This window comes from Adiantum capillus-veneris, chromosome 25 (assembly GCF_014529385.1).
Source record: "Adiantum capillus-veneris isolate H3 chromosome 25, ASM1452938v2, whole genome shotgun sequence".
NCBI lineage: Eukaryota > Viridiplantae > Streptophyta > Polypodiopsida > Polypodiales > Pteridaceae > Adiantum > Adiantum capillus-veneris.
In genome coordinates this window covers 17,523,603-17,595,691 of record NC_140955.1, presented here as the reverse complement: position 1 = coordinate 17,595,691, position 72,089 = coordinate 17,523,603, and the positions used below count along the sequence as shown (strand labels likewise).

The 72,089-nt window shown below is 44.1% G+C and overlaps 2 protein-coding genes and 1 pseudogene across 7 annotated transcripts; 2 read left to right on the top strand and 1 right to left on the bottom strand.

The window, feature by feature from the left end:
* Positions 1-41,656: 41,656 nt before the first annotated feature.
* On the top strand, positions 41,657-71,714 carry LOC147424498 (uncharacterized). Of its 6 annotated transcripts, XM_086500787.1 has the most exons (4): positions 41,657-41,892; positions 43,707-43,863; positions 69,583-69,741; positions 69,846-71,714. In XM_086500787.1, the coding sequence occupies exons 1-4, from the start codon at positions 41,884-41,886 to the stop codon at positions 71,408-71,410; spliced, it is 1,890 nt and encodes a 629-aa protein (XP_086356913.1). In that variant the 5' UTR covers positions 41,657-41,883; the 3' UTR covers positions 71,411-71,714. The 6 variants fall into 6 exon arrangements, with proteins under 6 accessions (XP_086356913.1, XP_086356911.1, XP_086356908.1 ...); XM_086500785.1 differs by lacking the exon at positions 41,657-41,892 and adding an exon at positions 64,807-67,013 and having other exon boundaries at positions 43,846-43,863; positions 69,583-71,714; XM_086500782.1 differs by lacking the exons at positions 41,657-41,892; positions 43,707-43,863 and adding an exon at positions 46,691-46,845 and having other exon boundaries at positions 69,583-71,714.
* LOC147424500 (aspartyl protease family protein 2 pseudogene) lies at positions 41,913-43,666 on the top strand (annotated as a pseudogene).
* LOC147424499 (uncharacterized) lies at positions 63,514-64,783 on the bottom strand. The gene has a single exon (XM_086500788.1). The coding sequence runs from the start codon at positions 64,377-64,379 to the stop codon at positions 63,522-63,524; it is 858 nt and encodes a 285-aa protein (XP_086356914.1). The 5' UTR covers positions 64,380-64,783; the 3' UTR covers positions 63,514-63,521.
* Positions 71,715-72,089: the final 375 nt, after the last annotated feature.

Below are 72,089 nucleotides of genomic sequence, written 5' to 3'. Positions count from 1 at the left end.
TTGTTCACTTTGGACAAATGAACCAAGTCAAAGTAGTCATCCATGCACTCAATCCAATGTCCAAGAACTTTGCCTACATCTTTGCCTTCCTGCTAAAATTCCCAGTTGAGACTTGCGAAGCATAGCATCGATGTATCTATCGATGATGGCGTGTTGAGGAACAATAGGTGCATTTGCGTTAGCAGCAGTCGCATTTTCTATAGGAGGCATGGTAACTTACTGCACCATATCAACCAAGGTCACACTTAACAAAATATACTATTCCACTCGAAGTCCTTAAATCAAATAGAATAGACGTTTAAAGATAAGATGAGAAGAAAATAGGAGAAAGAATAATGAATTTCTATATCACAAAACTTTGGGTTTTTGAAAGTCTACAAGGTGTCTCAGAAGTTTCTAGTGGCTCTAACGTAATGCACTCGGTAATATCCATTGTGACATCCTTCCACCAATGGAGCATAGTTGTTTCATTCCTTGAGTATGTCTGATGGTTGACTCCAATAATCCTTTACGATCTTTGATTGGGACATTTCTTCATTATCGTGAGTCATACCATTCTTGAGTAAGAGATTTTTTTGTTACAGGTACCCCCATTTCAGTGTGGATAATCACCTTATTGTACCCAAAGTAGTCTTTGAAGAAAGCAGATTCCTTTGGAAACACATCCGGTGTGTCCCATCTAGCTGAGTTGTGAATATTTGCACAATCTGCAAGGCACTGAGGTCTGTTGTAGGCATTGTATAAAATTTTTACATTACGAGGGTTGTAGATTGGTGACTTCCCAAATAAGTCAAAGAATATCTCCTAAGATACTGGACTATAGGAATGTCAGTCATTGTTTTCGCACTGTCGTCCCCATAGATTAAACATAACAATGCCAAAGCATCTCGTAGCCATTACTAAAGGAAGTATGTTTTTGGCCATTCATGTTTCTTTTGTTGGTCTTAGGGTAAGTTCATAGGGGCATTTATGTACAATATTTGATTAGTAACAACAATCTCCGTTCCCAACTTAGATTGTATCCACTCGATACTCCCAATAGGCGAGGGTTTATGCTGAGGTGGTCTAAACTTGGGGTTCCTTGCAACATAATGATACCAAGATTTGAAGGTATTTGGTACAATGAAATCCGTAGACATCAACCTTTTCTTCTCTTCCCCGTTATGCGTGGTAGTGACAAGTCTTTGTACTTCCACTCCAGTTTGGAAATGCTCTTCCATCATAAGGCGAGAGAGTATATCCGTGCATATCCTCGAGGTAAGATGTCAATCATCTACACACACACCCCATCACTCATGTTAGTTAGAATGATGAAACCAAGATTCAAAATCAAGTATTATAAATATTCTTTATACTCTCATAACAGGGTATTCTCTCGGACCTCCCACGCGACAACATGGTCTGTAGTTATCCTCTAACTTTTCTTTTCCTAAGATAGCTGCAAGAGCTTCAAACTTCTTGGCAACTTCAAAAATCCTTAATATTTGGGAACGCATCTCCAAGTAGTAGAACATGTCTTCTAGGACTAGCCATATTTTGAGTTGAAGTAGTCTAAGATTGGCAAAACAATCTCTTGAATTGTCGTCAATGTAGATGAAGAATTGACGAAAAGGTTCCTAGTGACGGGTAAGGTAACTACATTCAACACTCTTCCAACAAGTTGTGCTTCCTAGTATGCCAAAGACTTTGGTCCCAATTTCGAAGTAAAAGAGTTCCCGTTCATCCCTGGACAATTGTGTCGCCATATTGTTGAACACTATGGGACCAAAACCTCATTCCCCTGGCTAAAGCATTCAGACGTCACTCTGTGGATCACTGCTTACTACAAAACAAACATTCAAATAAAACTACATCACCGTTTTTGAACACTTCAATCACTTTATCATAACTCAAACATCATAACTCAAACCAAACACTTCCACTCAAGAAGACAAGTCAAACAAGTACGATCAACCAATGTCACTTATAGATGCATCATAAATACAATATCCTTTCTCAAACAGCATGCATGAATGCGTGCATGATGCATAACTAACCCGACTAGTATCAGGCTTCAGGCCATCCCCATAACCTTAAGCATTGGATCTAATACTAGGTGAGACATACCCCTCTCCAGGGGTCTATGCACAAAAATATACAATTTACACCTTTGTACAATTTTCAATATACATCAGAGTTGCAATAGAATTTGCATAGGGGAGGAGTTCTCAGCACTTGACCAAGCATGGAGTTTAGGCCATGAGCCGGACTGCATCAAGAGGTACCTAGCGACTAGTGCTACCCCTGAATGGGTGTTATGAATAAAAGCGTACTCAAGAAACATATAACATTGTGGAGGGTGAACATATGTGTACGCCATGTTGCGGGAGGGAGAGAGAGAGAGAGAGAGAGAGAGAGAGAGAGAGAGAGAGAGAGAGAGAGAGAGAGAGAGAGAGAGAGAGAGAGAGAGAGAGAGAATATAGTGGAGGGTGAAATAGAGTGCACAGAGACATGAGAAGATGACAACAGAGAATCTTTAGATGACCAACTAAATGGAACATGCAACCATGTATTAATGCAATGACAAAATCTGGGTATACCATAACATCAAAAAGTTTATGACAAAACAACTAGCAGAGCACTTGACCCTGTGTAGGGATCGACCAGTCCACCCATCCACTTTTGCTCTACTACAGACAGAGAGAATTTCACTTCGTCGATATCGAGCAAAAAAACCTCTAACCTACGTGAGCCAGACATAGGCTGAGGCCGCTTCGCCTCCCTCCATGAACCCAAGCTCTGAAAGGATCCCAAATACCAGCAGGTGGTAGGGTATCAGTACCAACCATACCAGTTTAGGCGCCACGACTCTTCGATGCCCACCAGTGGGTGTTTAGGCAAAGCCAAGGCAAAATCCTCAACGCATTAGCCATCTAGGTCATTCAACCCCCGATGCACTAACCGTGTAGATGGGCCTAACAAAAAAGAAAAATACTTAGACAACACCTCCGATCCAGCAAAGCCATAGGTCAGCGATTCTTTAGTCTAAGGCTAAGCGATGTAGGTGATCCTAGTTTTGTAGCGACTCTGCCATGAGAAACATAATACATGAGTCCAATCACAATAGCACTTCCCAGATGCACAAACAATCCTTTTCCAAACAGTTAGATTGTACAGGGTCTCTACCCTTACACGTCTACCATAAACCATGTTGATCACTTCATGATCCAATCCAAAAAAACCATAAACCATAATCCAATCACATCACACGGGTGAGTGCTCCACCCTACTTGGGTGAGGCACGACCAATCCTGCATAACCACTTTAGAACATAACAGGGCTGCACAAATTTCGACAGCATAACCAAATCCAGAAAAAAAAGACCATAAGCCACATCGGCTTCCACCATAAAATTTTAACCATAATCCATGATGGAATATGAGCCCTTAACCATAAATCATAATCACACTGAAACAACTCCCACACTTGGAGTTTGATACATTCCCTACAATCAATCGGGTTCTACACACATGTGACCCTTCAGAAGTGATTCTTTCATGCATAAAAAGAGTCCAACAAGCAACTAATTGTGATATAAAAATCAAATTTTGACAACATCCAACCATGCAAAGTTGATGCATCACATTTGTACCTCACCTCTCTAGCACATAGAGCTAGTTTTGACCTAGAAAGGTGGAAAGCAGTCATAACCATGCATATGAGGCATCCGCATCAATCCATGAGTTCCCATACATTATATGATAACATTCCAACACCATAAACATGATTCAAAACAACTCAGACCTTTAGATCAACCATAAACCATAACTTCACACATATGCAAAAAAACAATTTTTTTGACATTTTCGAGAGCATGCAAAACATGCAAATGAAAGTATTTTACCTCAAACCAATTATTAAGTTCATATCCATCATATATACTATCACTCCATCACATCACTTTGACTATCTGGTACTCACACAACAAACAATAACCCCAAAAGAAATCCACTTTATTCATATCTGCCTATGCGGTTCGGGATGTTTAACAATATACTCCCATATAAGTTTATGGCTACCTAATAATTGAAATCAACTCACCAAAAAAAACCATAAAACATATCAAAACGGCTCAATTAACTCAAGACGTCATATGGTATCCCCCTTGATAGCACTCCTACGCGTGTAGGTAAAAACCGGTTATAGAGTGATTAATAACTCGCATTACCAAAGTGATAACGAAGACCTAAATTCATTTAACATCAAGTTTCATCAAGATTTTCAATTGGTTAAGTAGGTTTGCCCATCCGGTGAATCTATATAGTGGTTCTCCAAGGAGCCTGGAGTCCAATATTTGGTTGTGTAGTGGGCAGCAAACTGTTTTTTGACCATATCTCTTAGCTCGTGCGTGTTTTTCACATGATACCAAAGAGAGAAAATGTTGTAAATGATGTGTTTTATCTCTGGTGAAAAGGGTTCGGGCTGATTCATAACGGTTTGTCATTTATGACCAAAACAGTGTTCCTATCGTCTCTATGATGTGAAACAAAAAGCGCTTTTTATGCACGCACGTGATCTTAAACGTATCATGTGCATAAATCAGCATATTAAACATGATAAAATAATCATGAGGCAACTTCGTATGCACTTGGTTAATCCATACATGTACTCGTATGCAAAAAAAACATTCACCGAGAGGGTGACTACGCAGAAAAATGACATAGAGAGAGATGATGACTATGGAGTTTTGGGTTTCTCACCGTGCTTTAGAATCGATTAGGGCTATCGAAAGGCTTCGTGCTTTTCCACAAGAGAGCGGTGATGAGAGCTACGTAGAGGTATCCACCACAACAGCTTCCGGAGAGCGCGTACACCGTGAAACGAGAGAGAAGATAATAAGCAAGTAGAGAGAGAGTATCCTTCTTCTTCTTCTTCTTGAGAGAGAAGAGCTTATGGAGATGGTGATGAAGAGATTGCACCACTCCGTATAATAGATATGCATAGTCTTGCGATAGTAGATGCAACAGACGGTAGCTGAGAGATGGCTTGAAGGTGAGAGCTTGAAACGATACCTCCGACGTCAAGGCAAGAGAGCTTCCGTGTCCGAAAGTGTGTTCTTTCAAGTGAAGGGAGAGGGGTCTTTATATAGGCTCTCAAGGCCAAAATCACAAGCTAAGAATAGACTGAAGCAAAGAGAGATAAGTTCGCGCACGTTCACAACTGTTTTTTTTCCTTTTCTTGCGGACACGGATCTCGATGCACGATTTCGAGTCTCTAAGAAGAAGCTTGGCTTCCAAGAAAAGAGCTCTAAACTAAATTCCTCCTCTCTCTTTTCTAAAAAGACTCTTTCTTTCCTAAAAACAAGGCTTTGCTTTCTGGTGGTCAACTCTCCCACTTACCATTCAATTTTTACAGCAAATTGACCATCCGAGCAGTATCTAGCCAACTAATGGAAATCGTAGCTAGACTATGCCACATCGTAATATCCTGACATAATTATGACTTTCCCGTACTGCCCCGGTATATTTACGGACCTCTTTTTATAAAACATTTTTCGTAAAAAATCCCATTTGGTCCCGTTTTTGCTCCAGGTGATCATTTTTAAATCCGACGGAGACTAAAATTAATATTTTTATATTTAGGTCATCATAAAAAGCACATTGCTTTTCAAAAATGTCAAAAAGCATGAAAAGCTAAAAACAACGGATTTTTTCAAAACTGAACCAAACGTCTGTCTAACCTACTGGAATATGGAAACAACCTTGCTTTTCACTTTAGAACCTTCTAATACTGTCAATCAAGCATCTTAAGTCAAAATTTGACGAAATAGATATTGAAAGTTATTTTTTTTTCTTATTTTTAGAAGAGACCCAAAAATTGGGGATCTTACACAAAAGGGTGATCTTGTATTGTTGTGAACAAGTTTGTCAATGGGACATATTAGTTGGCAAATTTGGGTGGTGAACAACATAAATACCGTGTTAGTGGTTACAAATTGAAGAAATATTTGGCACGGTTGATGACAATTGTAACAGATGAGATGCTATCAATGGAGGAAGAAAATGTGAAGATATCTGAAAATGTGAATGAGGTGGAAATTTTCTGTGGGGGAGGGAGGATTTGGAGAAGTGCAAGAGGAGGATGCCATGTGGCACTGGGATTATCCCACATGGGAAGGGGGACGGAGGAAATGAGAGGTATAACGGGAGGACGAGGTGCCCATTAGGGGTGTATCAAAGGAGAGAGGAGATACGTCATTATGTCCTTGGTTTATTCTAATTCCAAGTGTGCTTCATGCTAGAAGGCTTCTTTATAAATATTTACAGGTGTTTATCATAGGTGGTTTCGATGGTGTAATAGTTCTTCCTTTTGATGGTGTAACTCGTGCAAGGCTATAGAGGCACTCATTTTCCTTGTTGTTTGCACGCTAACACCGTCAATTTTGACTAGCTCCATGCATCATTACTTACCTTTTAGAACCTTGTCGAGGCCCAAAAAATGCTAGATGGCACCTTCCCCAATGCGGTCAACCCACCCTATAACTTGCCCCCTGGAGCTCCAATTCGCATATCGAAAAGATGTGCATACTCCATCATTCAAGCACTACGTGTCTATTGGCTGACATACGCTCTGGCCACCTGTCCCCAATTGCCCTATTTGTCTCAGATGTGCTAGAACTTCTAAATTTAAACTTGAGTATCTCACATATAGAGGCTATGTTTGACTAGCTATCTGGACCGGCTTCTAGAGCACATCTAGCACTACATTCTAGGACACTGATAGAATATTTTGGATACTTTGACTTGTCATACCAACTGGCCCAGTTTGGGGCCTCCTTGGCCTAAAAAGTTGTATCAAGCATACATTTCCTTTACCTTTTGGCTGTCCAAGACCTTGATACCGATTTAAACCCCTTGCCATGCATTTGTGCACACCTCTGGCACTGCTTAGCACTACTTTTGGCCTTGACCAAATTTGTTTGTACCAACGTGCATTACTAGTGCAAAACCTGCCACGATTGTTAGACTATAGGTGAAAGGCAATTGGTAATGGAGTCACAGGGAGACATCATTGCACAAAGTGCTTTTGAGAAGTGGAGTTTGGATGCTATAAGTCCACTCCCAAAATCTACAAGTGGTAAAAAGTATGTTGTGGTAGCCATTGACTACCTTACAAGGTGAGTTGAGCCAAGGTTGTGAAGGGAATGCTAATGTGGTAGCTCAGCTTGTGTTCGATAACATTGGTTGCCATTTTGGAGTATCATGGGTGCTAGTTTTTGATAGGGTTCAAGGGTTTAGAAGAAAACTAATGCGTACATTAGTGGAGAAGTTAAAGATTCAACATTGATTTTCCTCACCCTATCATCCTCAATGCAATGGTCTAGTTCAAAGTGATAATGGGCAAATTGTCAAAATGCTGACAAAGTATGTGTATAAGAGGGAGACTGAGTGGGAAAAAACCTAGAGAAGTGTCTGTGGGTGTATAGAACATCCTACAAGGTGGCTAGAAATTTCACTTCATTAGAGCTAGTCTACGGTAAGGAGGCTATATTGCCGGTACATGTAGAGTTAGGTGCTTTGAAAGGTATGTGGAATGCCAATGCCACTCAACAGGTGATTTTAGAGGATCAGATAGCCATCTTGGAGGCTTTGCAAATGGATAGGGAGGCAGCATCAAACTACTATGTGATGTAGAGAGAGAAGCGGAGTGCCAAGTTCAATCAAAACTTGCAAGACAAGAAGATAGAGGAGGGAGACTAGGTGATGAAGTATGAGAGTTACCTGGACTTCACGTTCCAGAAGAAGTGGACGGGTCCGTACAAACTGCAAAAGGTCTTTCCAAATGGGACCTATGAGCTGATAAGAGAAAATGGTAAGCTTCTTAGGCACAGGGTGAACGGTGTGCGGCTCAAATTGTATTTTGAAAGAAGTCTAGTGCATGAGGTGCATCACATTGTCTCCAAGGGAGGTGGGAAACCCACCTAAAGTATGGAGTATGCAAGAAGAGATGAAACTTTTGTACATAGCCTGTACATAGAGTTGTGGTTTTGCAAGTGCTTTGGGTTGTCAGTTTGGTGTGCCAATTTTTGAGTTCTGTAAATATGCTTTTAGTTGAACATAAATGTTCAACGAGGGGGCTGGGCAATGATGGTACATACAAATTTGGTTGAGGTTAGAAGTGATGCTAAGTAGTGCTAGAGGTGTACATAGGTGCAGGGCAAAGGTTTCAAGCATGTATCAAGGTTTTAGGAAACCAAAAGGTAGGAGAAATGTATGCTTAATGCAGTTTTTTAGTCCAAGGAGGCCCCAAAATGATCTAGTTGGGATGTCAGGTTCAAGTTTCCAAAGTGCTCTATCAGTGTCCTGGAATGTAGTTCTTGTTGTGTTCTAGAAGCAGGTCCACATGACTTGTCAAATGGAGCCCTGATGTGAAAGAAATTCAAGTTTGAAGTTAGAAGGTCTAGCAGATCCGAGACAAATAGGGCAGCTGGGGACAAATTGTTGGAGCAAGTTTGGAGTGATAGATACACAATGCTCAAATTATGGACCACTTCGATGTTTTTGGATCACAAATCAGAGCTCTACAAAGAAAGATATGGTCAATTGAAGATTTGCCAGGGGTCAGGTTTGTGCCTACCTGAGTGCATTGGGAGAGGTGCCATATGGCATCTTTTGACATCCATGGGGTGGTATGAATCAAGTGAAGTCAATAAGGATTGAGAGCACCTCAATTGGAGCTTGGAGCAGTGAGACATTAAAGTTTGAAGTCAGGAAGCAAGTGCGAGAAAGCAAATGCATATAATTTTTTACCAAATTTGGGACCCTCGGTTTGAGGTCATGGCAAAGCCAAAATGCAGCAAGGATTGGCGGGTTTGGAGAAGGAAATGAGGACTTTTAGCCGGTCCCCAAAGTATAGTCACCAGGTCAGTAAACATCAAACTGCAGGGGGGAATGGATGGGGGGAAAATGGTGTTCATAAGGGGTTTTGGGAGAATTTTTTAAGCGCCATAAGGGGCTAGCCATGAAGGGTTGCCATGTGGCGGCTGCATCGCCCCACATACAAAGACTAGAGATAGCCAAGCGGCCCTATAAAGGCTATGGAGTGGCCCATTGGAAGCGTGTACAAAGGAGAAGGAGCTCCCCATCTCATGGCTATGTCATCTGTAGGGGTGGCCATACAGGCGTTGAGCGAGCTTTGCTCTAGACGCACGTCGTTGGTTTTCGCTAGCCAGGGCAGCATAGCATTGGGCCGATGGCAGCACTTTTCTCGCGCGCCGAGATGATGACGTGGCATCCAATATGGGCAAGCTTAGGTGCCCGAGAGGCTCAAACGTTTTGAAGGCATAGGAGAGGGGAGCACTAGCTACCTCGCTAGTGCCCCCGGGTACATATGAGAGAGGGTATAGGTATGTAGGAGAGAAGACAAGGGGAGGGGGCATATGAGAGAGAGAGAGAGAGAGAGAGAGAGAGAGAGAGAGAGAGAGAGAGAGAGAGAGAGAGAGAGAGAGAGAGAGAATGGGGTGGCCAAAATGGCCGGACAAAGTGGTCAAGGAGCCCGTCAAATAGATGTCGGACGGAGAAGGGAGAGTTAAAGGGCAGTGCACAGAGCCGGTCAAAGTAGGTCAAGGGCCCATCAGAGGGGGCTTCTAAGGATTAAAGGAGCAGTCAAAAGAAAATCCGACCAAGGAGATCCTCAACCTTCCAAAGGTAGGGAGAAAGAGGTAAAAACAAAGGGGTATTTTAAAAAAATAATGCCAAGGGGCACTAGCGACACCCCCTTCAAGACAGCAAAGAGAGATCAAATCAAACAAGACAACTCCCCCCTTCCAATGATGCAAAATTGAGATGCCCGATGGGCCAATTAAAATGCAATCTCCAAAGTTGAAGGTCCCCTACTATAAATGCCATCTTTTAAATCAAGTTAAGGGCTTGTTTTGGGCGTTTGGAGCATGCAAAGTGGAGTTTTTTTACAAAGGAGTGTGCCTGTCAAGCTCATTTGTACTTTTTCATAAAAATGGCCATTTTGATGGAGTGCATGCTTTGTATGTGCATTTCCAAGTATAATCAAGCCACTATTGTACAATCTTGATGTTGTTTCCCTTTCCCCCCTTCTCTTTCTCCTGCTCTTGTGTTTCCCCGTGGTGCCAATAGTGTGGATGCGTGTGCCCCCTCAAATTGGTGGTGCTTTGTGTGAGAGAGTGAGATTGAGAGGCTGTGTGTGTGTGTGCAAGGGTGAAGACGAACTGTGGCAATAGGTGTGCATTGTGTGGTGGTCTTGTGGAGTGTGTAAGCATTGGGAAGTGAGTAAGCGGTGGTCTGCTAGTGTAAAGTGTGTTTTTTGAAGGTGTTTCTGAGAGGGTAGGGGTGTTGTAGATACCCTGAGCTATAGAGAGGCCTTTGTTTGTGTGCCAAGTGTGTTCCCCCATTCCCCCTCTCCAACGGTGGTCAATGAGCTCATTGTGACCTACAAACGTTTCAACTCCTAATGGGGCAATGGAAAGTACAAATCAGAAGGCTCATGAAGATCATGAACCAACTTCTTTAGCTAACGGTCAAAGCCTCCAAAATACTAGGAAAAGAATTAGCTAATAAGGCAAGCTCTAAACCCAATTCATAGAAATGGATGAAATCATGTTTGAAGCCCACATCAAGTGTAATCATCCATTTCCATAAGTCTGGATACATACTACACTATTTTTCCATAAGTGGGCCAGAGCCAGCAGGCTGACGAGGGGAAAATACACCCTATACAACCCTGATACCAAGACATGGAATCCACTGACTCCCTATGAAGTGGAAATGAAGACAGCTCGAAAAGAGCACATGGAGCAAGAGGCCCTGTTCAGGTTGGTTCTGAAGGACAACGTGGCTCCAAGTGCTATTGAACCCTTCAAAGTGCTTCATAGACCTAAACAGAAGGCACCTAACAAGAAGAAAGTCGAATGGAGAAATATTGGGTAAAACCAAAGGGGCTACTGAAAGTTTTGGTATCTATATCAAAATTAAAGGGGAGGAGAAATGTCGAAGGTGGGAACAACCCTTAGCAGACGGTGACAGGTGACTACCAAAAAGATGGTCTAAAAACTACAAAAGGAAATCTCTCATAGAGTATGATCCTATGGGGAATGTGCAGTAGAGATGGATGCATGTGTACATGTTGACAAAAACTTGAGTGGAAAAGTTATTTGCTACATGCGGCAATGAAATATTCATCTTAGCAAACATATAGCTTTCCAATTCAAACCGCAATGTCTTGAGTTTTACAAAACACCAAAACGTTATATAGAGCAAAGAGAAAGCTGGGTAAATTCTAGTAGGTTGGCACACACGTCTCATTAAGAAGTATCTTACAAGATACCATGAAAGACTAAAGACTTTTACTTTAAGACAAGGAAAGAAAAGCCAAATGTTTTAAGTTGTCGCTTCTTTGAGTGTTTTGAGGAGTGGAGATAACACGTTGAGGAGAGAGAGGGAAGGAGAGAGAGAAAGATATATCCCTTTAATTTGTCAAAATGCCCAAAATACCTTGTATCTATTCAAGATTTTCTAATCTTTATTCCTTTTTTGACAATTGAGGTCTGTTTTTGAGTGCCTAGCATGTAATTTGTCACAAATTACCTTGCAAAAAAAAAGGCAATTATGTCTAAAATTAATGAAGCAATTCATCTCCAAAGCCTACATAACCAACTCAAATTCTAGTTTTATCATCTTGTTGTATTGATAGACAATCAGTCTTCTTGTGAAAAACTACACACCAGGGATATTTAAGGTGATTTATGACAAATTACCTTATGTCTAAAAATCATGAATCAATTCATTTTCAAAGCCTACACTCAAATTCTAGTTTTAGCATCTTGTATTGATAGACAATCAATCTTCTTATGGAAAGCTATAATTTTTTTTATCTTCGGAGATATTTAATCTCGCAACCAGGGGTATTCCTAGAATTTGGACAATTTTGAAGGGCATTTTGGGAATTTATGATGAAATATTAGGGGTAGTTGAATGGGGTGCATCTTTGAGAGGTGGCACAACAAAATCTGTGCCTCAAGACACGTCACACATGTTGCAGAGAAACGTATACGGAGAGAGAGAGAGAGAGAGAGAGAGAGAGAGAGAGAGAGAGAGAGAGAGAGAGAGTGCCGTATGTTACAATAGGAAGGCGGTTGGTGATCTAGGGCATGGGATCAGTAGCACAGCTGCTAAGACAGTCTTGCAGTTGACTAAAGAGGATTAAGCCCCAGCAGAGGGAGAAAGGAGTGCTGAATGAATACGTCAGTGAGGCATTCTGTGTGTGTGTGTGTGTGTGTGTGTGTATGCTCCAAGCCCGGAGTCTCTCTCTTCCTTTGGTTTGTCTGCAAGCGACGGCGAAGACCTGCAGACCCAGAGTCTCTCTCTCTCTCTCTCTCTCTCTCTCTCTCTCTCTCTCTCTCTCTCTCTCTCTCTCTCTCTCTCTCTCTCTCTCTCTCTCTCTCTCTCTCTCTGCTCGAGGCCAGAAGTCTCTCTCTTTATTTGGTTTTCCTACAAGCGATGACGTAGTTGCAGACTCTCGCTCTCTCTCTCTCTCTCTCTCTCTCTCTCTCTCTCTCTCTCTCTCTCTCTCTCTCTCTCTCTCTCTCTCTCTCTCTCTCTCTCTCTTCTTTTGAGGGTAGAACATCCTAATGAGGGCCGTTCGTTAGTGTGTTGCAAGCAGCAGGAGCGAGGTGGATGATGCAAGGGTAGGGCAAATATAGTAGGGTGGAGGTCAGTAGAGCAAGGCAAGGTGTTGATCGAGTATTGCATTTGAGGTCAGAAGGAGTCCAATTTGAAACAACATCTTCACAGATTCCATGTATTAGAAAGTGACCGAGTAGTAGAGCTACTTAGTTCTGACAACCAAAAAGATGTGTGTAAAAACTACAAAAGGAAATCTCTCAAAATATTGTAACAACGCCCTTATTGTCTTGAATAGTAGCTTGATAAGTAAGAAAAAATCAAGTACTTTTGTATAGAGACACAAGCTCACACGACCCATCTCTGGCGGGTCTTGTTCTCTCTTACCAACAAGCCAATCCTATACAATTCCTCAAACTCACTCATGTGAGTATGTGTGTACGTAGTTACGTGCCTATATATATATATAGAGGTGTGTGTTTGTGTGTCACCTAGCTGATGCTTGCTGGTTTATTGTAGATGGATTTATCATGATGGTGCATGTATGTCATCATGGTGGTGTGTATATCGATATTGAAGAGAGAGAGAGAGAGAGAGAGAGACGAGGTCTGAGAGAGAGAGAGCAACAAATCAAAAGACGTGAAATAGGGTTCATGTTTGCTCTAGGTTGACGCAGACAAGAAAGGCCATGTTAGCACATGTATGGCAAAGGTGTGCCACATCATCAGACAATAAAGGCCATGTTAGCACATGTATGGCAGAAGTGATGCCACAGTGAGTTGGAGATAGGTGTGTCAGCGTGACAGGGGGTGGATTATGTGGCAAGTATTGTGGCGTTGGGATGGAAAACTAAGTGTCTTCTATCTCGTCATGCCGTATTTATACATGATCAGTACTTGTGTAAGGGTTCAAAAATACATTTTTAATGGTGGATCAAAGTCCGTTGCTGCTCAGATACCAACAATCCTCCACGTATTACACTTCTTAATTATTGTTTTACATTAGGAAAAATATGAACCCCAAAAGGGCCTTGTAAGGATCCCTAATTTTAAGAAATTAAGACTGAAAATGTGTGCGATTTAGGAGACAAGGCCATTGAATGAGGGTATTCTCATAGGCTTTTTTTAAGGTTGTCATAGGCTTTTTGTAGGTTAGAATAGAGACTAGTGAGGGAGGATAGGTACATTCTCTCTCTACCCAAAAGAGTGGTGGTCCTTATGAAAATAACTACCCTCCCTCCCTTTCTTTTTCCACATCATCAAGGGCGTCCATAGCATCATCCCAAAAAAGCACTTTTTTCAAAAAAAATAAAAAAGACCGCACTTTTACTCAAAACTTCTCCCCAACCTATATGTATACCCAAAAATCAAATTTCTCTCTCAAAATCTCACTGCTAGACTTGCAAACTATCAAACTTTCCACCTTTTTTTATTTCCCTTCAAAATCACTCCCCTCTCTCTCACTCTTCTGTCTCTCTTCTCTCTTCTACTTTTTAGCACACACTCTTCCTCCTTCCCTCTCTCACTCCTCTCCCTCTCTCTTCTCTCTCCTACTTTTCAGCACACGCTCTTCCTCCTTCCCTCTCCTTGTTTGCAGGTCCACTCCATACCTTTGCTACAACTCTCCCTATCATAGCTCTCCACTCCATAGCCCTCCTCTCCACTCCGTATGTCTCCTGCAGCTTTCCACTCAATAGCTCTCCTCTCCACTCCATAACTCTCCTGAAGCTCTCCATCCCATAGCTCTTCAATCCATAGTTCACCTCTCCACTCCATGGCTCTGCTAAAGCTTGAGGCCAACTTTATTCTCCTTGCCATGGAGCTAGGTGACATTACAAACCTCCCATCCACAACAAGATCATCAAGTTTGGAAACGATTTCTCTACATGTTCGGTTGCCAAAGGACTTTGCACCCTCAAAGCATCATTACTTGCAAACTCCACAACAATGCCGTGGGGCAGGTCACACCAATGTGGACCTTTGGGTGCATGGTTGCGTCTACCCTAATGATCCAACCATCAATGTGTATCCAACATTCAATAGCCTTGCTTCATTCTTACAATATGTAGGTAGAGAGGAGAAATGTCTTCTTGGATACTGCAAGAAATTGTTGACCATTGGAGCGGATAACGCACAATGGTATTTGCATCAGTGTCAACTTCTTTCCCATACCACTAGCAGATTGCATGAAAGGATTGTTCATGCAGAGGAGGAAGCGCAAACTCTTAAGCTACAGGTGGAAGAGAAGGATGCTAAGATTGTGAAGCTTGAAGATAAGATCCCGCATCTTAAAAAGATGCCCTTAGGTGCAAGGCAACCTAAGAGGAGCTTCAATTCCATAGAGACTTTAGCCCCCGAAGGTGGTGCTAAAAAAAGAAGGGTTACAACTACAAGGTACATTTTGCTATGCTCCAATATGTGCTTCTGTGATTGTGTTTTTGTCCATTCTTGTAGGAGTTTTGTGGTAATATTTTTGCTCATTCTTGTAGGAATTTATCCAAGAGCTGTGTGGTGGCCATGGCCAGGAGGATCACATGCATTTGTTAAGTTTGTGCCTCAAGAAATCGGATGTCGTAGCCCTTTTACGAGCACCAAATGCATAACATTTAAACAATGTTGTCACAAAGGAGTTGATGTAGAAGTTTTCAAATCTTGTCAGCGATGTTGGTGTACAGAAGGCTTGTGATGAAGTTAGAATTAGTACTAACGGATACATTGCCATTTATGGTCTTCTTAAGGATCCTTTAAGGGAAAGAGGAATTACTAGGAATGTTTTTGTTGACCCTCACGGCTCATGGACACCCCATCACCTATGACGGACGTGTATTATGTATTTGGTAGAGTCAGGTACCGGGCTTGTCAGACCAATAGGAAAAGGGTAAGAGTGATCGCCGATGAGAGGCGCACTCTAACTGGGACATTCAAGGGATTAGTTGGCTAAGCATGGGCGCCCAAGTGTGAATGGGGTGAGCTCATATAAAAGCCAACTAAACCTAAAATTCACTTATTCTCTCATTTGTGCAATAGAAGAGTGCTCTTGCTCCATCCATCTCGATCTTCTTCTTCTTCACCTCCTTGTGTGTGTGTGTGTGTGTGTGTGTGTGTGTGTGTGTGTGTGTGTGTGTGTGTGTGTGTGTGTGTGTGTGTGAGAGAGAGAGTGCGATCGAGCATTGCGGCGGCACGACGGCGGTGAAGCGGTTGAGCCCGACGTAGCGGTGTCTCCTTCTTCTTTGCGGCGAGGAATCCTCCACGGCAGGAGCATAGAGCAGTGAGTGAAACACCATTGCCCTCTTTTGAGCTTACTAGTTAAGCTAGTTGTGTGCTTGGAGCCGTCTATGGCTCGCACACGGTGTAACGGCAAGTCCCTTGCTTCGACAGTGCGGCAAGGAGCGCACATTTTTGGCGCCGCTGCGGGGGAATCGCCCTGCACTAAGCCCAAGAGGCACTTTGTGCTTCTCCTATGAGTTGTTTGTAGTAGGAAAGAAGAGGAAGAGGAAGAGAAATGAGTTGTTTTTCTGCAAGTTCTGTGATTTCTGCATATTGTTGTGTTTTCTGTTTGCACACAGTCTTTGCACAATTAGTAGTCGTTAGCTTGTTCGCAGTGAATGAATAAGTAGGAAGGCAGTTAGCAATTTCTGCTTGCACACAGTCTGTACACAGTTTTCTGTCAAGGTTTGCCTGCACACAGTCTTTGCACAGTAAGGTAGTGAGAGAGGAAGTAGGTGGACAGTTAGCTCACTGTCAGTAAGCAGTTAACAGATTAGTTAGTAGATTAATTAGTGGTTAGCAGAACTGTTAGTAAGTAGATAAGGTAGTGAGCTGTCTGTGAGCTGTGAGCTGTTGACTGGGAGGTTAGGTAGGTGACAGTGTGCGTGGCCAAGAAAGGGTCACCAAAACCGCGCGCGGTCGTCGCCCAAAAAAATAAATAAAATAAAAATTAAAAAAAAAACCGAAAATATTTAAGCGTGAGTGACTGGGGGGCTACACTAAAAGCCCAAGCCCAAGCCCAAGCTGCCCAGGCCTCAATCCTCAGTCTTATGATATATATTAGACTCACTCTTATATATATACCCTACCCCCTCAAGTGGGAATGAGAGCATGTGGGGCAAGTCCTCCACTCTCCTCCCTTCTCTTCCCACTTGCACCCTTAGACTTTCTAATTTGGGCCTAGTTTCCTGCTAGAAATTGACGGTTTTAGGGATTCCGAGGGCATAAAGTGACCAAACGGAGGGCTGTAAAGCACGGCATGTCCCTCTGATCGAGACGCTCATTTTGAGCTATCATACGTTCTATTCTATAGCTGGGTCAGAAAAAAAAAGGACCAAAAAATCAAAAAATAAATAAATAAGAAAAGACTTGGGTTGCAAAACACCCAAAATTACTAGGTGAGCAGCCTTCACGGGCCCTCACTGACACTTCTAGGGGACCCAAGTCATATGAACCTACGCTCTGGACGAGTGTTAGAGCACGAGCATATTGGTAGTGCCTCCATTTACGCGGGCACCCATTATTCCTCCACCCTAGGTTCTAGACCTTCGGCCGGGACTCAAGGTAGCGCGACTCAAGATCCTCATATCGCGTCTAGTGATTCTTCCTCTGACTACAAAGTCATGGAGGGATATCCTACACCAAACCCTGATAGTTCAAGTCAAGACATGCATGCCATGGTCCCACGGCCCGGGTCCAGCGTGTTTAGCCGCTTAAAAGAGACCCTTAGTAGAGCTACTCGCTCCGAACATGCGGTTAATGAAATAAATGAAGGGAGTGGGGAAGTAAATTCGTCATTCATGCCTAAAATGGACCCTATGCTTCTTGAGAGTGTGCATGTGAATGTTCCATCCACTGCACCTCCTGATCCTTTAGGACTATCTCCCTCTGAGGTTTTACTACCCGATGGTAGGAGTCTTGCCGAAGTGCAAGAGATCGAACGCTATATGCAAGCAACAAGGGAGAGGGAAATTGAGAACCTACGAGGGCTAGAACAAAGTCGAGCCCTGAAAGCAAAGGCTCCTATGACAACAATCATGCCAGTTGAGCAACCGAGTGCTCCCAAGGTAGCAGTCACGGAGGGGCAAGCTATGGGGAGCAATAATGCTTCCACTTCAAGGGAAACCTCCAGCACACCAAGCGTAGATGGGATATTCCTAAACGAAAATTGGGAGTATGACCTACAAGCAGAAGCTTTAACTGATCGGTACACAGGACACACCTATCATGTGGGTTGGTTAGATGTTCTACAATCCACATTGGGTGCTACTAGCATAGATGAGCAACAATAGAAAGTCTGTGATGTCCTCCATAGGATTGTCGAGGTAGAAAGACAAAACACAGGGATCAACATGCCTTCAACATGCCTAATGAGATTCTTGGATACGGGAAAGGCCAACCAACCAACCCTGTCACAAATGGAGACTCCCTCAGTGAGCCCCATTGATCTTCCATATGTTGTTTCGCCAGGAGCCTCAGTACAATCTGAGCCCACAAGTGGCAGCTTTACCTTCCCAGATCTAGCTCATCTTTCTCTTAATGACACTACGGCTACCATGCATATCCCAATGGTGAGCATGACAAGAAGTACACCATGGAGTTCATTTGTTAACACGGCGCCGATGCCTAGTAGCACAATGCCCCCAACTATAGCTACATGTATGTATCAATCATGTGCACCTGTCGTACCTCAGCCTCATGTAGCTCCTACACCTCCGATTATTCCAAGAGCTTACAATCCACAATGGCATTATCCAAGCTCTTATACAAGTGGAGCCATGCCATTTAATAATAACATGCCATATCAGGCACCCCCTATGCCTAGGGCCACGCTTGTAAACTTTGGACCACCATCTGGTACACCACCATACGAAATATGGGACCCAAGATCCGCGCGTATGCCAAGGCCAACTCCCATCTCACATGTGGTTCCAGGAGCACATACACCCATTATACCTGCTCAAATAGGAGATTTGGCAGCATTTGCTCAAACTATCGGTCGCTCTATTGCGGAAAACATGCGTAGTGCACCTGATAGAGAGCCTAGGAGCAAGGCAGTTCAAGTAGCTAAGCTCACACAGAAATTCAGTGGAGACGGAGATGCTAGAAAGCATATGGAAGTCTTTGAACATGTGTGCGATTCCTTGGAAGAGCACAATGAGCTACATAAGTGTAAGGCTTTGAGTTTGACCCTAAGCGGAAAGGCTGGAGATTGGTATAGAACCTTAAGAGTAGAAGAGAAAACGATCTACTCTACTCTTAGGAGACTGTTCTTAAAAGAATACATACGAGAGGGAGTACTTTGGGGTGTAGCCTCTCAGCTCCAGAAAGCCCAACAAGAAGAAGGTGAATCCGTGAGAGACTTCATTAGTCGCCTAAAGAATTTGAATTCTCGATGCAATCCAAACGAGCGATTCAACAACAACCAATTGCTCGATAGATTCATTAGGGGACTACGACATGAAAGTATTTATAATGGCCTAGTCATTAGAGGTATCACTACTTGGGAAGCAGTCACCATGAATGCAATCCAATTGGAGGATAATTTAATGATTGCAGGAGAAAGAGTGTCTGCCGAGCCGAAGTCTAGTAGCTCGCAAGCATCAGGGCATGAGCGAATGAAGATAAAGCCAATCGTGAAAGAGCAAACGATATCTGAGATGACTTTGGCAGATCTCACCAAGGCCATCCAAGAAAGCCTAAGGGGTAATCGTGCTCCACAAAACACTCACATGTATCCAAGAAGGGAGCAACAATGGTGCTCAATTTTCTTGGGCCCACATACTACGAGTGAATGCCCTACTTTTAGAGTAAAGTTTAACGGGACTTGTAACGCGTGTGGTAGGTATGGCCATCAAGCAAAGGATTGCCTAATGCTTAAACGCATCATGGAAAATAGACCGCCTATAGCTTGGGCAGACTCACCTCGAGTTCCTGCATTGATGCCTATCCCACCCATGGAGCAACAGTTGCCATTACAGCACATGGTCCCTAGAACCCAAAATGTGGTCCAAACCACACCATTGCCACCTCCAGTGCTAGGACCGCAACCCCCTCATCCAAGAGTTACACCTATGAACCAAATAGGTTGTGAGTCATCTAGTACTTATGTAGATTGTGAAGAAGACATAGACTCTAGTATCACCTATGGAATCGACATGCTTGAGGAGTGTCCCATGTACTATATGGAAGACCATTGGGGACAAATCAAACCGGTATATCAAGCTACTGTGCTAGCAGCAAGAGGCCAAAACATTAATAGTTTTGCCAGGAGACCACCTCTTCAGTGCTACGAATGTGGTGGACCACATCGAGTAGCTGAGTGCCCCATTAGAATGCAAAAGAATGCTGCACTAATGCAAACAAGTCAAGGGAGTGCATTGGCAATGCCAATACTCACTTGTAATCGTTGTGGCATAGATCATTTGATCGCACAGTGTCCTAACAATCGAAACGCACCGAAAATCACACCATTGAACATAATAGAGATCGTTGATGGGACACCACCAACTATAAACATAGCACCAGTGAATGCACTCACACGGTCAATGCTCCAAAAGCAAAATTACATCCTCGAAGAGAGAGATGCTGCATCCATTGGCCGAGCAAGAAAGAAGAAAACACGAAGAAAGAAATCCCTTAATGCTTCTAGCTCAAAACCTAGTTCAAAGACTAACATAGGGACAGGAGAGGATCCCGTGTATATGAATGACCCTGAGGATGACTCAGATTCGATAGAGACCACGGAGACCAAAAATATTACTACAAAGGAAAAAGCCAATGAGGAGGATCACGAGAGGGACACAAGGTAAGGCAAACTTTCATTATTATGGATTTTTCCAAGCATCCTATGTCATTTGAGATGATCTTAGGGCGTCCATTCATGAGGGAAGCAAAAATGGTGCATGATTGGTCCAAAAACCACGTCTACTTACAGTTCCAAGACTCTGTCATTCGAGTTGATCTTTTAAGTGGTCGAACGCATCCTCTAGGAAATAAATTCATCATTGATAATCGATCAGACACAACAATTCACTAAGCTCCATTACAGTATTGTTACACGTGTAACGAAGACACGGATATTGGGGAGAACTCTCCTTATATGGATATCCTACCCGGAATGGCTGAGTCAGACAATGTCAATTGGGTACACCTAGTGGCAAATATAGATACATGGGGAGCTAGAGGAACAACTTGGGTAACACCAGATGGGGAAGAGATACCACACATTGCACCAGTAAGCATGTTAGGTGTAGCGCATGTAACATCCGATGATAAGAAAGAGGCACACCTACCTGAGAGTGAAACCGATGATTCCTCAAAGGCTTCATGCCAATACACATCAGAAACGGAATCTCAGGGAGAAATGGATTCAGAACCTGAGGAAACATCGAGTGAGCCAAGTATAGAAACTGAACACTCAAGGTCTAGTACGACCATCTATGGTAATTTATATGAGAGTGAAGAAGATACAAGCAAAGACCTATCAAGCGAGTCGAGTTCAAACATTTACCAAAATCAAAACCTTAACAAGAAACAAAGGTCATATAAGAGACGACGATATCGAGCAAATGTGAGAGCTAGGATAAACAAGGAAAGATCTACTGCAGAATGGCTTAGCTATCTAGGGGCATGTGATGCTCATTGAAAGCTAGTAGACAATTGGGGTGAACATCTCCAGAGTGTCATGTGGTGCAGCCCGCGACCCGTTGACCTCGCTCAATTGGAGGTTACAGAGCCGAAATTGAGTCGAACTATAAGAAGACGTCAAAACCGAGAGTTAGCACAACAACAAAAGGAGGCAGAACTAAAAGAAAGGTCTCCGTCAGGACAAGAGCCTGCTGACTTACATACGGCTCCTGAACATTTTAAATCTTATACCACGGGGGAGCGAAAGGTTGTGTATGCCAAAGCCCAATGAATACCTACCAATGGAAGCAGTGGAGTCTATGATGGTCCAGTGGTAGTTAAAGAGATAGAATTAGCAGAACCAGGTGAGGAGTCTAAACCAGTCTTTATTGCTCAAGACCTTACCGAAACTGAAGAGGCTGTACTTAAGGAGCTCCTCAAGGAATACAAGGATATCTTTGCTAGGACATATCATGACATGAAGGGCGTTCCACCTTCTGTGGTGCAACATACAATTCCCATTATCAACACTGCTAAACCCGTCCAGCAACGACCCTATCCAATGAATCCTAAGTACGCCAAAATTGTACAAGAGGAGATTGAAAAACTTATCCAATGTGGATTCATATACCCTATTGAGCACTCAGAATGGGTTTCTCCAATAGTCATTGTGCCAAAAAAGAATGGGAAACTAAGAGTGTGCGTGGACCTCAAGAAAGTTAATGCAGCTACTAGGAGAGATCATTATCCCTTGCCATATTCAGAACATGTGCTTGAAAGAGTTGCGGGCAAGGAAGCTTATAGCTTTTTAGATGGGTACTCTGGTTACAATCAAATCACAATTGCATTAGAGGACCAAGCTAAAATTGCTTTTATCACAGAGTTTGGAGTGTTTGCATTTCGTGTTATGGCTTTTGGCTTAACGAATGCCCCTGCTACATTCCAACGATTAATAAACACTGCGTTTAAAGAATTTCTAAGGGAGTTTTGTGAAGCTTTCCTAGACGACCTTTGTGTTTATTCTTCTTGGGAGAAGCATTTGTTATATCTACGAAAAATATTTGAAAGGTGCAGATTTTATCGCATCTCATTGAACCCTTTCAAATGCCAATTTTGGGTTAAGCATGGAGTCATTCTAGGGCATATAGTGTCCAAGAACGGGATATCCACAGATGAGAGTAAGATTAAAGCCATTGCCGATTTGCCACCACCTACTAACTATAAAGGAGTTCAAAGATTTATGGGCCATGTTGGTTATTATCGAAGATTTATTTTAAACTTTGCCGAGATAGCGCGTCCATTGTACAAGCTTCTTATCGAGTTTCACTGGACGGAAGAATGTCATCAATCTTATGAGTTATTAAAGAAGGCCCTAACAAGTGCTCCAATCTTGCGAACACCTGATTGGAATGTACCTTTTCATGTGCATATTGATGCATCAAATTTTGCTATTGGGTGTGTTCTAACTCAACCAGGAGAACATAAATTGGACTACCCTATTAGCTTTGCAAGTCGCCAATTAAATGATGCCAAGATGAACTACACTACTACAGAGCGCGAAGGTCTAGCTATGATTTACGCAGTAAAGAAATTTCGCTATTACCTTCTTGCTACCAAGTTTGTGTTTTATGTTGATCATCAAGCATTGCTATATTTGGTAAACAAACCGTGTTCCACAGGTCGAATTACACGATGGTTGTTAATTCTTCTTGAGTTTGACTTCACCGTTGTTGTGAGGCCTGGGAGGAAACATGTCATGGCGGATCATTTATCTCGTATCCCTAATGGCGAAGCTCCTACGGGGGTTGATGATGAATTGCCTGATACTCCTTTGTTCATTGTTGAGACAATGCCTGAATGGAGTGAAAATATTGTTAACTTCTTAGTTAATGGTTTTCCACCCAAAGAACTGCGAAAAGATATAGCTCGAAAATTAATCAAGGAATGCGAACCCTATTGCTTACTGGCTGGAACTCTCTATAAGAGAGGAAAAGATGATGTTCTTAGACGCTGTGCCCACGAGGATGAGTATTTATATATTCTACAAGAGGCACACATGGGCGTAGCTGGTGGTCACTTTTCAGGAAACTTGACTGCCCGAAAGATCTTACAGTCAGGCTATTGGTGGCCCACTCTGTTTAAGGATGCATCATTTTTTGCAAAGGGATGTGATGAATGCCAACGCTTCAAGAAGCCATAAAGAAGTGATAGGATGCCTCTACATCCCATCAAGGTAACCCAACCATTTGAAAAGTGGGACTTAGACTTTGTAGGACCGATTAGTCTGGCTGCACGTAACACACAATCACGATATATCATTGTCGCTACCGACTATGTAACCAAATGGGCTGAAGCAAAAGCAACACGAAAGGCGGATGCAAAAACAACAGCTAAGTTCCTCTTTGAGAACATTATCACACGTTTTGGATGCCCCTTTGAACTTGTGAGTGACAATCTCATTTTATAAATGAAGTAATAAAAGAACTCACATCAAACTTCATGATATCTCACCACAAGTCTACACCCTATTATCCCCAAGCAAATGGCCAAGCTGAGAGTACCAACAAAACTCTCATCTCCATTTTGACAAAGACAGTCGAGGCTCATCGCACTGATTGGGACCTAAAGCTTACATCAGCTTTATGGGCTTATCGTACTGCGTATAAAGTTGTTATTAATTGCACACCGTTTAAGATGGTGTATGGCCAAGAAGCAGTTATGCCATGGGAGTTTGTCATTCCTAGTCTTTGAGTAGCTTCTCAAGAAGGTTGGGATGGTAACCCCTTAGTGGAGCGATTATATATCCTGGAAAGGCTAGATGAAGAGAAGCAATTAGCTGTGCGAAATGCTCTAGTGGAGAAGGATAGGAGAAAGAAGTGGTTTGATAGCCATTTAAAGGATAAAGACATCAAGGTTTGTGATAAAGTTCTTATGTACGGGGTACGTAATGAAAAGAAGAAATTGAAATACGCTGGTAAGGGACCATATCGAGTGTGTGAAATTACCCCGCAAGGTACCATTTGTGTGGAGACTCTAGATGGAGTTGAAACAATTGGATTCCTTAATGGGAGTAAATTCAAAAGATATTATGATCCTCTAAGCCAGGAAGAGTTGCAAGCCATCCATCAAAAGAAGGCTGCCAAGGAACAAGCAGAGCTTTAAAAAATCCAAGAAAGAGTTGAGGCTCGAGAACGACAACAACGTCTTAGACGCCAACGAGAGGCTAATCTGGGAATCACACAAGCATTTTTCGAGGACACGGATGACGACCCATTAGAATCTGAGCCACCCCTACGATACCCAATTGAGCTAGATAGCCCCTATGGGAAAGTACTATACAATGCCTTATTAGATACGGGAGCTAAACACAATTTGTTATCCTATGGAGTTTGGTGTCAATTAGGGAAACCGACCCTATCCCCGAGTACGATGCAAGTCAAGGGCATTAATAAAAAGAAAATTGCTATTCTTGGAGTCCTTCAGACCCCAGTTGTCTATGACAATGGAAGCATAGTGCGGAGGTTTCTAGTCATGCCCGCGGGAGCTATGGAAGGCAACATAAACCTAGGACGCACGTGGATGTTGGCAACCAAATGCACTATTGATTGGGATACTGGTAGTGTCACGACGCGACCACCGACTCTTACCCCTATCATTCAAGCAAAGTCACCTACGTTGCAAACTCTAGCAAAGTTGAAGGATAGCCAACATTCACCAGCCAAGGTGGTTAACTCGTCTTAGCTACCCATGAACCTAGCACTTCAACACTTGTAGTTGCAGCAAGCAGTAATATTGCAAGTACTCAACCTGCACGACCTAAGAGTACATATCAATGGGTCCCCAAGGCCTTACTTCCAACTACCTCAACCCTCCGATCCATTCCAAGAAAAAATTTCCTAGGAAAACCAAGAGCGCGCCCTAGGAGAGTCAAGACCAAATCACGATGGATTCCAAAACAACTATTAGAAGCCCAAGGCTACTATGATGGAAATGAGCAAATTTGGGTACCTAAACGTAAAATGTGTCCTTCCCTATCGACAACAAACCCATATGAGTCAAACAGTGTAACGCTAAAGCCAATGGCAGACCGTGGGAAGGGAAAGATCACAGAATGCTACACACCTAGTCCAGAGCTAGTTTGGGCTCCAAGGCAAAACCAATTTATTCCACCTAGCTCAGGAAGGGGGGAGTTCCATGAAGCTTCTAGCTCCTCATGTAATACATCCATAGAGGTAAAAGCTTCTACACAGCCTCCATCTATAGTAATGGACCTCCATGAAGCTACAAAAGAATCCACACCTCCCAGTGTTCAAGAATCACCTGATGAACCACTTGAGGTTCGATCCTGGGAGAGTACCTTACCACCCTTGCAACTTGACGAGGCACCTAGGGTAATAGAAAACTACTGGCAAAAATCCTCACCTATTACCAACTGGAACAATTGGTTTCAAAGGGTGACGACATCATTTCAAACGGTATGATCTACCCAAGGAAGGGGGGAGTGTTTGTGGACATCCATCATTCACTTGCTTCCCTATCAACCTTTATCCCTGACCTCTTAATCTCTGATCTTAGGGAATGTATATATAAAGCCTTATACTCACAAAAACAAGATAAAAAAGTAAAAGAGCAAGAGCCATAACACAAATCATAAAAACAAATTATGCACAAGAACACGACCCTTGTAATATTTGCACTCTAACCATCATCTATTTGTGTGTACAGATATGGCTAGTACGCTAGAGTCATCCACTCCTGCCTTGGGTGAGAGGTACCCTCATTACTTTTCACAAATATTTCACATGGTCTTTCTAGTGCTTGCATGTGAATGGGATTTGATAGGTACGCTAGCATGTGAGAGGAATTTTGAGGAGATAGAATGGCTGATACGTCTCTTGACCACGTCTGATCCATACTTAGTAGAGAGCGTTTCTCCCATTGCACAAGCCTACCCTTTTGACCAAGATGACTATAGGCGTCTAGTGACCTTCTTAGTAAACATGGGCACCTATGATGAAGAAGAAAATTTACACGACTACACGGATGGCACATATGGTCTCATGGATGATGACTTTGTTTATCTCGACAACGAGGATAGGGGTTTAGCCTTAGGGTTTCCCCCCAACCTCTACAATATCCTATTCCCTTGACTCTCTAGGGGGAGTGCAAATAATTAGGTTAGGGTTCCTTATGTTTTTCGTTGTGTTCATTAAGTGTTGGTACCTTTTTCCACTAATGTGCCTCCTGGAGGTATTCCTTTTGTTTCCTAGTGTGTACAGGAGCGTGTTGCTATTGGTAGGATTTGGACCTTCATGGAATCTTTATCTCAACTCACTCTTCAAATCAAGCGCGACCATCGACACAAACAGGTGTTTCTTGTCCATTAGCATTGCCCCTTATCTTTTTTGCATCTATGATTGTCAGCTTTAATTGTGATTGGTAGCCTAATATTCACCGCATTTGCCTAGTATCAAACATTTAATTCAATGTAATTTTTTGTCATAATCACTAGTCTAGGTTTAAAAATCAAGCAGTCCGACAAACTAGTTTGACCAAGTTAGGTGTTAGAAATCTTCTCTTAATACCATGGGGAATGCCTTCCTAATAATTAATGGTTACTTAGGTTCTTAATCCGATTTAGGCAGCATTGTGTGAAATGTACTAGGGCTTTCTAGTGGGCTTGACCCTATTGACCTTTAGCTTAAGTATTATAAAGGGTGTTTACTAGTGTGATGGGCGTGGGGAGGTGTATCAGTGTTATATGACCCCCCAAAGTTACAAAATTAAAATGCTGAAAATGAACAAACAAAAAATCAAAGTGCCACACTGTAAAATCTTAAGCTGGAAGAGAAATCTCAGCTTGATTTGGTACTTCACTCACATGTATTGCCTATGGTACTAGAGCCCTAGAGGTTCCCAGTATGGGCGCTTTTACTTGAAAAGCAAAAAACCCAAGGCATACAAAATAAGCACACACATCAAAATTGAATCACTATGAAAAGACTTTGGGGGGTCAAAGAAAAAGTAATCAGTCAGGCGATGATTTCATGAGAAATTCCTTTTATGGTAGCTTAACTACAAGGTCTTCTAGATATAGCCTCTAGTCAGCCCTCGAACATGAATACTTGGCTCTCGCGATTAAACAACTTAATTGACCACATAAAATTAAGAAGCTTACCCATGGTATTAATATTCGATCTCTAGTGCCTTTCGACCGTCAAATTAGCGACCCCAGACTTGTTTAATTTTTTACCTTTACATCTGTTTATGCATTTGATTACATTGCAATTTAATGTTCATTGCTGACAAATTATTTGAAATTCTTTTACCAATCAATTTGTCTACCTAAAATTGCATATGCTTTTTAATCACTTATGAGAATGCAATTACTGTGCCAATGTTGTTTGATTTTGCAGTGACTGAAGAAGGCTAAGGACATTCATCTCAAATGCTCTTCCACCTCGACGAACGAGCTTCAATTCAATAGCTTCCGAGGACGGAATCTACATCAGGAAGGGGGGCATGTTAACCCTCACGGCTCACGGACACCCCATCACCTACGACGGACATGTATTATGTATTTGGTAGAGTCAGGTACCGGGCTTGTCGGACCAATAGGAAAAGGGTAAGAGTGATCGCCGATGAGAGGCGCACTCTAACTGGGACATTCAAGGGATTAGTTGGCTAAGCATGGGCGCCCAAGTGTGAATGGGGTGAGCTCATATAAAAGCCAACTAAACCTAAAATTCACTTATTCTCTCATTTGTGCAATAGAAGAGTGCTCTTGCTCCATCTCCATCTCCATCTTCTTCTTCTTCACCTCCTTGTGTGTGTGTGTGTGTGTGTGTGTGTGTGTGTGTGAGAGAGAGAGAGAGAGAGAGAGAGAGAGAGTGCGATCGAGCATTGCGACGGCACGACGGCGGTGAAGCGGTTGAGTGCGACGTAGCGGCGTCTCCTTCTTCTTCGCGGCGAGGAATCCTCCACGACAGGAGCATAGAGCGGTGAGTGACACACCATTGCCCTCTTTTGAGCTTGCTAGTTAAGCTAGTTGTGTGCTTGGAGCCGTCTATGGCTCGCACATGGTGTAACGGCAAGTCCCTTGCTTGGACAGTGCGGCAAGGAGCGCACAGTTTTTCCTATACCACTTAAGGTCAATCTTGCTAAGAAGGCCTCAAACGAAGACGTGTACTTTCAAATAGGAGGCTATCTGCACATAGAGGAGATAATGCCGTCATCCATCTTTACCAAGCGGTCTAAAGGAGTTAAGAACATGCCAATGCAAGTGTAGGTGCAGACAGGGTGGACAATGGATTTCCTTCATGTCAAATAATATTTTTGTTGATTTGATAAGGCTTCAAATGGCAATGATACATTTTTATGGTGTGCCACCTAATGGGTGAGGCTATAGTAATGCAGTCTTTTTTTTTTAAATTATGGTTTTCCTTATGTTATTTTGGACATTTTGCAGTGCTAGGTTCAAAGTTGGTGTTTGTGCTCAAGCTAGAGGAGTGTCAGATTGTCAAGAAACGAAGACTAGAAATGATGAGTATTACTCTCATGAACGAGGCATTATTTCATGCAAAACGTACAGCTAGAAACAAGGATTGGGCACCATCTCTTAGTGTGCAGTCAGAGAAAGAAATTTGGTGGCTTGGTGCTATTGAGGTTCCCAAGGAGACCCATGGAGTGCTTTCTTGGATTTTTGAATGCATTCGGTGGATAGCAGATGTCATTAAGGCACATCTACCTGGAGAAAAACTCCAAGTAGATGGCATAGGGGAGTTTGAAGTTGACTAGCAGTTAGGTGGAGATTTGAAAACAATCAAGTGCATTCTAGGGTGAAAACAAGGGACAAGAGCTTTGTATCCTTGTCCATTTTCTATTAAGGGCTATAAGGGGAATGCACGCAAAATCCCAATAGTCGACAAAACAGAGGAAGATGACAATTCACAAATTTACACGTGTGTGGGAGGATTTAGTGCTACGATGTCTTATGCTGGAGGAGCCCAATCGTGGCACAAAAGATAGTGAGTGAAACCCTATAATTAACTTCCCTCTCAAAATGTGCATTTTTGCACACTTCATGCTTTTATGCGCATCTTTGATTGTTTATTAAATCTTCACATTGATTATGCCTTTACAATGAAGCCTACCAAGAGGTCGCTTAATGCTATCTCAAAAGTGGAAGGGCTCTTAAATTCAATAGGCTGTCATGGGACCAACATCTCCATTGTTGCGCAGAAGAACAATGCAAGTGGTGCTTAGGAAGTGGCCCAACCAATGTCTATGAGTGGACTAAAGGCAAGGCAAACACTTTTTGAAGAGGGTTCGTTCTAAGGAAAGTAGTGTTGCTGCCGGAACATCAACATCTGAAGGTGGATGGGAGTTGTGGAAGGATCTTTGCAAGTATACAATGGACAATGATAGCAATGCAAGTGTTGTGCTTAGCCAACAACATGTTTGGGTGGTATTTGACAAGATGATGAAGATACTACGACTTGCAAGCACAATCAGTGAGCAACGAGAATTTCAAAATTTGGTGGTGGAGTTCACAAAGACAATTGTCGCTGCATGGGGTGAATCAAACATTACACACTATATGGTGAGTGCCTGCTATTCCAACTTGGTTTGTACTATGCTTTAGTTTTGATCATTGATGTGTTGTGGATTTATGGGAAGCACATCCTCTATGCCTATGGGGCATACTTTATGAACATGTATGGCTCATTGGATCTTTATAGCACGCAAGGTATGCAAAAGTCACACTATCGTGCCAGGGGTGTCTACTTCAAGAATACAAGACATGGAGGGGGTTTAGTGCGCTCATGCTATCTTCAAGAAATGTTCAACTGGTTTTACCACACCACGTTTTGATGCAAAGTGTCAATTGAACATGCAAGGTCATCGCGCTTGGCAAAAGAAGCCCGTCAAGTGGCCCATGTTTGTTCCTCAAAGCACTGGAGATCCTCACAAGGTCCAACACGACATGTAGTGTTGCGAGCATCAAGGACTAGGGTGGGAAAAGATTGGGTCAGGAGGTAGTAGATGTATTTAAAATCTCATGATAATGGAGAATCCATTGCACTTGGATGCACATGTCATCCCCATAATCTGAGAATTACATCATATTTTCTTGTGCCGTGGCCCACAACCCTCTCTTTTTTGGATCAAATGTTTTCATTGTTTGATTGTTTATGCAATTTCACAAGTAGACGTTTCGCTCTATGTGTGTTTGAATAGTTCTCTAATTTCATGTGGTTTTAAAATTCAAAAGATTATTTTCTCGTGCTTTTAGCGGCTTTTTTCCACCATGTGAACCCAACCTTATATGGCCACCCTATATAAAGAGGGAAAACCCCCCCTTGACAAACCCATAACACTCCTTCCCTCACCAAACACCACAAGCTCTAACAGACTGCAAAGAAGAATCCAAAGACCAATGAGGCACGCAAAAGGCAAAAGATGCGTGCAAATCGGCAACTAGAAGAGCTAGCTGACCCGTAACGCACAGAGACGAACACGTCAAATGAGCATCCACCATGGGAAAGGACAAGATTTTGGCACCTTTCTAGACATCCCTGAAGCTTAGCGGTTGCACATGGGAACTAGCACAAAAGTGTAACAAAGTAGCTTCAAAGGAATATAACCTACAACTGCAACAAGAATTCCACCGTTGGAAAGGTATTGTATCGGTTGTAGTGTGGAGCATTTTCCTAAAGACTATCTACTCAAGCCTGCAGACCCTGCCACACCAAAAAACCCAACAACCCTTAACATTGTGTTAATAATTCCGTCTCCAATAACATCGGAGAATGAGAGCAAGCTAGTACCATTGCAGGTTGTCATAAGAGCTCAACGAAAGAATGCTTAGATTCAGACCAAAAGGACAAGCCCTAAAGCCAAAACAACCTTGAGAGAATCCCAAGACGAAAAGAGAGACTTCAGAAAAAATGCATGTGGTCGACGTGGTAAGAAATCCAAAGGAAAAACTAGCTCAGATGAGGAAAATTCCATTCCTAGAGAGTTAGAAGGATTCCTCAAACCCAAGGGAGACCCTAAGACATAAACAAAACCAAAAGAGAGTGAACCAGAGGAAAAAGAGCAAGTATCGGATTCAAAAAAGGATTCTGGTGGATCTGTTCTCGTAGAAAAAGTTAATGAGCCCTTAGATGCCACGCTTCAAGCTTATGAAAGTAGGATAACAGCTCTCACTGAGCTGCCTAAACAGCTACAAGAGTATCCTAACCCTCGCAAGGAGAAAATTAATCTAGCTGTCCATCAACAACTCATTAGGGATACCTAGACGCTTTTAGAAGGGCCACCACAGGCATACAAAAAAGGGCCAGCCTCCGTAAAACCAATCTTGGAAACGATTGTCGAGGCAACTTCAAGTGTTAAAAAAGGTAGTGAAGTAGCGTCTTTATTTCCGTTTGACGATACAACAATTGAGAATACACCTAAGATCGTTGAGACAATAAATAATTTTACAACAACAGACCTTCGAAATGAGGTCCCTGAGTTTGAGGAAGCATTGGCAAACAAAATGTGGAAGACAGTGCAAAAACAGGTGGATGACTCTCCCAAAATGCCACCCTTCTCAATAGTAGATTTTACTTGTCAAAATGCTATGGATGAAGACCAACTATTTTTGTCTGAGGAACTACAAACTGCAGCATCAACACGTAGTAAACATACCTTCAAGATAGTGCCCTCTTACACACCTCATGAGACTAACGCCCATGGGAAAGAATCCTTTAGAAAACACAAACAATTCTAACAACTCCGGACACATGTACACTTCCTTTAGCGGATCTTTTGAAGGTCAAACCTGAGTTATGGGAATAGGTCGCTATACGCTTTTTAAGGGAGGGCGTCTGAGAAAAAGATCTCAATTCAAGAAGGGCTCTAAAGAGAACGATGTAAAGCTTGATGCTAAACAACCTATTCCAGTGCCACGCAATAAAGTGGGCAAATATTGTGAGGACAACGAAGGAAATACTACACTCCCTATTGAAGTGGATAAGGTCATATCTGTAGCTATCCTAGATAACGGGACAGGTGTAAGTATCACAACCAAGTCAATATGGGACGGGGAAAACCGACTATTCGAAGAACAAGAATGAACTTGCAATTGGCAGACGGAAGTTTTAGAAAATCCCATTGGATTGCTTGAGCATGTGATGGTTAAGTCATGTGGCATTGAGTATGAGCATACCTTTGCTATTATCAACTTTGGCACCAATTTACGAGGTGATCCTGGGGATACAATTTAGAAAGATTCAAGATTGGGGATACAATTATTTGTACCTCTGCCAAGAGAGTGTACTCACACGAGTCAACCTCAAGAATCACAGCTATAAGGATGTTTCCGAATCCCCATTAGAGGAGTTTGATTCCGGTTCTTCGATAGAATCTGACGAAGCCGTGTCAGTAAAAGAAGCTGGCTTATGAATTTGTGGAGCCTCGTGCAAGGACCTAAAGCTTGAAGATGTGATCATTGATAGGAGTGTGACGGATGATGCATATGTTCCATTGCCTTTTCCAGAGCATCAATTAGATCCTCATGAATGGATCCACGCACTAGCCACATTATCTGTATGCACACAGCCTAAGCTAACACAATTTTGTGATCAAGACGGGTACGATATCATTCCCATGGTCCACAAGAGGAAGGAATTAAGCACCTAGTAAAGGAAGATTATATGCTGCAAAGTGACATGGTGTCAGTAAAGGAGTTATCTCCTCCTGATGACTATGCTTCAGCAGACGAGGGTGATGATGATGGGTGTTTAAAAAGGTCAGACGGACATAATTCAGAGGGAGACGACAATATAGTACCCGAATTTGAATTAGAAAGAGTGAGGTTGCTTCTCAAAGAAGAGAGAGAAGTGTTGTTGGAAGTACCGCACGACAAACCAAAACGCAAGTTTTGTAAGAGTCATAGGAAATTTTGTAAGCAAGCGATCCAGGAGAAGAGGCTAGAGAAAAAGGAATTAGAGGATGAGGACGAGAAACATTTGTTACCCCCTCCTAACTTATCAGGCAAAAATGAATACTTGTACTATGTTGGAGCTAATGATTGCGTCAAGGACGAGGCGAAATGGAGATACGGCTTCCAATTAGTGTAGAAGGCAAACCAAAATGAAACTAAAAATCCTAAAAAATGAAAAATAAAGCTAAACCTAAGTCAAGCAATGCCGCCGCTAGTAGCAATTGCTTCATCTCAACAAAAGGCAAAACTACAAACGAATGCCACTTATTTGACCGCTTTGGCAAACTCTTAAGTAACCGAAGGATTACTTACACAACACTCCCATGTTGTACTTCAATGAGGAGGCACTTCTTCCTCTACCACCTACACCAGAGGCCGGCTTTCGTACAAGACTGTCTTTGTATCCCAAAGTCATTGATGCTATCCTTCCAGGTACGGACTTGGACACGGACCAAACAACTGGGCAAGAGTAAACCACACATCACTCAATAAGATCAACAAGCCAGGGCACTTTTTTCCCATTGGGTTTTTTCCCCTCGGCTATATTTGGTGATTGGCACCACTCCCAAATGCCTTTTTCTCCTTTCTATTTTTTTCTTGTTTATTGAGAATTTTTCTAGTTGAATAAGCACAGACACACACATTCCAACCATCAAGCAACTATCACGCCTCAATACGGAAAGAGAATTCAAGGTGACTACGCTTTGATAGGAGCCCAAAAGCTTCTCAAAATAAGCACACAATGTCAATCAACACAAAACAGGTGTATTCAAACCCTTGTCTCTCTTAGTTTAATTTGTGTTTCTCCATTTTGCATAAACTGATTGCATGTATAAACCACAAATGGCTGAGTTAAGTTTACTAGGTTGTTGGTAATTTTTAGACTTTTGGGATACATAGTTGTAGATATTTCTAAGCAAAGATTAGGGTAGAACATATGCCAGCGGAGTATGCCAAGTGCTTACGTCCTAGAAAGATAGAGGTTGTCCCTAATAGTATCTATTTCTTAGGTATGGGCAAACTACTTGGGCTTATAAATTATTCAACATACACACACACCAAAAAGAAAAGAAAAAGGAAAGAGAGCATTATAGGGACTCTCTCACCTTGATTGATGTTGGTAGGACTCCTAGGCACCTTATGGAACTTAGAGGAGGCTGATGCCCTCATCTTCATGGGGTAACCCTTGTGTCCAAAAAATAAAACAGGTTTGTCGCCCTTGAGATGCCTAGAGGTCATTAGATTTTGTTGGCAGAGGTTTCTTGGCCATTTCTTGGGTCTCATTGGGATGGAAACTTGCTATCAATCGAACTTATAATGTCCTATGTATGTGATTTTTTATATGTTCCAAGTATCATGGTTTAACCTTAGAAATGGATTGCCATTTAGTACAACTTAAACCCTTATAGGATATCAAGATTGCGATCATAACCCATGGTGTACGAGCATACTTGTCTTCACTTAGCACTGTCTACCACTTAATCTCAATTTGACTAATCTTAACTTGCTTCCTTTAGCACTTTTTACAAACTTTAACCAGCCTTTTACTTGCATGTTCACATAAACATTGTAATTGCTTATTTCTTTTCATTGTTTTTGGGCAACTTTACTTGTCTCTAATTGTTTTATAGCTTTTACCACGCCCGAGGACGTGCACAATTTAGGAAGGGTGGAATGTTCGGAGAGCAGTTATAGCAGGTAGTACAGGTTTGAAGACAAAGATAAAGTCCCACAAGACCTGTTGATTTTGGGTTCAAATGAGTTCTAGCTTCTATAATACATTTTTAGAATAATTATCATCCTCAAACTTGAGTTATTTAGCCAGTTGGCTTAGGGTTTTGCACTAAGCGGCCGGGAAGACAAGTGAACAGTTTTATGAAAATCCTATATAACTCAATTTTGAGGAGGAATTAGGGTTCTTATCTCATTTGTGTAGAGTGAGCTATTGAGTGAGCTTGCATCCAAGCACTCTAGCACTCCACTACTCCCACTCCCCTTCCACTCTCATTGTAATGCCTATGAGCTATGGCTTTCTAGCTATGAGCTTGCTAATACAATGAAGGAAAAAATTCTCTTTACTCTCTAATGTTTAAGTTGTTTATGCTAATGGTTGAATGCTTAAGCTTTACTCTCTATGTGTGAATGTACATAGAAAGCCCTCTACTCTCTTCTCTCATCTATGTATGTGTGAGTGTAATTTATTGCTTGTGGGTTTGAGTAATTTAGCTTAATCTCATTGCTTATTGCTTATAAATGCTTGGTGCTCTCTTTCTTTGAATATGTGGGCTTGAGCCATAGCCAATGTGTATGTGATTTAGAGTTAGCAACACATGTTTGTATGTTTGCTTTCCTCTTTCACATCAAAGGCTTGCTTGCTCGTTTTGAGTCATGGATGCGTTTGCTTAGCTTATGTGAGTTTGATTAGCAAAATTAGGTGAATGTGCTTACCCCTTGCTTCATTTATGCTTGTATGTGTAGATTTGAATGTGTATTTCTCTCCTCATAGCTAAGGAGAGGTAGTAGGAAGTGCATGTGTGATTGCCCCTTTGCTTCTTGGCTTGTGTGTGAGTGATAGAGAAGTCCTTAATAAGATAGAGCTTATTAGTTGTTTCCCATTGCTTAAATAGATTAGATGGATGGTGATTGAGTATAGATTGAGTGTGTGTGAGCTTGCTTTGATTTGCCCTCTTGATTAGTAAGTGCTTGGGTTACTTTAATGGAGTGAGGAAGTGAGGTTGGGAAAGGGATTACGTAACCATTAGCACGTGATCAATTTATGTCCTCTCCCATTAGGGGTAATCTTCCATGAAATAGCTGGGTTAAGGTTCCTTCGGTTTGACCAAGATAGAAATATCTCTATGGGCATTACCGTAGTGTAGTCTTTGCTACCTATTCCTAATAGATAAGGGAAAAGCAGTTCTCCAGAAATGCATGTTTCCCTTTAGGCTGTCCACCATCATTGGGTTTGATCTTCATCTTGTAGACCCATTTGCATTGCAATGTCTGTTTTCCTTTAGGCAAAGGCACTAAAGTCCAGGACTGATTTTTATGCAACGAGTCCATTTATGATTGCATTGCCTTTTCCCACTTGTGCTTGTCATCTGACAACATAGCTTCTTTCTATCCTAGTAGATCTTCTCATGACCGGCTGAGCCTCAATGACCTGTTGTTCCACTCTATCACCATCAACTATGGCTTGATCTTGCATTGGAGCAATAGGTGCTTGTTGGCCATTCTATGTATGACCTGCCTCATGCAAATGTCCATCTTATTAAAAGATAACTCATCTGATCTCTGTAATAGGCACCCTCTTTTTATGCACCTTCTCTTCATTGAAGTAGACATCATTGCTACACATAATCCGTTTTCCCTCTAGCTCCCATAACCGGTATCCCATCTCACTAGAATCACCATAGCCAAGAAATATACATTTCTTTGACTTGGGAGCCAACTTATCCCTAAACTCCTTGGGAATATGGTAGTATGCTTCACAACCAAAGACCCTTAGATGCTTGTATGAAGGTTGCTTTGCTGACCACATCATTTCAGGCATCTTCTCATCTATTGCCTTAGTTGGAGATCGATTGATTAAATGGACAACTGTACGGTGGAAGACTGTCCCCTTAGAGATAACCTCCCCCGACCAATCAACTGGATTAAACAAATCACTTTCGGTGAGTTACACGCATCTGGATTTTTTGATGTTACATTTAGAACCTGAGGTAGTAGCAAAAAGCTGCACTATTTTATGTGTTCTCCTCAGCATATCTACCTGGGCTTTGACAAACACGAGAGAATCATCCGCAAATAGTTTAGCAAGGATCTGTTTGCCCGCAGGGAGGGAAAGCCCTTGTATTTCTCCTTTTGTAGCACTAGCCTCAAGGTAGCCATCTCATTAGGGTTCTGAACTACCTTGCCCGTATCATCCGTACTAGATGAGATGATAGTTTGCTTGCTCTTGATTTGAAGGGCTCGAAAAGAATAGGCATGGTTGGTAGCCTCAGGCTTGAGATGGAGTCTATTTTGGTTGGCAAGATTTTCTAATCATTATTCTTTTTTGACAATTGAGATTCATTTTTGAGTGTGTAGCATGTAATTTGTCACAAATTATCCTGCGAAAAAGGCAACTGTGTTAAAAAATAATGAAGCAATTCATCTCCAAAGCGTAGCTACATAACCAACTGAAATTCTTGTATAGCATCTTGTATTGATAGACAATCAATCTTCTTATGAAAAGCTACAAAAAATTTCATTTTTGGAGAAATTTAATCTCACAACCACGGTGTGTTTTGGAAATTTGGATATTTGGATATTTTGAAAGGCATTTTGGGAATTTATGACAAAGTATTTTGGGAATTTCCACAAAGTAGATTTTCGCTATATTCTTTGGCCTCCATCTTAATATATCTATTATCATTTTGGTCTCAATCGTCAACTTCGGCTCTCTCTCTCTCTCTCTCTCTCTCTCTCTCTCTCTCTCTCTCTCTCTCTCTCTCTCTCTCTCTCTCTCTCTCTCTCTCTCTCTCTCTCTCTCTCTGGCGACAGATCCCTTGCCTTCACTTCCTGCGTTTTGCAGCCGGTTTCCTTTCTGTATGCTCAACATTGAACGGCGAGAGATCCCTTGCCTTCACTTCCTGCATTTCGCGGCCGGTTTCCTTTCTGTATGCTCAACATTGAACGGCGAGAGAGAGAGAGAGAGAGAGAGAGAGAGAGAGAGAGAGAGAGAGAGAGAGAGAGAGAGAGAGAGAGAGAGAGAGATCCTGCAATAGAGCTGGACCGGGCCTCGTCAATCTCTCTCTCTTGAAGATGTCGCGTTCAGTCACCGGTGGCGCTCACTGTGTGTGTCGCGCTCGTTGTCTTGCCGGGCTGACTTGTGAGAGTCAGAGCACACTCGTCGTCTCCCCTCACGCAGGCTAGTATGGCCAGATGAAACCATTTTGTATTGATAGACAATCAATCTTCTTATCAAAAGCTACAAATGTTTTTATCTTTGGAGAAATTTAATCTCACAACCAAGGGTTTTTAGGAAAATTTGAAGGGCATTTTGGGCATTTATGACAAAATAGGGAGGGTACTTTGGGAATTTTTGAAACTTGAGGGACATTTGGAAAATTCCACAAAGTAGATGAATATTTTGGTAATTTTCACTATATTATTTTGGACGGCCTCTTGAAATCAATATATCATTTTGGTGTCAGTCTTGACGTTAACATATCATTTCATTTCTTTCCCATTGCCATCAACTTCAAAATTCTAAGGATCAGACGTGCCTTGCTCTTCGTCTCTCTCTCTCTCTCTCTCTCTCTCTCTCTCTCTCTCTCTAATCTCGCCGTTTCCACTGATGTGATGAATTAAAACCCCGACGCATCATCTCTCTCTCTCTCTCTCTCAAATCTTGCCGTTCCACTGATGTGATGAATTAAAACCCCGATACCCAATCTTCATTTTTCATAAGTTAGTGGGTTTACAATGTCCGACTTGAAACAACACTAGCTATGGCATAGATTGAAGTGCTCACAGATCAGCATCGCAAGCAATATGCGAGAGTTCTAAAGTACACACACACACACACACACACACTCTTTCTCATGTGCGCACACAGAGACGGGGTATTCTCTCTCTCTCTCTCTCTCTCTCTCTCTCTCTCTCTCTCTCTCTCTCTCTCTCTCTCTCTCTCTCTCTCTCTCTCTCTCTCTCTCTCTCGCTCGTATATCTCACACTGGCATCTCAAAATGGGTTGATCGAAGGAATGGGACCGCCGTTCGATGCTCCTGCAAATCTCATCGTCCAAGTCTCTCTCTCTCTCTCTCTCTCTCTCTCTCTCTCTCTCTCTCTCTCTCAAGCATTCATTGTACAGCATGAGGACATCGCGTTCAGTGGCACTCACTGTGTCTGCGTCTTACTGTCTGGCCGGGCTGACTTGAGAGACTCAGAGCACACTCGCTAGTTGATTCAGCTTCTGCCACGTGGCCGCCTGAATTCCTATCTCATTCATCTATAGTATATATATGTTGCAAATTTTAAATTTCTTGACATTTATTTTGTTTTCATCTTAATACCTTGTGAAGGTTTTCTTTATCATGATTATATATATTTGATTTGGAAAAGTGGTTTTCTTTATCATGATTATATATAGTCGATTTGGGAAAGTGGTTTTCTTTATCATGATTATATGGATTTAAAGTGGTATTTGATTGAAGAAAAGTGGTTTTCTTTAGCATGATTAAATGTATTTGATTTGGAAACCTATACAATGCTTATAAATTGAAGAAGATGTACAATATATTTAGTGTATTTCCATTAAATTTTGTGGAAACTAAATTGGAAACCTACACAATGGGCCTACAAATTAAAGAAGTAGGCCCTGCCATTTTTGGGAAGGAGGTGAATTAAGGAGAATCTCTGAAGATGTTGCCAAAGCTTCAAGGGGAAAATAAGAGGAGCTGGCACGTGGTTGAACATTTTTTTTTCTTGATTTCATTGACTAGAATTGAGGCAAAGGGGCCAGAAGAGGAAAAGGTGAGGGTCGAGGTCGCCTTGGGAGATGGCACGTGGAGGGGAGAAAGGGAGATTGAGGATTTTTTTCTCTTCAATAAGGCAAGGCATAGCCTGAGGTGAGCACCATTTCTATCTTTCTTCCTCTCTCCAATTTTCCAATGTAGGGCCAGATTACTCGCGCACAAATGGTGCGACAAAGATAGCCTGTGGCTTCGACAAGCTGCGGACAGCTCATGCGAGGGAATGGCGAAGCACAGAGAGTGTGCGATGGCATACGAGGGAGCAGTGCACACTGTTCACTACACCATCGCAAAGTAGAAAAACTCTCTCTCACGCACTGTATCGATTTTTGCAGGTGCCGAGAAAGGTTGTCAAGCCTGGCTAGGGATTGACAGAGCAGCAAAACGAGCCAGAGGGCGGAAGGTCAAGGTCAAAGAGGAGGAATGGTAGGCCTCAAGGGCAGTACTTGTCCAGCTGGAGGTTCTTGGTCGCAGAAGTTATGGGGATGAGCGAGTAGGCAGGAATGGTACAAATTGCCTTCGGGACCACATTCGAACGTAAGCGGAGAGACGGGGACATGGAGATTTTACGGAGAGAAAAAGGGATGTCGTGTCTCAACTCAAGGGACGAGACAGAGATATAGTTTTTCTCCATGGCAAGACGAGGCGGGGGAGATACGAAGAAGAAGACCCCAGCAGAACCTACACACACATACTCACAGCCAGGTGTTGCTGATAGGGGGTTGAGGGGAATGGTTGATGCCCAAAGGCTGAGGCTTGAGCAGCTTTTCTAGTCACCAATACATCCATGGCGATCAGAGGGACATATTTTTTTCCACTTCGCTCCTCTCAGAGCTGTGGGGTAGCAAGGGAGACACGCCAATGGGAGTTGCACGAACATGGGGTATGTCATCCCTGCGAATGGAAGGGAATATCACAGGTGAACGAGAGAGGGATACGAGGGACCGAAAGACAGGCATGCCAGATGTAGAGAATGGGGCGCAGAGATGCACAGAGCACGTGATGGTGAGTGGGGGGTGATGATGGTGACAAGGATTGAGGTTTTTCTTTTGGATTCTCGGATTTCGTAGATTCCCTAGAATCTGAAGGGCTAATTAATTAATGGGATCAAGATAGACGGAGGAGTAGGGTAGGGTAGGGAAGAAGATGTATATGTGGTGTATTTCCATTAAATTTTGTGGAAAGATGTCTTGATTTGTATAGCCAAGAAGAGAGAGGTATAGCAATCGAAGAATAAGATGTTTACCTAATTTGATGTAATTTTTTTCTTGGGGCGCTTACTAAAAAGAAAAAAAAAAAAGAGAATGAGATGTTCACCTAATTTGATGCGAAATTGGCTTTGCGGGGGATTAGCATTGAGGTAAGGGGATTAGCATTGAGGTAAAGGCACTCAAAAGATTGTTTTGTTCACAAGAAGATTTAGAAATTTTCTCATGTAGGAAAACGGAGTCTTTTTCATACAATGCACAACATCATGAGCTTCTGCTTGGGAGGCACCGCATACCTAGCTAGGTACGATTGGGGGTAGGGGACCGCCGGCCCGGTGGCGCATACCTAGCTAGGTACGATTGGGGGCAGGGGACCACCGCCCCCCCTACCGGGCTGGCGGTCCCCTGCCCCCAATCGTACCTAGCTAGGTATCCTGTGCCTCCCTCATAGAAGCTCATGATGTTGAGGTAAGTCACAATGTCGGAATTATTGCGAGAATTTGTCCAAAACTTCTTGTGGTTAAGTAAGGGGATAGTTGACTTGTTTGGTATGAGCATGCAAAAGAGGCAATCCTTGCAATGTGCAACAAGACCTGGATCACCCTCTTTGAATGAAAATTTACAAAGAGCTTTTGTTTCACTTATTTATAAAACCAGAGCACAAACAAACCATTAACTCTCTTTCTCCTAACTAAGCATAAGACCTGAATTTATCATCTTTAACTTTGTTTTTTTTTTTTCCCACCATCAACGCAAGGAAGGTAGTAGGGAGACACTATACGCAGATCATGCAAATGTACATTGCTGTACATTACACCCTCGAGGGGCAACGATGGGAACCAACCCCCCCAATAAGAGAGGAGAATACACCCAAGAGAACGCAACCTGGGAGCCTTGAACCCTCAACCTTGGGGTTACATGGAAAAGGTCTCACCAAATGAACTACAATTCTTTAACTTTGTCCTCTTTTTTTTTTAATTAAGTGCCACCTGGCATCATCATTATCTTTGTCTTAATATACCAATACCCTATTGCATGGATTTTTACCACCTTTAGCTTTCTCTTACTTTACCTCTACCTCTTTAATGGATGCTTTTTCATTTCTAAAGTTTTTCTTAGGCCTCATTCACTTAGTCTTGTTGTTGATAATTACAGTGGAAGCCAAACATAATAGCCTAGCTTCTGCTTCTGCAAGTAAACACAAGACCTCCCTTGTTTTGCCCCTTTTTCATAGAGATGACCCATCAAGCCCATTGCAGAAGAAGGTGCAGATGGAGAGGGAAGTTGGGAGAGGGGAGAAGCTAGCAGCACTAGTAAGGAGGGATGCGGCGCGCGTGCAACGCATAAGTGTGCGTGTGGGAGGGGCAATAAAGATAGGGAGGAAGAGAGAGAATGGGCATTCAAGAGTGGAGGCAGACATGGGGGAAAATGCAAGTGCACCAGTAAGCAATGGCTTATCAGATGGGAGTGGGGAGTTCTTTACAACAATGGGTATAGGATATAGAGATTTTTCACTAGTAATGGATACAGGGAGTGATCTTGTTTGGCTTCAATGCTTGCCTTGTGAGAGCTGCGATGAGCAAACAGACCCCCTCTTTGACCCTGCCTTTTCTTCCACATTCTCCCCTGTCAATTGCCAATCTAGTAGCTGCTCGCAAGCCGATATTATGATGTGTAGAAGCCGATCTTGCGAATACCAGCAAAGCTAGGGTGATGGGTCTTTCACCATTGGCACCATTGTCAAAGAAGCTTTCTACATTAGCAACACTACAATTAATAGTGGCATAGTTATGGGATGTGGGCATGACAATGAGGGTCTCTTTGTGGGTGCAGCAGGCTTGTTAGGGCTTGGACGCGGACCCTTGTCATTCCCATTGCAAGTTGCGATGCAAACGGGGGGAGTATTCTCATATTGTCTGTCATCAAGAGGACCTGGGAGTTTGATATTTGGGCAAACAAATGAAGCAAATGAGGAGAGTGAAAATAGGGTATACACACCATTGCTAAGGAATCCAAGAAGGAATTTAACATTCTATTATGTGCCACTAGTGGGGATAAGCATAGGAGGGGAAATGGTGAATGGGATAGGGGCATCAGATTTTATGTTAAGGGAATCAGGAGAGGGGGGGTGATATTGGATTCAGGGACAACAATAACAAGGTTTGTAGGGGGGGTGTATTATCCAATGAGGGATAACCATCACCTTTATTTGTAACAACAACATGCATATTGATTATATGGTGAACTTGATAATTGGTGCCTCAATATCGTCCTTGAGGTTGAGGGTTCAAGCACCGTTGAGTCTACCCCGAGAGATGCCAACATGGGAGAACTTTTGTGGTGTGTGTGCATGGCTGAGCGTGTCCTCTCTATGTTCAATTTAAAGAACTAGCAATTGTAAAATGAAGGATTGCTGATCCAATTGTGACAAAATACATTTAAAAAAAACTTGAAAATGTCTTCCTTTTTTCTGTCTTGCTGAAACGACTATATAGGAGAGTGGACACTTTAGCTCCTCAAAGTCAAAGGGATGGTTACAAGGAAAATATGGTTTATTGATTTTTTGAGATTTTGATTGGTTCTTTTACATTTTATATGTTTCAAGGTATTTATTTTATTTAAATTCAAATATGAGTCTCCTCTAGGTGAAAAATGGTGGGTGGAGAGTATTTATGAGAATTATTAAACTTTTTGATAAAAATATAAGGATTGTGCTGAATTTCTCTTTAATGTTATTATAGAGAATGCTAAAAACAAATGAGGAGACTACTAGCAACTACTACTACTACTACTCATCAGTGCGCACGCTGCCTGCCAGACTCCTTTTTGCTCACCCCACGCTCCCAACGAGTGCACACGCTGCCTGCCTGACTCCTTTTCGCTCGTCAATCAAAATCGGTATCTACTCTGGATTCCCACAAATACATTGTTTTTAAAAATGGGTCGGACATACTAGCAATTATACCTTGCAAAGGAAATTTTACAATTTTTATTTTTTTTGTTGGGCAAGTATCCTAAAGCAAATTCATTAATGACTAACATAACCTTTTAAGTACTACATGTTCTTTTTTTGTTGATTTAGGCAAGCTTCATAAGAAAATTCACTCTCACATACCCATCCCATGATGGGGCCCTCCATAAGGACTTGGCTAAACACCCATGGACGATACTTCTGTCTTTTTAAGGCTTCTATGTTTGAAAAAGGAAAAAAGAAAAAATTCAATGTCATAAAGAAAATTGAATGTTGGGCCATCCAGGAGCATCACTTGGCACCTAATTGTTCGAGAAAGCAAACTCTTGGACATAAGCTAGTCTTTTATGGAGAGGGAGCAAATGGCTTCAATGGTGTAATGACAATTGCGTACAGGGATCTTCAACCGTGAGTAGTTCTAAACCACTCTTCTGGCAGAGTACTAGGAGTTGAGATTAGGTGTGAGAGTCAATGCTTTATGGTTGTCAACATCTATGGTCCAAGTGATACCAAAGGGAGGGCTAAGCTCTGGGTAGAGCTTCAGGATTTATCTATTGAAGGAGAATGGTGCCTCGTTGGCGACTTAATTTGGTTGAGGCCAAAAGAGATAAAACTGTCCCTTCCTCTATCTTAGCTGGCTCAAAAAAGGCCAAATGGAGCGTGTTATGTGAGAAATGGGCCTTGGTTGACTTGTGGTCCATTGGGCCATGGAACATTTCACCTGGGTTTACCTATACAATTTTACAATATCCCAACACAGCTTCCAGACTTGATAGATGCTATTGCTCCCATCAAGCTGATTGGCTTCCTCACTCAGTAGAAGTATGGGTAGATACCTCACAATGTCTTTCGGATCACTTGCCTTTAACTATCAAGCTGGGTAGAGCCACATCGTATGATTGTGCTCCGAATGGAAAGAAGAAAAATCTCATCTCAGGAGCCCACCTATTTACAAAGCCTCTTTTCATAACCTTAGCTAAGGAGGCAATTATTAAACTTGAGAATGATGTAGGTTCTTCTAATCCAAGGGCTTTGTACAAGTTTGCAAGAAGCCTTCAGACTTTAATTAAAAGGGTAGGTCCTAGAGTAAAAAAGGACCAAGATGTCAAGCACCAGCATCTTGAAGAAGAAGTAGAGAGACTTATAGTCAAGAAACAAGAAGGTACAACCTTAGATGCAGATCCCAGGAGGTGGCTGAAAACAAAAGCAGGTGGCTGAAAACAAAAGCACAGCTAGCTGAAGCCCATCCTCGAAGACGTTAAGAAGACTAGACTTCTAGCACAAGAGCTCCATCTTAAGCCTGAGGCTGCCAATCAAGCCCATTTTTTTCAAGCCCTTAAAATTAAGAGAAAACAAAGCACCATTTCTTCTATTATATAGAGGATTCGGGGAAGGTTGTGCAGAACCCAGATGAGATGGCTACCCTCATGCTAAACCATCTTAGCCAAATCATAGGCCAATCTGCTCCCCGAAAGTCAAAGAAGCTTAGAGTACACTTCTCAGTAGTGTTAGTTGTACTCTTCCTACATCACAGGCGAACACCTTGGAAAGACCTCTCTCTCTGAGGAGGAGTGCAAATCAGCCCTTCATGCAATGGGGAAAGAAAATTCCCCCGGTTGGGATGGCTTGACCGTAGAGTTCTTTAAAGAATTTTGGGATAGACTGAGAAAACCAATCACGCAAATAGCTGACACAGCTTTTGTTAAGGGGGAGTTGGAGGAAAGTAGTGTTAAGAGAGGACTCATCAAGCCAGTAGCGAAGCTTATTTGTTGCTCCCACCTCAGCACTGGCACCCTTTATCAATGATGTCGATGGTTTATAAGATCATAGCTAAGGTAATAACACAACGGTTGGCTCCAATACTAGGTAAGATACTGACCCCCCATCAACATGGGTTTATTAAAGGAAGATCAATTTATGACAACATTTTTTCCGCAATGGTTGGCATTGAATACGCCAACTTCAACAACCAAGAGTGCATTATGCTTCAGCTCGATCTTGATAAAGCCTATGAAAGAATATCTTGGTCTTACATAGAGAGAGTAAGGCAAGCATTGGGATTTGGTCCCCGCATCTGTAGAATAGTGTTTACACTAGGGAAGAACACTGATTCCGAGCTACATTTTTAACAATGGTTGTCAGGGGATGCTCCTATGGGATATATGATGCTTGTTGTCCGTCGTTCTATGCCTTTTACTGCTCCTTTTGTATCATCTATATTTGCCCCTATGTGCTGGAAGCTTTTCCCCTTGTATATCTTGGAAAAGGGGTTTTTTCAGCCCCCTTCATCTCTTGATTATTTGGCCATTTGAAGTGATGAAAAGGGTACAAGCCCAGTTGGCTTCGGAGAGAGAGAGAGAGAGAGAGAGAGAGAGAGAGAGAGAGAGAGAGAGAGAGAGAGGCCCGCAAAAGGACCTATCATACGCGTAGGCGCATGCGGAACCTATGGCCACTATTGCTCTTACTTAGCCCTCTTCTTTTTTCTTTGATTTTGTTGGCACTGCCTACTTGCAGAAAGTGATATTGGCGTGTTGCCTATGAAATTGGGTACACATTTTTTAGGCTGTTTTTAAGGCTTTTTGAGGCTATTTTCAGATTCCCCTTCGATCGGTCATAAAAATAGCGGTGATTGTTGGCACTCCTTGCTTGCAGGAAGTGATATGGGCGTGCTGCCTATGAAATTGGGTACACAATTTTTAGGCCGTTTTTAAGGCTTTTTGAGGCTATTTTCAGATTCCCCTTCGACCGGTCATAAAAATAGCGGTGATTGTTAAAATTAACACTGGTTTGTGCGCTTGTTGAAGAAAACTTCTGCCATCGTGAGGACGAGAGCATTGGGATGAGAGGGGATGAGAGCATCGCGGGAGCAAGCAGCAGAGCGTTTACACGCAAGGTAGGAGGAGCACAAGGTATGCGGACCAGTAGTGTTGTGAGAGTGAGAGTGAGAGAGAGAGAGAGAGAGAGAGAGAGAGAGAGAGAGAGAGAGAGAGGACGGACGATTCCACAGCCTGTCGTGCTTGCCTTGGAATGATCGGGTCCTCATGTACTGCTGTCTCTTACCTTTAATACTCCTCGATGGATAGAAGCAGCAGAATTATGCCCAGAACTCTGGTTGGAAGTTCCAGAGATGATCTAGCATGCCACTGGATCTGGTTAGCTACCTCTCCAGTCTAATGACCTTAGCTGCTTGCTTCTCTAACCGAGTCTGGTGTTTGCCTGGTTAATTCTCCAAACTGTAAACCCAGGCCGTCTCGCTTCTCTAACCGAGTATGGTGTTTGCTTGGTTAATTCTCCAAGCTGTAAACCCAGGCCGTCATAACTTTTTTTTAAATGCAAGATGTTTTAAATTTGCCATTGTAATCATTGATGCTCTGCTGTAGTCTTAGAGATGACATCCTGTTCTCATTTTGAGAACCGAAACTTTCCACCTCCCATAGCATCTTATGGTGCCATGCCTGAGCTCCTGGATTTCCATAACGAGTTGCCGATGTGAGAGTTGTTGGTAAGGAATCCGTGTTAGCCAGCACTTGGCAACGCCTTTGGGGTGTTGTGTAGCTCAATATGCAGAATGGATATATGGGTAATCTCTGACTTCCCTCTGTGTTAGTCTCATAGAGTACGTACTTCATTTGGGATCGCTCAAGAAACATGACTGGCAAGAGCTTTGGATTGAGCAGTTGAAACAAAATTGTTGCCCGCACAAACACTCCACTTCACTGAACGGATCCCCTTCGACCTGTGTAGTGTAACCACAATGAGGAACACTAGGACACCATTTGACTTTGCTGGTGTCTTCAACGTAAGACTAGCAGATACCATGAGGGCTTTGTAGCCACTACTGGATGCGTTCGAGAAACGAGTTTCTTTATGCCATCTTCATCACAGATTGCCCTGCAATTATGTGCCATGCACCTAATGTGTCTGATCAGGCCTTCCTCAATCGTCACCACAGTCCAACACAGCCTTCTTAGGAAACTTTACGAAATGCAACAATGAGGCTCAATAAGACAACTGAACAGCCTGCTGACACTTGAGTTTCTTTGACTTGGATAAAAAAAGTATGGACACAGACATCAAAGCTAGGGCCTCCTCTTATACAACGGCCCGGAAGAGTCGAAAGGTGTTGTCTTGTATTTTAGGGCCCTGCAGATACATCGAGGGTGGGGCCTCTTCTTCTACAACAGACCAAAAGAGGCGAAAAGGTGCCGTCTTGCACTACAGGGCCCTCTTCCACAATAGCCCAAAAGAAGAGGAGGAAGTGCCATCTTGCAGAACATCAAGAGCGATGAACGTAAGCGCCAGCCGTCTGTGCTCTGAAGCTAGGGTATCCTCTTCTAGGACAACCCAGAAGACATCAAATCAAGCGTGCACAACGTTGATGAAGGTAATAACTCCTGCTACCACCTGGGATTGGATAAGGGGAGGAAGAAGCGGAGGGGGCAAGAACAGCAGCAGCAACAGGAAAAGAAGAGGAAGGGAGAGGGCACAAGTTTCCTTCGACAGTAGAACGAGGAGGATAGTAAGAGTTAACGACTAGAGGGCACAAGTGGCCTCCTAAAAGGATTGGTCCAAGGCCAAGGCGAGGGTCGATGGAGTTCCCTCATTAAGGACTCTCAGTGGCGTGTTATGGCCCTGCTACCCCTGCGCCTGGTCCTCTTGTTCTGAGCCGTATGCAGGTCTTGGAACTCTGTGCTTTCTTCTCCAAGGCCGTCCAATCCCAGTGGTCTGCAAGTCATTGCCGCCACGGTATGGATAGGATCTTCCTTGCGGGGACAAGAGCTTATTGCGCTTGACACCAGATCAAGAACCTGGCTCTCACTGTCATCCCTGTTGGGGAGTAAATTTGCCATTGTAATCATTGATGCTCAGCTGTAGTATGTTGTAGTCTCAGAGATGACATCCTGTTCTCATTTTGACAACCGAAACTTTCCACCTCACCCATAGCATCTTATGCTGCCATGCCTGAGCTCCTGGATTTCCATAACATTTGCCAATGTGAGAGTTGTTGGTAAGGAAAATGGCTAGACCAATTCCCTATGTTTCTGTGACTAAGTGTAATCAAATCCCCCTCCCCCCCTTCTCTCTCTCTCTCTCTGCCTCACGCAGTGCCGCCGTTGGCAAATTAATGCCAGCCTTGTTAAAATTAGTGCGGGTTTGTGCGCTTGTTGAAGAAAACTTCTGCCATCGTGAGGACGAGAGCATCAGGATGAGAGCATCGCGAGGACGAGAGCGGGAGCAAGTAGTAGAGCGTTTACACGCAAGGTAGGAGGAGCACAAGGTATGCGGACAAGTAGTGTTGTGTGTGTGTGTGTGAGAGAGAGAGAGAGAGAGAGAGAGAGAGAGAGAGAGAGAGAGAGAGAGAGAGAGAGAGAGAGAGAGAGAGAGAGAGAGAGAGAGAGAGAGAGAAATGAAAAGTGAAATGAAATGTTATATTAACGTCTTCAAAAGGCCATAGTGACCTATGAGACCAGAAAGTTACAAGGTGGTGGATCTGATACAAAGTCAGAGTAACAAAATAACAACAGTACAAAACAAAGATATATACTATGGGATCCTAGACTGGTCGATGTGAACTAAGCAAAAATGGGCGGCTTGCTGGGATAGCTGAATCATAGGAGATCTAGCATCGGTCGTTGGCGGATCTCATCAATCTCCTCCATGGTTAGTAGTCTGACCAGGCGTCGTGCATGCTTGGCCAAAGTGCTCCGAACCTTCTGACGTAGCCTCCGTCGATGCTGTGTAGTCCTCCGCAGTCGTGGGCGCTTGGATTTCCCCAGTTTAGTCGCTCGGTCGATCAGTGTGCCTCTGGTGTGAGACGAGGGGGAGCTCTGCTGTGGGAGTGGCTCTTGCGGCTGTCCCCTGTCTGCTCTGAAGAAGTCTGTGATCCGTCTTTGAGACTGGCTAGCCTCGCCACTCATCAGGCTATCTCTGTGTCTGCGCAGCTCGAGCAAGAACAAACCCAGGCATCTTTGATCCTCGTATCCCATGACTCTTGAGAGTAAAACCCTCTCTGAACAAGAAATGGAAGCGGCCTCGTATCTGTAGTAGACGGGGCAGCGGCATGTATAATGCAGCTCTGTCCCAGGCTCCATGTCACACAAGGGGCATGTCCTGGCCTGGCCTCTTCTTGTACTCCGCTGTATCTCCCAGTCTCAATCCGCAGCTGGTGAGAAGATGTGCGTAACTGGCCAATAGCACATCGTATCCCATGAGACAAGTGGGTGTCCATGTATCTAGGTCTCGTCACAAAACCATCCTCCGTAAGCTAGAGAAGGTGGTCTCTGTAGAAAGCCATCTTCGTGCCCAATTCCTGTGCTGGCTGTATCCATGTCCTCTTGGTGCATCCAATGAGTACTGGAATGGTGGCAGCCTGTCTATGTTGAACCCATGCGCCTGAAACCATGATGCCATCTCCCCATACCAGCATGTTGTATCTCCTTGCATGGCTAACTGTCGAGAGGACTCAAGTGCTATGCGAGCATATCTGTCTCTGGGAAGTTCCCATGTGCGGTTTATGAAGGAGACTGATCTGGTGAGCGCCTCCAACACTAGTGGGGGGCCGCTAGCTCTGCTCGGATAATGGCCCCTGGTACTGATGCCTTGGCTCTAATGAGCCACGAGATCATAGAGACGAGAGGTTTCTCCATGTTCCCCCATCCATCTGTGCGACCCGGCCTCCCGTGGTGATCCAATGAAGGTCCCCATATCTCAACTCCATAGAGCAATGCTGAAGCCACCAAAGTGTCAAAGAGCCAGAGCTTCGTCCGGGGCTCCTGAAACTGAATCTGCGAACACATCTTCTCTAATCTACCCAATGCTGCGTGGGCTCTAGTCAGTCTGGTCTCTGCTGCTCTTCTGAGTGAGAATGCAGGTCCGCTAAAAACCACTCCAAGGTAAGTGTAAGCATCTGTGTACTCCATAGTCTCCTGGGCGTATGTGAATGTAGGTGCTGACCTCCTGATCCACTGTGGGGTGGTATTAAACACCATAACCTTGGTTTTACCAAGGTTGACAGACAAACCACTTTCGTGGGCAAACCTATGCAAAGCATCCAATTGACGTTGCATTCCCTCTGGAGATTCGGAGATCAACACTATATCATCAGCATATAACAAAAGTGGAATCCATGTCCCTGCCACTGTGCACCTGTCACCAGCGTGTGACTACTATCTATCCTTTTTGTTGATTTCTTTCTTATTATCTATTTACTTTCACTTTTTGGAAACACCCCTCGGGAAATCTAACTGCCCTGCATTGCATAGCTAGTGTGGAACTGTCCAGAGGGAGTCCAGGCCTGAGGGCAAGAGAGCACTAAGGTTGGACAAGGACTAGGGTTAGCCAAGTGGGGTCATTGACTAGCCAAAGTGGAATCCTTTGCTACAGAGGCTACATTTCAGTTCTGGATGTGGCCGCAGTGTACAAAGAGGGTCGGATGACCTAGAAAGATACAATGGCAGCATCTCCTAAAATTTAGGGAACTGCTATTTTGGGACCTGAAAATGTGTTGGCGTCATTACCTCCGGAATGACAAAGGGAACATTTTCTTACTCTGCCGTGAAGTCAACTGGGCAACCGGTTGGGATATTTTTAGGCGGCAACCCCGAAACGGGAAAATGCTTGTAAAAGTGCCAAGTGGCACCTTCTGGTGCACTTGCCTCATGCAACAAGAAGTGGCGCTGAATTTAGGAGGGCAAGAGCCTCATTTTCAGATTTGTCACAGGTTAAGAGCTATGGAGTGCTTGCTTTCCCTCTTATGCACAGTGCGGTGCCAGGAGTGATGCCCTGCACGCTACGCACTGCCCTCTCTCTCCCCTTTGGCAGTATGTTATGCCCCTCTAGTGGGCTCTTCATTTGACCAATGTACAGTTGTGTGGGTTCATGCGCGATTGCCGAGGCAAGAGCCTCTTGCACAGGTACTGGATTAGCTAGCGGCTAATCCCCCCGCAGGTACAGGTGAATTCGGAGAGGTTTCACGCCAGAAATCTCGTCCGATTCAAAGGGCAAGTAGCCCTACAGGTGCGGGAGCTCGAGGACTTGCTAGGGATGCGACCGGCACGCGGAACGGAGCCCGAAACAGTGAATTACAGCCTGCTGTGTATTTTTGCAGGTTTAGGGTTTTGGCCCTAAACGGACCCTAATACCCCCAGGAGGTTCGGGGACGCAAGGGGACCGCTGTACAGGCGATCTGGCGTATTTTCAGGGCTGAAAACAGAGAATTCAGCGTGCTGCAGATTCTCGCCAGGTTTTGCAAAGTGCCCGTATGCGTCGGGAAAGTCAGTCAATGCGTGGGAATACTGACCGTGAAGGGTTCTAGTACAGTTATGCTGCCGAAATCGGGCTGGAACAGTGGAAATTCAGCCGAGTTTGTGCGGGGCAGCTTGTAGGAACCACAGCGTTTATTCCCTCTTTTGAACAATAAAGAAATACCGAAAGGGGCGCCTAAGTTAGGGGCCAATCTGGTGTCTGTCTACTCATACAGGTGCAATCTAGCAGCCTGTATCCCTCTCCCCTTTGTTGTGTCTTGAAAGTACAGGTAAAATAGACGACTAATAATGGGTGAAAGCTAAATCAAGGTTTAAAGTAAAGTCTACCGCCCTTTTTGGATTGAACAGGCCGGTTACATGGTTCCGTTGCCGGGACTAAATCACTTTTTCCCATAGAAGTGAGCCTTGGTCAGTTTTGGGCTTGAAGACACAGGGGATCATAGACCAGACACAGGGAATTGTAATTATGGCTGACAGACCAGATGATGTGACTGAAGAGGTTTCCTCTTCACAGGGTCAACAGACACATGAAGTGGGTGAGTCCTCAAGACCACCACAGACTGATGATGATATATTCAGGACCCAGTTGGCTACTGCTGTGGCTATGTTCACACAAGTAATGCAGAATCCGAGGTTTTTAGCCTTTCTGCAACCTCCGGTTCCGTCTCAGCAAGTTGGGTCACTGGATCATATTCAAAAGCCTGTTAAGGCTCGAACACAGGTGATTCATACCGCACAGTCAATGGAAACACCTGTACACTTGACGGAGAACATGCAGTCTCCACAACGTATGCCTAAGGTGCAAGAACAGGTGGCTGAGATGCCAGTTTTTCAAGCTGTACCAATTCAGCCCGCCACCTTTCAGCAGCCTATAGCTGGTTCTAATGGGCAGGGAAGCAACTTACAGGCTATGCAACAGGTCTTCCCACCACCTTCAATACACCCTGGCTATTTTGGAGGTGGATCGGTATTCCAGAGCATGGCTGGTCATGCACCTGGAAATCAGTTTTATACGCCAGGAACAGTGTTTGCGGGTGCTCAAACGATGATGCCTAACCCCATGTACAGTGTCATGGGTATGCAACCAGGGTTTCAAAGCACTCAGGGACAATTTGGGATGCCACAAGCAAATTTTGGCATGGCTGGAATTACAAATCAGCAGCCAAATATGGCATTTCCAGGTCAAGTTAATAGCGGCCAAGGAACACAGATGAACCCTATTAGTGTTCCCATGTTTCAGTCACTTCCATATGACAATTTAACGCCGCTGGAGAGGCCAACTCCGTACAAAGAAGGTGGCAAAGGTGTGTCATTCACGACCTTTACAGGGTTTGATGACAGGAAGAAGGCTCTTTCATTCCTCCAGCAGTTTGATAAGGCCTATGCAGGGGGAAACTTTACAGAGGCTTCAAAGGTCCGCAAGGCAGCCACTTTCTTGACAGGGAATGCGGGACAATGGTGGACAACTTTATTGCTTCAAGGGCAAGCTCCGTCCACATGGATTTACTTCAAGCAGATTTTTGCAGCAGCATGGTTATCTGATGATTTCGAAGCAGATGTCATGACAGAATGGCACCAGCTTAATGCTGCCACTTGCAGAAATCTGGATGATTACAATCGGAAGTTTTGGAAAGCTCTACTTCCAGTAACTTCCTATAGGTTTGTGCCATTGACAGAACAGATTGAAAAATACTGTTGTGGCCTACCTAAAGGATTGAGAAAGTACTGTACGAAGACAAAAGTCACTACTTTGACGCAGCTCATCGAGGTAGCAAACACTGGCAATGGTTTGCTCAAGGGAGAAGATTGTGAATTTAACACTGGCGTCAAGGCAGGATCAGGCAAGAAAAATTCAGCCAAGAAGCACGTTCCCAATGAGGCTCCTAAAGGGACTCAGGAGTCGGCCAACACAGGGAAAGACAAAGCTACGGCTGAATCAGAAAAAGGACCAGCAAAGAAATGGAAAAGACGTTTTCCTCGCAAGTCAGAAGAGCAAAAGAAGGTCCTGAGGACAGAGAACAAATGCTTTATATGTGAGCAGCCTGGCCACATCGCTTACAACTGTCCTACAAAGAAAAGGCCAGCTGATTCTGAAGACAAGGAAGACAAGAAAGGAAAGAAGCCCATGGCTGGTCTAGTGCCAGATATGGTGGGCGACAAGCCAAATTCAGATGCAAGTGAGCTTTGCAGAGCATGGGGAAAGGTTAGGGATCAAACAGTGCTTATCTTCTTTGATCCAGGTGCCAAAGCCAACTTCATTTCCCCAGAATTGGCTTCAAAGTTGGGAATCAGACCTGAAGAGATGGGGTATACAGCAGAGGCAGGTTTGGCATGTCCTGGCCATACAGAGGCTGTGACACCCATCATTGGAAAGTTGCGTCTACATATCCAGTCCTATGTAGATGCTGAAGAATTTTACATCATGCCACTGGACGGATGTGATGTGTTGTTAGGTATTCCTTGGTTATTTCGTGTACAGGGAATCATGGATGCCTACAACAAAAAGATCACTGTACAGAGCAGGGGAAAGACTCACATTCTGGATGTAAAGCTTAAAGGGGAGTCTATTCCTACTGTATCAGCTTCTGCTATTACTTCTGTAATGAAAAAGCATCTTTCTGCGTACTTGGTTTTTGCACGTGAAGTGTCAGATTTTGATGAATCAAATTTATCTGTGCTAGATAAAGAAAGGTCAATGTTTTTACAACAGTATAGTGACTGTTTTTCCGATTCATTACCGTCTCAATTACCGCCAGAGAGACCGTATGTGCATCGACTACCGTGCACTGAACAAGAATACCATCAAGAATAGGTTCCCTATACCTAGAATTGATGATATTATGGACAAATTAGAAGGAGCAGCTATGTTTAGCAGGATAGATCTAAAGAGTGGGTATCATCAGATCCGCATTAGATCAGAGGATGTGCACAAGACTGCTTTTAGAACAACGTTTGGCCTTTACGAATTTTTAGTGATGCCCTTTGGTCTCACAAATGCTCCTGCTACGTTTAATAGGATGATGGACAGAATTTTCCGTCCACACCAGCAGTTTGTTGGTACATTCTTTGATGACATGATAGTCTACTCAAAGAATGAAGAGGAGCATAGGCATCACTTGGTCATTGTATTCAAAGAGCTACGCAGTCATAGGTTGCTCATCAATGCAAAGAAAAGTGAGTTTTTTCTGGAAGAGATTCACTTTCTGGGACACATTGTCTCAAAGGACGGTGTCAGAATGGATCCTGCAAAAGTCGAAGCGATCAAGTCATGGCCAAATTTGAAGACGGTGCATGATGTCCGAAGCTTTTTGGGACTATGCTCCTATTACAGAAGGTTTATCCGAAATTTCGCTGAGATTGCTTCACCTTTACATGCTCTTCAAAAGAAGGCAGTCACCTTTAGATGGACACAAAAAGAGATTTCAGCTTTTAATCTCTTAAAGGAAAAGATGACTTCGGATCCAGTCATTGTGTTGCCAGATCTTAGGAAGTCATTTGTGGTCCAATGTGATGCCTGCGGTAGTAGCATTGGTGCTGTGCTAATGCAAGATGGCAGGGTAGTAGCCTATGAGAGCAGAATTTTGCAAGGGCCAGAGATGACCATGCAGGTCTATGAGAAAGAGTTACTGGCTGTGATTCATGCGCTCTTAAGTTGGAAACACTACCTGCTAGGTGCAGATTTCGTTGTCCAAACGGATCATCAGACCTTGCGATACTTCTTGACACAGACAAAGTTATCTGAGAAGCATATGCGATGGGCAAATATCTTGTCCATGTTCCATTTTCAGATTGTGCATGTGGAAGGCAAGAAGAACGTTGTGGCTGATGCCTTGTCAAGAAAGCCACAAATTTCAGCTGTGTCGATTCCTTATCATCATGAACTTGATGATATGAGAGAACAGTATGCAAATGATGAAGATTTTGCAAGGGTCTTCGAGCAACTAATGGATGGACAACGTCATGAACACTATCTTCTTAAAGACGGGTTCATGATGATGCATGGCAGATTGTGTGTCACAAAGCCATTGCGACGCAAAGTTATGGAAGAGAGTCATGTCCCACCGTATGCAGGGCATCGTGGTATCGATGCTACAGTTAAAGCGGTTGAGACATTCTTCTATTGGCCTACATTGAGAAGGGATGTGGATGCCTTTGTGCGAGAATGCCTAATATGCCAAAAGGTCAAGTTTGACAGGCAAAAGGCACCAGGGTTATTGCAACCACTACCTATTCCAGATAAACCATGGGAAAGTATTGCTATGGATTTTATCTTTGATCTTCCAAGAACCCAGACAGGAAATGATGGTATTTGGACCATTATTTGCAGATTCAGCAAACAGGCTCATTTTATTCCTGTCAGGAAGAAGATAAAGCCAGATCAGATGGCACGCTTGTTTATGAGCAATATTTTCAAGTATCATGGCATGCCACAGTCGATTATTAGCGACCGTGATCCACGCATGACTAGTTTGTTCTGGAAAGGCTTGTTTGAGAATATGGGTACCACGCTCAAATTCTCTTCGTCATTTCATCCTCAAACAGATGGGCAGTCAGAAGAGGCAAATTCTACTGTCCTAGATCTGCTGAAGTGCTATGTGTCAGAGCATAAAGGAAAGTGGGAGCAGTATTTGCCATTGGTGGAGTATGCATACAATAATACAGTGCATTCATCAACTGGCAAGGCACCTTTTGAGATAGTTGAAGGTGGCAAGAAAGTTCCTCCCATACTGCATACAAAGGACAAGATATTTGAAGCAGATAAGTATGTTCAAGACATGGATGAAATGTACAAGAAGGTCAAAGCGGCCTTAGAAAGGACTCAGGCAAAGCAAAAGAAAGCAGCTGATCGTCACCGTCGTGAAGTGGTATATTCACTTGGTGATTGGGTGCTTCTACGGTTTGAAAAGGCAAGGTTAAAGAAGATGAAGGGCAAGGAAAGACTCTTTCCAAAGCTCAGCATGCGTTACTATGGGCCTTTTCAAGTATGCGACATAATCAGTGATGTTACATATAGGCTGAAATTGCCTGACAGTTGGAAGATTCACAATGCGTTTCATGTGAGTCTTCTCAGACCCTATGTGGGTGATGTGCCAGAAGATATACCAGCTGAAGATCAGCCGGAAGTCGAGGAACTTGACGAGATCTTGGTCCCTGAACAGATTTTGGCACACAAAGAAAGGAAAGTGAAAGGCAAGGTTGCTAGGCGTTACTTGGTAAAGTTCAGAAACTATCCACCAATGGATGCTAAGTGGATGGAAGAAGGTGAACTTGCAGAGTCACCAACTGTGTTATCACTTTACCTGGAAGCCTTCGATTTGCAACCTACCTTGACCCCTTGAGTTTCAAAGCTAAATGGATTGTCAGTGTGACAATGGCTTCTGAAACAAATGATGTACATGGTATTTAAAGTGAGCTCAAATGAAATACCTGTTACATGAATGTTAGAGCTGTACAGATTGTCAGTTTGGCAATTGCTCTTATGGAATGTCCAAAAGTTTGGTTAGTGCTATAGAAGTGAGTATTTCTTGTCAGTTTGTCAAGGATACAGTGATTGCTTCTATTGAAGAGTACATGTGTAACTGCATTCTTAAACTGTCGGTTTGGGTATGCTCGAAAGTGTTACGGGATCCAACGTGTACTATAAGACAGTGGCAAAATGTGCAGCTACCATTTTGTCATTGGAAAGTTAGTGACTCAAAGCAATGGCAGAGTGCGAAGCTACCACTATGTCATTGGGACAGGGTTCACACGCAGGCAATACATGAGTCGACGAGGTGTTGAATACACCAGGGTTGACAATGAGCATGTATGTGTCGTATATGTGTCGACAGGTGTTGAATACATCAGTGTTGACAGTAAGCATGTACGACATAGATGCAAACGAGGACGTTTGAGATTTCAGGAGGGGGGTATGTCACCAGCGTGTGACTACTATCTATCCTTTTTGTTGATTTCTTTCTTATTATCTATTTACTTTCACTTTTTGGAAACACCCCTCGGGAAATCTAACTGCCCTGCATTGCATAGCTAGTGTGGAACTGTCCAGAGGGAGTCCAGGCCTGAGGGCAAGAGAGCACTAAGGTTGGACAAGGACTAGGGTTAGCCAAGTGGGGTCATTGACTAGCCAAAGTGGAATCCTTTGCTACAGAGGCTACATTTCAGTTCTGGATGTGGCCGCAGTGTACAAAGAGGGTCGGATGACCTAGAAAGATACAATGGCAGCATCTCCTAAAATTTAGGGAACTGCTATTTTGGGACCTGAAAATGTGTTGGCGTCATTACCTCCGGAATGACAAAGGGAACATTTTCTTACTCTGCCGTGAAGTCAACTGGGCAACCGGTTGGGATATTTTTAGGCGGCAACCCCGAAACGGGAAAATGCTTGTAAAAGTGCCAAGTGGCACCTTCTGGTGCACTTGCCTCATGCAACAAGAAGTGGCGCTGAATTTAGGAGGGCAAGAGCCTCATTTTCAGATTTGTCACAGGTTAAGAGCTATGGAGTGCTTGCTTTCCCTCTTATGCACAGTGCGGTGCCAGGAGTGATGCCCTGCACGCTACGCACTGCCCTCTCTCTCCCCTTTGGCAGTATGTTATGCCCCTCTAGTGGGCTCTTCATTTGACCAATGTACAGTTGTGTGGGTTCATGCGCGATTGCCGAGGCAAGAGCCTCTTGCACAGGTACTGGATTAGCTAGCGGCTAATCCCCCCGCAGGTACAGGTGAATTCGGAGAGGTTTCACGCCAGAAATCTCGTCCGATTCAAAGGGCAAGTAGCCCTACAGGTGCGGGAGCTCGAGGACTTGCTAGGGATGCGACCGGCACGCGGAACGGAGCCCGAAACAGTGAATTACAGCCTGCTGTGTATTTTTGCAGGTTTAGGGTTTTGGCCCTAAACGGACCCTAATACCCCCAGGAGGTTCGGGGACGCAAGGGGACCGCTGTACAGGCGATCTGGCGTATTTTCAGGGCTGAAAACAGAGAATTCAGCGTGCTGCAGATTCTCGCCAGGTTTTGCAAAGTGCCCGTATGCGTCGGGAAAGTCAGTCAATGCGTGGGAATACTGACCGTGAAGGGTTCTAGTACAGTTATGCTGCCGAAATCGGGCTGGAACAGTGGAAATTCAGCCGAGTTTGTGCGGGGCAGCTTGTAGGAACCACAGCGTTTATTCCCTCTTTTGAACAATAAAGAAATACCGAAAGGGGCGCCTAAGTTAGGGGCCAATCTGGTGTCTGTCTACTCATACAGGTGCAATCTAGCAGCCTGTATCCCTCTCCCCTTTGTTGTGTCTTGAAAGTACAGGTAAAATAGACGACTAATAATGGGTGAAAGCTAAATCAAGGTTTAAAGTAAAGTCTACCGCCCTTTTTGGATTGAACAGGCCGGTTACAGCACCTCTATCACCATCGCTCTCAATGTAGTGAGAAACCTCATCCACATACATACTGAAAAGAGTAGGAGAGAGCGGGCAACCCTGCTTCACCCCAATAGTGGAGTGAACTGGTCTAGAAAGTCCGTCAGGGGTGCGTACATGCCCTACTACTGATCTGTACAATGCCATGATCCCCCAAATGAGCTCTGTGGGTACTCCCATTTCCTGTAATCTGCGCATCAATCTAGCTCTGGGTACTGTGTCAAAAGCTTTGCGGAAGTCCACAAAGCTACAATAGATCCGTCTCCCATGAGATCTGCCCTCCTCGATGATGGCCCTGAGTGTCAAGATATGGTCAAGAGTAGAGAAGCCTCTCTTGAACCCTGCTTGCCCAGTTGCACGCATTCCTTCCCTCTCTGCCCATCTACTCAGCTGTTGCTCAATAATGGATGCATACAACCGTGCCAGTGTGTGTCGCAATCGTGATAGTGCGATAATTCCCAGGCTCCATGGGGTCTCCTGACTTGAAGATAGGTACGATCGTAGATAGGTTCCAAGTGTCTGGTAGGCCCTCACACATGGCACGGGTAAACATAACTGCTAGAAGCTGTGCTAGTAGGTCTTTGGCATGCATGAAATGCTCAGCGACTAAGCCATCATGATCATATACTCTCCCAGTCCTCATCCTGTCAATAGCTTTCTTCACCATCTCAGCGGTGAAAAAAGCACATGTTTGTGGGCATGGATCGGGGGGGTTGGGAAGGGGCGGCTCTGTGTACAAGATGATGCGTACTGACCCCAGATCTCTGTGGAGGAAATAGCAGGGGGGGGGGGGGGGGGGGGGGGGACTGCTCATGAGAGAGCTGCCACGCCTCACGCGAGTCCTGACTCAAGAATAGCTGGTATAGATCCTGCTCGAGTCGAGCCAAAAAAGCCCTCTTCTTCCGCCGCACCAGGCGTCGGAAGTCAATCTGTGACTGTCTGTGAGTGACGTCCCCCAAAAGCACCTACCTCCCTTTGAAGTCTGGCTCTAGTCTGGCGGCACTCCTCATCGTACCAGTTGTTTTGAGGCATGCTCCCTGATGGGCATTTCTGCTTAGGCTGGGTGTGTGGGTATGCCTTTGCTGCTGCATCATGTAATGTCTGTGTCAGTATAGTAGTTAGCTCCTCCAGAGGTCGCCCCGGGTCCTCAATGCATAGGCGTCTGTAGATCCCGTCTATGTATACAGAATCTGTCTCCCGTGTGAAGGTGTAGCGAGTAGGGGCTGCTACCCGTGGCCTGTGTGCTACACTGAACTGGAAGAAGATGGTCATCGACACCAGAGCGTGATCCACTGCCACCCCGACCGGTCTGGGCCCAACTGTGAGATCCTGGATATTAGAGATGAGATTCGATTGTGCCATGACATAGTCCACTGTGCTGGCTCCATGTCTGTGTGGGAAGCATGTAAAACCTCCCGCAGCAGGAAATCTCTGTAGGCCATTCAAGATGGCCAATCCACGTGCGGTGCCCATGTCTATCAGGTGTCGCCCATACTCAGTATATTCCACATCGTGTGATAGTCTGGACAGACCCATCTCTACAACATCTAGCTCTCTTAGCATCTGTGAAGTATCATAAAACACTGTCTGGTGATGGGCAGTCCTAGCATTGAAGTCCCCTAGGATGATAATGTCACCATCTCTAGAGAACTCCCATATGTCATCATCCAAAATAGAGAAAGGGGACTGTCCTTTGGGTGATGCATAAACTGATGTACTCGGGGGAAAGTAGCAAATAGCAAGGTAGAGATATCTGCCTGTCTCTGCTTTCAATCTCACCCACATGTACCTAGCCTGCTCATCCCTGCGGGCTATATGTATCAATGGTTGTAGATCCTCTCTAAATAACACTGCCACTCCCCCCGAGCCTCGTCCTCTGTGCTCTGAGCGTGTCTCCTGTCTGTAAGCTGTCTCCCACCTGTATCCCTGATGTGAGGCATGGATTACCTAGGGGCCTGGTGTGTCTCAGAGTAAAAGATGATGTCTCTTCCAGTAAAGCTATCCTCAAAAGCACCCACGTCAAGACGCATAGATCCATTACAATTCCAGGCAGCCACTTTGAGTGTGGTCCCATAAGTCTCGGACCGTCATGTGGAGCGTCGCTCTAGTATTACCACTCTTCCATCTCGATAAAAGGCAATCTTGCCTTTTCCCCTTGCCGTTCTAATCTCCGGCATTACTTCCTGCATATGAGCGATCTGCGAGAGGGTGAGATCATCCCCGAGAAAGATGCCAGTCTCTTTAAGAGTTGGTATTTTCTTCAAGAAGGACTTCTTCGCTTCCATGGAGGGAAAACGGAGAATGAGTGCTCTTTCTTTTGAGGTTTCCCCACTGCTTCCATTTTTCTTTATGTTGCCCACTCTCCATGCTCTTGTGTGCGTCGGCTCATGAGCCCCCATCAAGGCTATGAGTTCTTTTACCTCTTCGTCCACATTGCCTTTGTCTTTAAGACCGCAAATTCTCACATGTAAAGCGTGCGTCTTCTTTGCTCCTCCTCTAGTGTCTGATTAATGATAGTGGGTGTGGACGTGGGCGTTATCTCCTTGCCTTTTCCTTTCTTGGCCACCTTAATCCATTTCTCGGCTTCATCCGCCTTCTGTTGAGTTTTGGTAAGAACATCCACCCAAGAAGTCGTCATTTCTTTGTGTTGCTCTTCTCCCTCTTTAATGGCCCGTACTTGCTCCTTGATCGTGTTGATTTCTTCGATTACTGAGGGTTGCAGTTCGCCCTCTTCCAGTGTGTTTCTTGATCGTGCTTCGGCGAGATCTTTCTTGAGTGACGCAATCTCTTCATCTTGAGTCGTAATTCGGTCTTCCAGCGTATTTATCTTGCTCTCTTGGATCAGCACGCGTCCTTCTAGCATGTTTATTGTGCCCAAGAGATTGCGGTTCATCTTGGTAATGGTCTCCGTCATTTCCTCTTTGCACTTTTGAATGGCATCCTCTAGGGGGTCGGCTTTATCGTTCAGCTTCCGCATGCTCGATCGCCGTCCGAAAAAGAGCCACTAAGCGCACGTGTGCATCCACCCTAGCAGCGGGTGTGGTAGCTGGGCGAGTGGGGGAACGCGAGGAGGTATGGCAAGGGAGGGGCAGCGATAGAGTATGGACGAGAGAGAGAGAGAGAGAGAGAGAGAGAGAGAGAGAGAGAGAGAGAGAGAGAGAGAGAGAGAGAGAGAGAGAGAGAGAGAGAGAGAGAGAGCTTTATTTACGTCTTTTAAAGGCCGAAGTCGGCCTATGAGACAAATCAATGTACATCTAGTGGTAGTCTGGGTGTCCGGAAAAGAAAATGCTGAAATGAAAGCTAATCTAGAACTGGGATGTGCAGTGTGGTGGTGTGGGTATATATGGCTCTGGCACCGCAGATACTGACCATATGAATACATGGTTGTGGATGTAGCTCTGTCACAGAAGAAAATGACTACCTTGTGCTGAATGAAAGTAAAAGTGTGAGGGCATACCCGTATCAGAGCTGGCTAGTAGTGTGTAATGGGTGATGGGTATAAAAAGTGGTACATGGGGGGGAGGGGTTGAAAAACCCGATGTAAGTGGGTGCTCCGATGTGTGGTGGAGCGGGCCCTCTCCAGCTGTTGCTCATGAAGTGTACGGATCTTCAGTATATCCTGCTGGTATAGACGAGGCCGTCGGTATCCTAACTCCCGGGGTCGGCGTCGTGCTCGTTGTGCCTCTGCCTGCTCGAGTGTCAGCCCAATCGTCCTCGGCTGTGTGGGATCCCCTGAAGTCATTCTCTGGAAAAACTGAGTGATCGTCCGCTGAACACCTCCAATGTCATGTGGTCGTGGTCGTGTAGACTCCTCACGTATATGGAGTGCTCCTGTGATGAAATGGCCCACATGAGTCTAGTCTCTCCTTCTCATGCATGTCTGGAGAGTGCCCTCAATCCCAAATCTCTGTCTAAGCTGGGCATCGTAGCATGAAGTGCTCCTCCGTCTCCACCTCTGTCTGACACACTGGGCAAGTCCGGTTCTCTTGTGGTATGCCTCTGGCTCTGCCCCGCTCAATCTCAAGCTGGTGTGATGAGACTCGGAGCTGGCCGATGGCTACCCGTAGGTGATGTGGCATGTACTGCTGCATATACTGAGGAGTGTCTATGAAGCCCTGATCTGATATCTGGAGAAAATGCTCATGATAGTGGAGCATTTTCGTCTGTAGTGGCTGCTTGGGGCTGATCCATGTCCTCTCAATGTAAATATGGGAAATCTCCTGCCTGATGATCCTATTCCTCTCCTGATGAGTGAGAGTATAAGTAGGTGCATGGATGTCATACTGGAGGGGTGGTAGTCGATCTATATCAAGCCCATGTCTAGTGAACCACTCGCTGGTCTGTCCATACCAAGAAGAGGCATCTCCCGCCAGTGCCATAGACTGTGATGCCTGTAGTGCTCCATAGGCAATGCGGTCCCTATCCATACTCTGTGGTCTATGTAACAAGCAAACCGTCTGAAACAGTGCCTCTACTAGCATAGGTGGGACTGCTAGCTCTGCTCTGACTATATCATGTGGAACGGACGGCTTGCTGCGGATCATTGTGGAGATCATCAGTACTTGTGGGCGCTCTATCAAAGGCCAGATCGAGTCTGCCAAGCCAGGTCCCCATATGGCTGCCCCATACATAAGAGCCGGTGTAACCAGAGTGTCAAAAAACCACCCCTTCGTACGGGGCTCTTGAAAGTGTGCCTGGTGGCACTCTCTCTCCATCAATGCGAGTGCGGAGTACCCCCTGGTCAGTCTGTCTCTGGCTGCTTGTGTCATGGAAAAGGCCCCTGATGCCGCGGTAAAAGTCACCCCCAAGTAGACATATGAGCCTACAACCTCGATACTGTCACGTGACACATCCCAACCCTATGTGTCCGTGGACAAGCTACACCATAACAGGGTTCCCGTCAGTCAAGTCAGTTTAGATTAGCAGTGATCTGGCACTTTGTGAGTCTATTCGTAGACCGTGCATGCCCAGTCACTTAGCATAGATGCATATCCTCCGGTTGCACACAACATGATCATTGGAATTCCCATCAGAATCCATTAGCATCAGTTAGGGGAATTTTCCAATGCATTTAGCCTATTTTCCTATTTTTTGGTATTCTCACTTATTATTTTTAAGTGACTTTCCAACAAAAGTAGGTAGGGCAATTTTGCTAAGTTAATATATAAGCAAACCCAAGTTAGCACTTTCTGGCAGAAGAGGCAGCAGGAGCTTCCCGCTCAACAGGCAACTTCTCAGCAGTACCCCCCTCAGCATCAAGATCCATCGCCTACACCATCAGAGCCCTAGTGTTTTGGATGCAGACATCAGCCCGGTGTGTTCTCTTGCAGTTACTGCGGCCACATCAGATCCCCCGCATTCCCCCCCTTGCATGATCGCCCCACAACACCCTCAGCCCAGCATTTTTCATTGCAAAAACGCTACCCCTTCATCAGCGTTTTCCATAGCAAAAACTCCAGCCAATCTCAGCCTTTTCCAGCGAATTTCAGCATTGCCTAGACCTGCAGTAACCAGCATTTTTCAGCCTCCATCATCAGCAGAAAACGCAGCTAAAACAGGTACCAGAGTCAGCGTTTTTGGCCTCAGCTTGACCCCCGTCAGACGCATCATTTTCAGCCCTTGAAGACAGCCATAAACAGAGGATTTCAGCCCCGAAAGAGTCCATGAAAATCAGTAGATAAAAGTCCACAGATTTCAGCCACCAAGTTGTCGTCGTCATCACCGTCGTCGTCATCGGCAAGGTCCCATTTGCATCAGTCCATTGCATACGCATTGTACACCTTTGTGCAATCAAAGTAGACCACTCTCGCCGACGAGAATGGGGCCTTCGGAGGAGGGTTTTACAACCTCTCAGGTGTCGTATCTCTTCTCTCTCCTTCTCTCAGTCTCATCCACTTGCACACAATATCCACTCACTTGTTCGTGACCACAACACTCTACAAGACGGAAAGCTCTCTCTTTCCCTAAGAACTAAAAGGAACCTTGAGCAATAAAGATCACTAATCTTGAGAAAATACAACATTCATTCCGCTGCACCTTACATTGGTATCAGAGCTTTGGAAGTGTTCTACATTACTCAAGGAAAGAACCACAAGAACCACAAGAATTTTTTTTGCTTGTTGTGATCGCACGAACCCAAGTTTACTTGGACGTGGCGATTCCTAATCGTGTTTTGTTGAAGAGTGACAGGAATCCCAAGAAAGAAGGGCTTGTCCAGCCTCCCCTTGTGTCTCTTTTCACTCATTGAGAGCGGACCGTGCACTTAGCGGCCGGCCAATCGACGTGAGGTGGGAAAAAGCAACCTTGGTGTGAGCGCAAGGCCGCCAAGGGGTGCGCCCGCAGAAAAGGGTAGAACTCGGGTGAAGAGAAGATCCTTCTCCAACGCGATTTGCAAGCTCAAGAAACCCTCAAGAACCTCAAGATCCTCAAGAACCCCAGAACTCAAGAACCTCAAGAACCTCGAGAACCTCAAGACCCTGAAAAACCAAGTTCCTCGTGAACTTACGAACCAAAGATCCTAGTGCATGGTCGTCACCCGAAGCGGCATGGATACTTCGCATTCAGGTGATGAGCATGAGAGAAGCGACGAAGGATTCTCCCCACCAGGATATTTTTCCAACCCTCCCCCTTCGCCATCTACGCCACGAGTTGTCCTCACTCCTATGGAGATGATGGTCAAGTCGATGTTGGACATGATGGCACAACAACAAGAAATGAATCGAGTTGCATTGGCACAATTCGGAAGCAAAGCAGAAGAAAAAGCAGCAAAGGACCGTGCACAAGAAGCCAAGGACCGCGAGCGCGATGAAAGAAACGCCACACTGGCCGCAAAACAAGAAGAAAATCGCTTTGCTCAGGAACGTGAGCGCATTGCTCTTGCCGCAAAACAAGAAGAAAATCGACTTGCTTTCGAACGCGAGCGCGATGAACGAGAGGCTCAAAGGGAGATTCGTCATCAAGAGTTTATTTCCCACATCCTAGCCTCGAAGACCGAACCACCCAAAGATCGAGGAAGTTCGTCAAGTGGCGCAAGCCACGACGCGGATTCCAACCATCCAGTCACAGAAAAGTTGACTTTCAGTAAGTATGACGGTAAGATGGATGCTATAGTTATTCATTCTTGGTTGCATCAATTTAATGCTTATTTTGCAACAACTAAGAAGACAGGAAATAGCAAAGTTTTGACGGCAGCTATGTACCTTGCCGGTGATGCCATCAATTGGTACCTATCCACAGCCTATCGTGGACGATTCCACAACCTATCATGCTTGCCTTGGAATGATCAGGTCCTCATGTACTACTGTCTCTTACCTTTAATACTCCTCGATGGATAGAAGCAGCAGAATTATGCCCAGAACTGTGGTTGGAAGTTCCAGAGATGATCTAGCATGCCACTGGATCTGGTTAGCTACCTCTCCAGTCTAATGACCTTAACTGCTTGCTTCTCTAACCGAGTTTGGTGTTTACCTGGTTAATTCTCCAAACTGTAAACCCAGGCCGTCTCGCTTCTCTAACCGAGTATGGTGTTTGCTTGGTTAATTCTCCAAGCTGTAAACCCTGGCCGTCATAACTTTTTTTTAAATACAAGATGTTTTAAATTTGCCATTGTAATCATTGATGCTCTGCTGTAGTATGTTGTAGTCTTAGAGATGACATCCTGTTCTCATTTTGAACTGAAACTTTCCACCTCCCATAGCATCTTATGGTGCCATGCCTGAGCTCCTGGATTTCCATAACGAGTTGCCAATGTGAGAGTTGTTGGTAAGGAATCCGTGTTAGCCAGCACTTGGCAATGCCTTTGGGGTGTTGTGTAGCTCAATATGCAGAATGGATATATGGGTAATCTCTGACTTCCCTCTGTGTTAGTCTCATAGAGTACGTACTTCATTTGGGATCGCTCAAGAAACATGACTCGCAAGAGCTTCGGATTTAGCAGTTGAAACAAAGTTGTTGCCCGCACAAACCCTCCACTTCACTGAACGGATCCCCTTCGACACGTGTAGTGTAACCACAATGAGGAACACTAGGACACCATTTGACTTTGCTGGTGTCTTCAACGTAAGACTCTAGCAGATACCAGAGAGCTTTGTAGCCACTACTGGATGCGTTCGAGAAACGAGTTTCTTTATGCCATCTTCATCACAGATTGCCCTGCAATTATGTGCCATGCACCTAATGTGTCTGATCAGGCCTTCCTCAATCGTCACCACAGTCCAACACAGCCTTCTTAGGAAACTTTATGAAATGCAACAATGAGGCTCAATAAGACAACTGAACAGCCTGCTGACACTTGAGTTTCTTTGACTTGGATAAAAAACGTATGGACATCAAAGCTAGGGCCTCCTCTTATACAACGGCCCGGAAGAGTCGAAAGGTGTTGTCTTGTATTTCAGGGCCCTGCGGATACATCGAGGGTGGGGCCTCTTCTTCTACAACAGACCAGAAGAGGTGAAAGGTGCCGTCTTGCACTACAGGGCCCTCTTCCGCAATAGCCCAAAAGAAGAGGAGGAAGATGCCATCTTGCAGAACATCAAGAGTGATGAACGTAAGTGCCAGCCGTCTGTGCTCTGAAGCTAGGATCAAATCAAGCGTGCACAACGTTGATGAAGGTAAGAAACTCCTGCTACGGCCTGGGATTGGATGAGGGGAGGAAGAAGCAGAGGGGGCAAGAGCAGCAGCAGCAACAGGAAAAGAAGAGGAAGGGAGAAGGCACAAGTTTCCTTTGACAGTAGAACGAGGAGGATAGTAAGAGTTAACTACTAGAGGGCACAAGTGGCCTCCTAAAAGGATTGGCCCAAGGCCAAGATGAGGGTCGATGGAGTTCCCTCAGTAAGGACTCTCAGTGGCGTGTTATGGCCCTGCTACCCCTGCACCTGGTCCTCTTGTTCTGAGCCGTATGCAGGTCTTGGAACTCTGTGCTTTCTTCTCCAAGGTCGTCCAATCCCAGTGGTTGGCAAGTCATTGCCGCCACGGTATCGACAGGATCTTCCTTGCGGGGACAAGAGCTTATTGCGTTTGACACCAGATCAAGAACCTGGCTCTCACTGTCATCCCTGTTGGGGAGTAAATTTGCCATTGTAATCATTGATGCTCAGCTGTAGTATGTTGTAGTCTCAGAGATGACATCCTGTTCTCATTTTGACAACCGAAACTTTCCACCTCACCCATAGTATCCTATGCTGCCATGCTTTAGCTCCTGGATTTCCATAACATTTGCCAATGTGAGAGTTGTTGGTAAGGAAAATGGCTAGACCAATTACCTATGTTTCTGTGACTAAATGTAATCAAATCCCCCTCCCCCCCTTCTCTCTCTCTCTCTCTCTCTCTCTGCCTCACGCAGTGCCGCCGTTTGCAAATTAGTGCCAGCCTTGTTTTGGTTGTTTGTTGTCTGTTTTCTGTTTTTGTTGCCTGCTCTTGTTGTTTTTCTATGTTTTGTCAGTTTGTTGTTTTGGCTGCATGTTTTTGTTGCATGTGGGGAGGTGTGTGTGTGAATACTTGTGGGTTTTTTTGCATGTTTTTGCCGTTTTTCTACTATTTCAAGGTTTGGACATAGCATTAGGGTTGAGGTTTCCTTCAGGTCGGTGGGCTGCAGTGCTGGGCTTCATCAACCTAATGATCAGTGTACGTTCTTCAGCCGAATTGATTTCACTGCAATCAAAATGAGCAGCACTGATTGTGTGATGCTGATTGCTGTTTGTGCTTTTGGTCCTCATCTTCGTTGGCTATACACAGCAAATCTGTTGTATATAGTATGCCTGTTTCCTTTCTAGCAGCAAATGTTGAAGTCAGTAGGCAGTCTTTTAAACTGCTTTTCATTAAGTCTCAAATCTTCTTCTGTTATGTAAGCAAGCACTGTTCGAACATTTTATTTTTATGGATCTTGGGAAACAAGTTTGACATCTTCGTTGTAGCAAAACATGTAATCACTGGGCTTCAAGTGATCGTTCTCATGATTGCATGACATAACAACAGGTTGGTGGTCCGCCAAACTCTGGAACGCGAGGCTTGGCAAGGTTGAAAGTCTGGCGCTTGGAGCTAAAAGCCAGGAGGACTGTATTAGGACCTCAGGAAAACCATTATGGTGGCTACAAATCTCGCAAATGTCATGGAGGAAAGCCTTCGTAAAGAAAGGTACTTTCCAATACGAAAAAGGAGGAGTGCTTCAAAAACCATCCCTGTTGGAGGAGGGAGAACATCAGACCAATTGCTGAAGTGGACATATTTTGATTATGAAGTCATGGAATTTTGGGAGAGTGTTAAGGGGACACTCCAATATGTGGAGGTGGACTCATCTGCATACCCGAGACAGGGGTATCACTACAGTCACTGTGATGGGCTTCGTGACGAGTCTGAGGTTCGAGGAGCATGCCGGAGAACCATATTTGATTGTGTCAACAAAGCTGCAGGCAAACTAAAATTCAATGCAATAATTAATGCAGCTTCATCAAGCAAAGTTACACGATCAGCAGTGGACTACGCAGCATTCGTTCTGAAGAAAAAGAAACTGAACCATTCACAAGGACAGTCCGAAGATGAGTTTGAAGAGGAGAGCAGTTCTTCTGATGAGTCTTTTGAGGATGAGGAAGAAGTGGAGAGCAGTGAAGAGGAGTCTTCTGAGGATGAAGAAGAAGCAGCCTCAGAAATTGAGGATGAGGAAAAGGAAGAGGAAGGAGTATTAATCCCAATTGAGATAAAGGGAATTTGGCAGCTTTTTCTCAAAAGAGGACGACACCTTTGTGATATGTTTGAAATGGGAGGGAGAGAGAGGAAGAAAATAATCAATGCACTATCACAGATTTATTATTACATGGTGGTGGAAGAGGTTCAGTATGGAGCCTTAACCTCCAAGGAGCAACATGTATTTTTTTTTAGGACTGCAGATCCAAATGACAAGACACTTTATGTATCTAAGACATTTGAGGCGAAAGACAAAAATCCCACGGTAAAGCAATGCTATTTGTACATGTTGTGGAGGGCGAAGGATGGTGATGTAGTGAATGCATCACAAGTTCCAATTACACAACCTTCTCAAAAGTGGGTTCTTCCTAGAAACATTGTGATGTTTGATCAAGCGTTAGAAGCAAGAGGAAGGCAAGGTGGGACAGGAGGAGAAAGAGGAAGACAAGCAAGAGGAGGAAGGCGAGGTGGGACAAGAGGAAGACAAGGCAGAACAAGTGAAGTGAGGCATGAAGCTATGGGGAGAGCAGAGGCAATCATTGACGATGGTAGGGATGTTGCATTAAAGTGGCTCTCTCACTTATCGGAGTTTAGACTTGAAAGCCTAAATTTAGGCAAGGTCATAAAAAGAGGTAGTACATGCATTGTCAGATGTGGAGTGATAGATGGAGTGGATGTAGTGGTGAAAATGTTCGAGTTTTTTGAATCTATCAAGTATCTTCCTCATTTCAAAACTGAGATTGATGCATATGAGAAGCTTGCATCATTGCAAGATGAGATTATTCCACAGCTGGTGTGCTTTGGTACAGTTTGGGGTGGTACCGTAGGATTCATTGCCACCAAGAGAGAGGGATGCAGTCTAAAGGGAATAGACCCCTCATCTCTTCATAAGTTAACTGCTGCTTTGAAGGAAATACATAAGCATGGGGTTCTTCACAATGATGTACACCTTGAAAACATTGTGTATTCAGAACCTGCATGTAGATTGCACACATTTAAGATTGTGGACTTTGGAAACAGTGTCTTATTTCCTAATCGCAGTGATTTGGAGAAGGAGCATGCAAATTTCATCTCTCTCTTGAGAAAGGAGGTTCAAAGATCGCGCAAGAGACAAAGATATTAGGTGGAGCAAATGTGCAACTGATGGCAAGGCTATGTTATAGAGGTTTTATATACAGAGCCTGTTGTTAAAACATATTGTTTCATGTGGGTTACAGACATTTGAACTAGCCAAGGATGGACCTTTGCATCATAAGTAGCTCTCTCATATCTTATAAGAGAGACATACCACTGGATTTGTGCCTTTTTGTCAGAGATTCTTCGTTTTGTTGAGGACACGCGAAAGTCAAACTGTGTGTCCCTTTTCAAGTCTCTGACAGGTATCATTGTAGCTAATTGAAGTGCAATACTCTGCCTTATGATGTCCAGCAAGTTGGTAGGTGTGCATAATCTTAAAATTCAGGAGAAGTTTACCTAGCTATTCCTGCTTTTCTAATGTGGAGCTTTCTTGTCCTTCACATCATAAGTCTCAGTTTTGACTGTTCTTTTAGCTGCCAGTAGGTTGGGATTTTAAGAGGCAGAGTCAGTCTAGAGTCAGTCAAGGACTTACACATGCAAGCTCACTTTGCTCCTTCTGAGGAGCATTAGTTTAATGTCCACCAGTGGCGATGAACAAGCTAGCTAAAAGGCTCCAACTGCGCATTGAATGTGTTACTTGCCTTCTCCCTATGTGCTAGGCCTCGTGATGGCCTCCTTGCATCTCTGGAGCTTTGACAGAAACTTAGTATGCAAACCTTTGGGTA

Bases quoted from the DNA above. Each gene is read 5' to 3' on its own strand.
- LOC147424498 (XM_086500787.1), top strand. The intron at 43,864-69,582 runs GTATCTACTCTG...ACATAACAACAG, and splicing joins TCGCTCGTCAATCAAAATCG to GTTGGTGGTCCGCCAAACTC. The intron at 69,742-69,845 runs GTACTTTCCAAT...TTGATTATGAAG, and splicing joins GAAAGCCTTCGTAAAGAAAG to TCATGGAATTTTGGGAGAGT.
- LOC147424499 (XM_086500788.1), bottom strand. From the start codon at position 64,379: ATGACACAAGCAGCCAGAGACAGACTGACCAGGGGGTACTCCGCACTC.